General features: G+C 43.1%; 1 protein-coding gene across 1 annotated transcript; it reads right to left on the reverse strand.

Annotated features, from left to right (window-relative positions):
• Window positions 1-1,666: 1,666 nt before the first annotated feature.
• Window positions 1,667-55,050, reverse strand: LOC309559460 (cytochrome P450 2H2-like). Its single transcript, XM_082262732.1, has 9 exons — window positions 54,836-55,050; window positions 49,704-49,866; window positions 45,684-45,833; window positions 41,204-41,364; window positions 39,818-39,994; window positions 38,409-38,550; window positions 31,756-31,943; window positions 3,422-3,563; window positions 1,667-2,191 (listed from the first exon to the last, which is right to left on the reverse strand). The coding sequence occupies exons 1-9, from the start codon at window positions 55,016-55,018 to the stop codon at window positions 2,010-2,012; spliced, it is 1,488 nt and encodes a 495-aa protein (XP_082118858.1). The 5' UTR covers window positions 55,019-55,050; the 3' UTR covers window positions 1,667-2,009.
• Window positions 55,051-60,948: the final 5,898 nt, after the last annotated feature.

Genomic DNA, 60,948 nt, shown 5'->3' on the forward strand with positions numbered 1-60,948 from the left:
CTGATTACAAAAGGTAAAAAAACACACACACAGTGCCCACAGTGCCCGCCATCAGTGCCCCCCATCAATGCCCACAATCAGTGCCCATAGTGCTGTCAGTCAGTGCCCATCAGTGCCTGCTCTTCTAGGCACTGATGAGCACTGACTGGCAGCACTATGGGCACTGAGTGTGGGCACTGATGGTGCTGCCCATCAGTGCTTATCAGTGCCACCCATCAGTGCTCATCAGTGCCACCTGTCAGTGTCCATCAGTGCCATCCGCCAGTGCCCATCAGTGCCGCCTATCAGTGCCCATCAGTGCCGCCCGTCAGTGCCACCTCTCAGTGCCCAGCAGTGCCACCTCTCAGTGCCACCTCTCAGTGCCCAGCAGTGCCACCTATCAGTGCTCATCAGTGCCGCCTATCAGTGCTCATCAGTGCCGCCTATCAGTGCTCATCAGTGCAGCATATTAGTACCTCCTCATCAGTGACCATAAGTGCCACCTCATCAGTGCCCATAAGTGCCACCTCATCAGTGCCCATCAGTGCAGCCTATCAGTGCCCATCAGTGCCGCCTCATCAGCGCACATCAGTGAAGGAGAAAAAATTATTTTCAAAATTTCCTCGCAGAAAATAAGAAAAACTTTTTTTTTTTTTTCAAAATTTTCTGTCTTTTTTCTTTTTTTTTGTAAAAAATAAAAAACCCAGAGGTGATTACATACCACCAAAAGAAATCTCTATTTGTGTAAAAAAAATGATAAAAATTTCATATGGGTACAGTGTAGCATGACCGCGCAATTGTCAGTCAAAGTGTGAGAGCGCTGAAAGCTAAAAATTGGTCTGGATGGGAAGGGGGTTTAAGTGCACAGTAGGCAAGTAGTTAATCAAGAGAACCTGACTATGCCTGCTCTTTCCTGCAACATCCACTATTCATAGAAGCTGTACTACAGCTTTTTTTGAATGATGCAGGATCTCCAAATGAAGAGGGCAGAGCCATCACTCATCAGTCCCTCCCCCATTAAGAGATCAGGAAAGCAAGGCACAGGTAGCATTGGTATTGAAGTGACATTATGGACTGGGGTGGGGGGGTGTATTCGGATAGATATAGTAAAATCAGTTTAAGATGTGCTGAATGATGCACATGTAATTATTACTATTTAGGGAAGGGGGAGTTTTTCTGCACTTTTACAATCTCAAATCAGTATGTTTGTTTGAGTTGGATTGTTTAATTGTAGCTTCAAATTGGTCTTCCACAGGAAAAGGTCCAGGAAGAGTCCATCAAATAAAAGACAAAGGCTGGGAATAAAACCTGTGAAGTAAGTATTAAGACATTGCTTTCTTCTTTGCCATACCGGTATACAAAAAATAGCATGAGGAAAACTAATCATTCATTGATTATGACAAATGCTGCCACGCTTTAATTGTGGCACAGCAATATCTATGGTTATTAAAGCTAAACTGATCTAGTATAATCTGGAAAAGACATTCTCAAGTCGATAGAGGATGTGCTCGTGTTATGTTGATTTCTAACACTCTATCATATTAGTTACATTGGGGTCAGCAAAGTGCAATCAAATGAACATGCTAAGTTTCTCCTAAAAAAACATCATCCCACCTTAATGCACAATAGTCACCCAACCAAATGCTTAATCCTACATTCGTTTCACTGAACCAAGACTTTTCTAATGTTTTAAAAGGTACTTTATTTCATATTCTGAAGTGTTTTACATACTTTATAACAATAAATTATTCACATACCATTCCTGGGCCCAGCAGAATAATGTTTCTGCATATCACACAATCATGTGGTGAACAGATAGATTCCAGTCAAATGACATCCATTCTTTGAAAAATAAAAAAATAAGGACCCCAGCAGGTGCTATTGCTCATGTATTTTTTGTTTATAGAACATTAGAGAGAGAACAATGAAAGTACACAAAATATTGCAATATTATTTGCAAGCTGTAAAGTGATAGGTGCTCTTAAAACATAAACAAGATATCACATAACACCAGAATATACAAAGGTCTTTCAACGAGGCACAACCAACATCTCATATTCACGAGGTCTGGAAGCATTGCATTTGGGCTCTGGTGTAATGTCTATGTAATTTCTGTCCATGGTGGGTTTCAGAGTAAATTTTTGCAAAACGGTTGTAAAAAAGATGAAGAGCTCCATACGAGCCAGACCCTCCCCCATACACATACGTTTTCCTGGGAAAGAAGAGAGAAAACACAACTGTCACTTTTTGAAAATAAAGGTCTTATCCTGATGTGTTTGATTTGTAAATTGATGTTCCAGAACACAACCATGGTTTAAATTAGAGTTTGGTGAATGGTTCGGCCCGAGCATGAGTTTAGGCCAAACATTGGCTGCTCGTCCTATTCAGGGATCACCCGAATTTGCAGGGTGTTTAGCCAGTGGTCATCCCACCAAACTCTCTTATATGCACTGCACCCTGCACAGTGAATTTTGTGCCCTGATTGGGCAAAACTTTGCCCAATCAGGGAGCAGTAAAAGCCTGCAGCTTCCTTAACAACCAATGAGTCATCGGGTTGTCAATGGACTTCCCCGCTGTCAGCTGAATAAAAAAAACATTTGCCGGAAAAGAAAATAGTAAAAAAAAAAAAAAAAAAAACAGCATGGTGTGGTATGGGTTTTAAGGGAACCCCATGCCAAAACCTAAAAAATATGGCGTTGGGTCCCCCCGAAATCCATAGCAGACTCTTATCCGAGCATGCAGTCTGGCATGTCAGGAAAAGGGGAGGATGAGCGAGAACCCCCCCCTTCTAACCATACCAAGCCACATGCCATCAACATGGAGGGTGCTTTGGGGTGGAGGGGCTCTGCCTCCCACCCCAAAGCACCTTGTCTCCATGTTGTGGGAGTCTGCAGGGGGGGCTTATTGGAATCTGGAAATCCCCTTTAAGAAGGGGGCCCCCAGATCCCCCCCTATGTGAATGAGTATGGGGTATTTTACCGTATGGGGTATTTTACCCTTACCCATTCACCAAAGAAGTGTCAAAAAGCAATAAAGAGAGACAGTTTAGGACAATTCCTTTATTACAAAATAAAAAAAAAAAAAACAGTGTCCCCTAATGTAAACCCATTATCAATCACGCCGCCGCACCACCACCAGAACTTGAAAGTACCGCACTCATTGATGTCTGACCACCGAATGCCTCTTCCACCGTTTGACAGTACTTATATAGATTAGGGTGGGGCCACCTGGCGACGTCACCTGGTGGTACTTTTTATTTTTTCCTGTTCTGCTCCCCTAGGCTTCAATGGGGTTCGCCATTTGTGTCAGAACCTTTCCCCTGTTCAGGAGTTCTACTGCAAACCGAACAGGGGAGTGTCCAGCCAATCTCTAGTTTAAATTAAGAGCTCACTGTCTAACCAAAAATGTTTAGCTATACTTGTAATTAACTACAAGATGGTACCTGCTGAAAATGGCATAAAGGCATCACTCTTCTTAAAGGTGCCATTCTCATTAAGGAAATGTCCAGGGTCAAATTTGTCAGGGTTTTTGAACTGTTTGGGGTCCTTTAAGACTGAGGTTAGAATTGGAAACACCATAGTTCCCTAAAAATAAAGAATTCAATTGGTTAATTGGAAACAGATGCAGGCAAAAAAGTAGGTATTGTTGAAGAATTACAAACAAGTACTAAAGTAGTAAAAAGAAGAAAGCATTATAAGGCCTAGAAAGAATGCAGACTGCAGCTCACGGTACAGCTTTGCAGGGGCAGTGAAGTCTTCATACACACTTAGGTTCTACGTTACAACAGTCCTAGGCCTGATCAGAAGTCCCAAATAAACTTTGTTTCAGGACTTTTCTATTTAGTGGCTACACCATTAACTTCATAGAATGGAAGATCAGTCCAGAATACTCACTAGCAGAAAAGAACATTTACCTTAAGAGTTGTTCAACAGGTATATCTTCAGATTATTTCTCGCAGTAAAGCATATTGTATAACATCTCAACAGTGCAGAGCACAAAGGTTTCCATAACAGTACAGAACAAGGGGTATTGCAGCAGGAGGAGGTACAGCAACCACAATTTGCTCACACATTGAGCATCTCGTTGGGGGAAATAGCAGTTCTGTTTCTTCAGGTTTCCACTTGCTGCTATTTTCTTTTGACTTCCTAGCTAACTGATGGGCGGAAAGGCTCCTTACCAACCTAAGGGTGGAACTCCTACATAAAAAGGGATTCATAGGATTCCACTAGCAAAACCATGGAGAACAGTGACATCATACAGAAACTACAACAGACAACACCCTCAACATCCTCAACATGCTAATTATATTTTTAAATAAATATTTTCAATTTTGATTAAATATAATTTTTTAGACCTAGTGATGTCATCACTGGGTCTCTATGCAATGCAGGCAGATCAGTGCTGATAGGGGGAGCCAGCAGGGTGTTGTACATAGTCTCCTGAAAACAGCACAGCACCTTGTCTCACTAGTCTTCTCAAGAGCCATTACCCCTGCTGGAAGCTTTGGGCTAGCTTGAGGGAAGAGTTATACAAATATTAAATTGCTTTCAAGGGTGGAATGCCTTCATAGGTAGATGTCGATATGCTGGAGTGGGCATTCTCTGTCAGACTGCATTTGAATGCAGGCTGCTCTACACTAATTAAATACAAGAAAAACTGCATACACAACTATGCCTAAACCCAATAACATAAAGAATTAAAATTAGCCAGCACTGGAAAGTTATTACACCAAAGTTCAAATGTCAAAGCAAAATAACAGTGCAGTGCTAATAACTGTAACAGAATAAATACCTACAGTATACCTTGAACTTGGCAAATTCACATATAGACTAGGGATGAGCTTTGATTTTGAGTCAAAGCTAAGTTCGACTCGAACATCGCTCGTTTGATCGTTCGTCGAATGACGAACAAATGTGCTTCTTCGCAGGAAATTTGAGTTTCCCCTAATGCTCTGCACACGCGCCACGCATGCAGCATGTTATGTGGTTGGCCAAAGCATGCACCCTGACCTCATGGTTTGGCCAATGAAATGATCTCTGCTATGCCTATGATTGGACTAAAGGTAGGCTGCCTTTAGCCAATTTTGGCTCAGGGGCCAAGTACACACTCCACACTACATAAAGGCTGCTCGCGCAGCCGCAGCATGTAGTGTGATTGTGCGGGTGATGGGACAGGGAGAGGCATGTGTGTGAGGCAGGGCGAGAGTAGCTTTTTTTGGAGTTTGTCAGACAGTGCAGAGACATTACTAGCAGTGTAGGGAGGGCCAGGTACGTGTGTCAGGCAGGGAGAGATTTCTTTATTTACATCATATCAGGCAGTGCAGCGCCAGTGAGTGATTCATTTCTAGCAGTGTAGGAAGGGCTGGGTACATGTGTCAGGCAGGGAGAGATTTCTTTATTTACATCATATCAGACAGTGCAGCGCCAGTGAGTGATTCATTCCTAGCAGTGTAGGGAGGGCCAGGTACGTGTTTCAGGCAGGGTGAGATTTCTTCCTTTACATCAGATATCAGTGAGAGTATTGTTCATCGGTCAGTTGTGGAAAATTCTATAAGCATCACAGACCTATAGGATTAGAGATTACATCAGATACCAGTGAGAGTATTGTTCATTGGTCAGTCGTGCAAAATTCTATAAGCATCACAGACCTATAGGATTAGAGATTACATCAGATATCAGTCAGAGTATTGTTCATCGGTCAGTTGTGGAAAATTCTATAAGTATCACAGATCATCCATTTATAGGATTATAGATTACATCAGATATAAGTGACAGTATTATTCATCGGTCAGTTGTGAGAAATTCTATAAGCATCACAGATCATCTATCTATAGCATTATAGATTACATCAGATACCAGTGCGAGTATTGTTCATTGGTCAGTCGTGCAAAATTCTATAAGCATCACAGACTTATAGGATTAGAGATTACATCAGATACCAGTGAGAGTATTGTTCATTGGTCAGTCGTGCAAAATTCTATAAGCATCACAGACCTATAGGATTAGAGATTACATCAGATATCAGTCAGAGTATTGTTCATCGGTCAGTTGTGGAAAATTCTATAAGCATCACAGACCTATAGGATTAGAGATTACATCAGATACCAGTGAGAGTATTGTTCATTGGTCAGTCGTGCAAAATTCTATAAGCATCACAGACCTATAGGATTAGAGATTACATCAGATATCAGTCAGAGTATTGTTCATCGGTCAGTTGTGGAAAATTCTATAAGTATCACAGATCATCCATTTATAGGATTATAGATTACATCAGATATAAGTGACAGTATTATTCATCGGTCAGTTGTGAGAAATTCTATAAGCATCACAGATCATCTATCTATAGCATTATAGATTACATCAGATAGCAGTGCGAGTATTGTTCATTGGTCAGTTGTGGAAAATTCTATAAGCATCACAGATCATCAATCTATAGCAGGGGTGGGGAACCTGCGGCCCGCGTGCCGCATGCATCCCGCACGATCGTTACGTACGCCCCCCCCCCTCCCCGTGCCGCTGTGTCAGAAGGAGCCGATGGCCCCGTCCTGACACTGTGAGTCTCCAAAAATGGTGGACCCGAGGCGGAGAGCAGTGCGCCTCGAGCCCGCCCATTTGTGTGACAATAGCAAATGAAAATTCGATATTGTCTCACGGATCCTCCTCCTCCTTGGCCAATGCCATTGGCCGAGGAGGAGGCGGGACGCGGGAGGACTTGAAGAGACGCGGGGACTGAAGAGAGGAAGCCGCCGCTACAACAGGTAAGTCAAGTGCACTAGTCTGGGGGGCTTGGCACGCTGTTTACTCTGCATTGTAAGGGGGCACAATGATCTCTGCATTGTGGTCAGTCTGCATTGAAGGGGGCATGCTTTGGTCAGTCTGCATTGTAAGGGGGCACACTGTGGTCAGTCTGCATTGTAAGGGGGCGCGCTGTGGTCAGTCTGCATTGTAAGGGGGCACGCTGTGGTCAGTCTGCATTGTAAGGGGGCACGCTGTGGTCAGTCTGCATTGTAAGGGGGCACGCTGTGGTCAGTCTGCATTGTAAGGGGGCACGCTGTGGTCAGTCTGCATTGAAAGGGGGCACGCTGTGGTCAGTCTGCATTGAAAGGGGGCACGCTCTGGTCAGTCTGCATTGAAAGGAGGCACGCTGTGGTCAGTCTGCATTGAAAGGAGGCACGCTGTGGTCAGTCTGCATTGAACGGGGCACGCTGTGGGCAGTCTGCATTGTAAGGGGGCATACTGTGGTCAGTCTGCATTGTAAAGGGGCACGCTGTGGTCAGTCTGCATTGTAAGGGGACACGCTGTGGTCAGTCTGCATTGTAAGGGGGCATGCTGTGGTCAGTCTGCATTGTAAGGGGGCGCGCTGTGGTCAGTCTGCATTGTAAGGGGGCACGCTGTGGTCAGTCTGCATTGTAAGGGGGCACGCTGTGGTCAGTCTGCATTGTAAGGGGGCACGCTGTGGTCAGTCTGCATTGTAAGGGGGCACGCTGTGGTCAGTCTGCATTGAAAGGGGGCACGCTGTGGTCAGTCTGCATTGAAAGGAGGCACGCTGTGGTCAGTCTGCATTGAAAGGAGGCACGCTGTGGTCAGTCTGCATTGAACGGGGCACGCTGTGGGCAGTCTGCATTGTAAGGGGGCATACTGTGGTCAGTCTGCATTGTAAAGGGGCACGCTGTGGTCAGTCTGCATTGTAAGGGGGCACGCTGTGGTCAGTCTGCATTGTAAGGGGGCATGCTGTGGTCAGTCTGCATTGTAAGGGGGCACGCTGTGGTCAGTCTGCTTTGTAAGGGGGCACGCTGTGGTCAGTCTGCATTGTAAGGAGGCACGCTGTGGTCAGTCTGCATTGTAAGGGGGCACGCTGTGGTCAGTCTGCATTGTAAGGGGGCACGCTGTGGTCAGTCTGCATTGTAAGGGGGCACGCTGTGGTCAGTCTGCATTGAAAGGAGGCACGCTGTGGTCAGTCTGCATTGAACGGGGCACGCTGTGGGCAGTCTGCATTGTAAGGGGGCATACTGTGGTCAGTCTTCATTGTAAGGGGGCACGCTGTGGTCAGTCTGCATTGTAAAGTGGCACACTGTGGTCAGTCTGCATTGAAAGGGGGCACGCTGTGGTCAGTCTGCATTGAAAGGGGGCACGCTGTGGTCACTCTGCATTGAAAGGGGGCACGCTGTGGTCTCTCTGCATTGAAAGGGGGCATGCTGTGGTCTCTCTGCATTGAAAGGGGCACGCTATGGTATCTCTGCATTAAAAGGGGGCACGCTGTGGTCTCTCTGCATTGAAAGGGGGCACGCTGTGGTCTCTCTGCATTGAAAGGGGGCACGCTGTGGTCACTTTGCATTGAAAGGTGGCACGCTGTGGTCAAATATAACAGGCTAATTTTTAAGTTGATCATTTTGTACAGCCCCCGAATGATGTTGCAAAAATCCAAATGGCCCTTTGCAGAAAAAAGGTTCCCCACCCCTGATCTATAGGACTATAGATTACATCAGATATCAGGGACCGTAGTGTTCATCGGTCAGTTGGGTACATCCTATAAGCAGCACAGATCATCTATATCTATATCGATTACATCATATCAGTGAGAGCATTGTTAATCAGTCACTTGAGTACATCCTATAAGCAGTTGGCCTCATTGGACAAAGTGGTCTGCAGGAAGGTGCACATTACTGCTGACTCTTGCTCCAGCAGGCATGGACAGGGACGTTACATTTCTTTCACGGCGCACTGGGTAACTCTGCTGGCAGCTGGGAAAGATGCAGGACATGGTTCGGTGTTAGAGCTTGTTTGCCACCATGCCGCCAAAAAGCTGGTGCTTCCCTACCACCTCCTCCTACTCCTCTTCCTCCTCCTCCTCCTCAATGTCCGTTTCTGCCGTTCGTTCAATGCCAGTACTCGCTTATCTGACATTCAATGGGAATTCAATCTGCCCACCAACCGCCTCATTTGTGACATGCCCACCAGGTGGAACTCAATGTTGGCAATGCTGCAGTGGCTGCACATGCAGCAGAGGGCCATCAATGAGTACCTGTGTGAATATGGCACAAGGACAGGGTCAGGGGAGCTTGGCTTTTTTTTGCCACGCCAGTTGCTTTTGATTAAGGATGCATGCATTGTCCTGTCACCATTTGAGGAGGCCACAAGGATGGTGAGCCAGGACGATGCATTCATCAGTGACACTATCCCGCTAGTCTACCTGCTGGAGCACACGCTGCCTGGAATCATGCACAGGGCACTTGAAGCAGAACAGCAGGAGGAAGAGGAGGACTTCCTTTCCTCACAAGGCTCCCTTTATGCAGATATCATTCCTGCAGGGCCACAAAACACACAGGAGGAAGAGGAGGCGGAGGATGAGGATTTCGGCAGCATGGATGTAGAGGATAGCATTCAGCAGTCTTCAAGGGTTGGTTTTGATTCCCCAGAAACCCCAGGAGTTGTAAGTGGTTGGGGAGAGGTTGCTTCTGCTGACAATGTCATCCTTAGTGACCCAGAGGACTTAGCAGCTCATGCCTCCTCCAACTTACGTTGCATGGGCTCCCTGATTCTGCAAAGCCTGCAAAAGGACCCGAGGATTTGTGCTATCAATGAGAGGGATAATTATTGGTTGGCAACCCTTCTTGATCCACGTTACAAGGGTAAAGTTGCAGAGCTCATCCTGCCTTCGAAATGCAGCAGTGGATGAAACATCTTGAGGAGGCCTTGAAAAACAATTGTGTACCACCCTTCCAGACATTGGGAGGTCAACATTCTCTGGACGTGTTTCTGAGGTTCAGCCAAAGGAGGAGTGGTGGAGAAGGCAGCTGGCTGACCGATGCCTTTAAACAGTTCTTTTGTTCTCAGCAGCACCCAGGGCTGTTAGGTTTAAGTAACCATCGGCAGCGTCTCCATCATATGGTGTATGATTATCTAGGTGCAAGAGCAGACTTGGAGACCTTTCCAGCTGAGCATCCCCTGGCTTACTGGGTCTTGAGGATGGACCACTGGCCAGAACTTGCTCAATATGTAATGGAGCCATTGGCCTGTCCTGCTTCCAGTGTGCTTTCTGAACGGACATTCAGTGCGTCTGTCCACAGACTCTGTTGACCAGCTGACTTTTATCAAAATTAACCAGTCCTGGATCAACAAGAGCTATCAAGCCCCTGATGCTGATGTAACTGATTGAATTTGCTAGAGGTCTGCCATCCCTTGAAGACTGCATATGCTTCCTATCCTATTCCTCTACCTTGATTCTGCTAGCTTCCAACAATGTTTTTGGTTTAGGTCACTACCAACCCCCAAAGCCTAATTTTTCCACACTTGTATGAGAGGTGCATACAATTGCAATTTCGTATGTCATTTTTAACAGCAGGCCCTGTCCGTCTGCCCTGCTAACTGTGAGGGGTTATGGTGTTCAGGCACCACCTACAGCAAAGGCCCAATTTGTGGCACCTGCACAGCACATGTAATTTTAAATTTGTATGGCATTCTTACCAGCAGGTCCCGTTCCTACACCCAGCAAGAGAAACTGCAAGGGCTTGATTACAGTGTTCAGACACCACCAACAGTAAAGGCCCGATTTTTGGCTCCAGTATAGCACATGCAATTTCAAATTTGTATGTAATTCTTACCAGCAGGTCCCATTCCTGCACCCAGCAAGAGTAACTGGGAGGCCTTGGTTACAGTGTTCAGGCACCACCAACAGCAAAGGCCCAATTGTTGGCACCTGTATAGCACATGCAATTTCAAATTTGTATGGACTTCTTACCAGAAGATCCCGTTCCTGCACCCAGCAAGAGTAATTGCGTGGGCTTGGTTACGGTGTTCAGGCACCACCAACAGCAAAGGCCCAATTTTTGGCAACTGTATAGCACATGCAATTTCAAATTTATATGGAATTCTTACCAGCAGGACCCGCTCCTGCGCCCAGCAAAAGTAACTGCGAGGGCTTGGTTACGGTGTTCAGGCACCACCAACAGCAAAGGCCCAATTTTTGGCAACTGTATAGCACATGCAATTTCAAATTTATATGGAATTCTTACCAGCAGGACCCGCTCCTGCACCCAGCAAAAGTAACTGCGAGGGCTTGGTTACGGTGTTCAGGCACCACCAACAGCAAAGGTCCAATTTTTGGCACCTGTATAACACATGCAATTTCAAATTTGTATGGAATTCTTACCAGCAGGTCCCATTCCTGCACCAGCAAGAGTAACTGCGAGGGCTTGGTTACGGTGTTTAGGCACCACCAACAGCAAAGGCACAATTTTTGGCACCTGTATGACAAATAGTTTCGATTTCAAATTTGTATGGATTTTTTTAGCAGCAGGGCCCGTTCCTGTGCCCAGCAACAGTAACTGTGAGGGGTTACAGTGTTCAGGCACCACCAACAAACAAGGCCCAATTTTTCTGCACCCGTATTACAAGTACATGCGATTTGAAATTTGTATGTATATTTGTATATTAAATTTTTTGCTTTAGAAATGTCAGTATTGCTGCAGCAGGCTACATACATCGTAGAGATACACTACTGTACAGGCATGTACTCTTCAGGAGACCCCCCATATTTGAAGGAATTTTTCATTTTTATAGTTTCACTTTAAGCCTCATTAAAATCAGTAAATCAGTGCTCCTTTAAAAAGGATCGTTTTTAAAAACGTATTTTTCATTGCTACATGTTCCCCAAGTAAGTACCCGGACCCCCATATACTTTTTTGGGGCAATAACTTGCATTTAATGTGCCTGTAAAGTGGCACATTTCTGCAATGTTTCTAGCCTGCTGCAGCAATACTGACATTTGTAAAGGAAAAAATGTAATTTAAACTTGCAATACAGGTAAAAAAAATTACGTAGGGTCCCCCCCAAAATTAATACCAGGCCCCTAAGGTTTTTTTTAAGGGGAACCCCGTGCCAAAAAAAAAAACCGTGTGGGGTTCCCCTCAAATCCATACCAGACCCTTGTCCGAGCACACAGCCTGGCTGACCAGGATGGATGTGGGGGTGAGTGAGCACCCCCCCTCCTGAACCATACCAGGCCACATGCCCTCAACATGGGGGGCTGCCCCCTACCCCAAAGCAGCTTGCGCCCATGTTGATGGGGACAGGGGTCTCTTTCCCACAACCCTGGGCTGTGGTTGTGGGGGTCTGTGGAGGGGAGGCTTATCGGAAACTGGACCCCCCTCCCCCATGTGAATGGATATCCGGTACTTGGTACCCCTACCCATTCACCAAAAAAGTGTACAAAAGATAATGACAAAAGCCAGTTTTGGAAAAGTCTTTTATTCAAAAACAAAAAAATCCTGTCCCCCGATGATCAGTCGCCCATCCGCCCGAAAAATAGAAAAAAAAAAAAGAAGCTGCTGCTTCCCCGTACGCTTCCCGCGGAATGAGCTGTTTTGATTTTAACAGCTCTTATATAGTGACCTGACGTCACAAGCCACCCACAATCCACTGCTCAGGTGCAGTGAATAAATGACTGATCTCTACAAACTGTAAAAAGCAAAAATCTCTCTCCCTGCTAGCAATATACTATTAATTATAAAATCCCACTTATAAATTACCCGCTGGCCAAGGAATTTGATCTCAAACCATCGCAATTGCAGGCCTGGTATTCTACCAGCTACGCCACCAGTCAAGTATGCTTAGATTGAATACACTTTCCCTGCCTATCTAACACTCCCCTATCTCACCCTACACACAGTGGATGAGATAAAAGTTAGGGAGAGTGGGTTCAGCTTAAGCAGGCTTAATGGTGGCGTAGGTGGTAGAATACCAGGCTTGCAATGATGAGATCTGGGAGTTTGATCCCCCTGCCAGCCAGTGTTTTATTTATTGGAATTCAGATAATGATCCATGATAATGCTGGAACACAAAGTTCCCACGTAGAAACACATTTGTTCGTCATTCAACGAACGAGCGAACAGCCAATGTTCGAGTCGAACGAAGCTCATCCCTAGTGATAGGCACACAGATTTAGGAGGGCATCTTGTGAATATTATCTCATATGTGTTGAGAATCTTACTGAAGTAAGAATTTTAAGAAATTTTTTGAATTGTGTGGACTTTTGTGTTTTGGGACTATTATATGAATATATTTTATGTATCTTTATATATGTCAATTTAAGGGTACTTTATATATTTATTCTGTTAGAGCTTTTAGTGCTGCACTGTTGATTTGTTTTTACTAGGGTTGAGCGAACACCTAGATGTCCGTGTTCGACGGGTTCGGCCGAACTTTAAAAAAAAGTCCGGGTCCGTGTCCCGGACTTTTACCGAACTTTTCCCGGACACCGAACCCCATTGAAGTCAATGGGGACCCGAACTTTAAGGCACTAAAATGGCTCTAAAACACCAAAGGAAAGGGCTAGAGTGCTGCAAATGGCAGCAAAACGTAATTAAGAGCATGGCAAGTGCTCTGCAAACAAATGTGGATAGGGAAATAACTTAAAACAACAAAAAAAAAACAGAAAAATAAAACAATGTTCTTCTTCATCTCTGAAGGACGAGGCCCATATGGAGTAGGAGGGAGGTTGAGGTGGTGGTGGATGTGGCGGTGACATAGGCGTGCGCACAGGGTGTGCTGGGTGTGCCTGGGCACACCCTAATCACCTAGGGCACATAGCATTGCCAGTGAGGAGATGGGAAAGATCTCCCTGGGACCTGCTCTGCTCTATTTCTCCTTGCCTACAGGTACATGGCCCCGATACATTACTCTCCCTGCTGGCAAACACATGCATGTGTATTTCAACTTTGGGGTGCACACCTTAATGCAATAGGCTGCGCACACCTATGGGCGGTGTAGGTGGAAGCGGCGGTGGAGGAGGACCAGGGCCGGATTAACAGCATCATGGGCTTGGTGCTGAGGATTTTGAAGGGCCTTAAGGGCCGTGCCTTGCCATGCACCCAGAGGAGGAAGGGTGCAGCCATGCATGCCTAATTCAACATGGGATGCTGTCTCTGAAGCCCATAAACACATCCATGCATCGCCAACTGTCCCTCCTTGTCCGGCCTTCACGCTGTGTGGGGAGGTTCTGAGGGTGCTGCCTGGGGAAGCGAGCATAGAAGCCAGACTTCTGTGTTTACAAGTGACAGAAGAGCGGTAACAGTGAATATGGCCAACCCGGGGCCTATATAAAAGGTAGGGGCCTGGAGCTGCAGCTCCAATAGCCCCTACATTAATCTGGCCCTGAGGAGGAGGACGAGGTAGCCAACACTGCTTCTTTTCAAAAATTTTAAATGAGGGTACACCCCAAAAGAGTGAGAAAGAGCAAAAATGGAACAATGGGTGGGTAAGGTCGGTATCCATTGCTATTCTGCATAAGGTACGGAAAAGTCCCGTGGGATCCATGCCTGGTTCATTTTAATGAACGTGAGCTTGTCCACATTGTCTCTGGACAGGCGGCTGCGCTTGTCTGTTATAACGCCCCCAGCCGTGCTAAATACCCGTTCAGATAATACACTGGCTGCAGGGCACGCCAGCACCTCCAAGGCGTAAAGGGCAAGCTCAGGCCATGTGCCCAATTTGGAGACCCAGAAGTTGAAGGGGGCAGACCCGTCATTCACTACATGTAGGCGTGTGCACACATACTGCTCCACCATGTTGGTAAAATGCTGCCTCCTGCTAAGACGTTCCATCTGAGCTGCTGGTGCTGCTGTTTGTTGTGGCGTGCTGACAAAGCTTTTCCACATTTCGGCCATGCTAACCCTGCCTTCTGAGGTGCTGGCGGTGCCCTGGTTGCGTTGGCGACCTCCTCCTCCTCCTCCTCTGCCTTGTGCTTCCACTGTGGCCCCGCTGTCAGATGGGAATGCCAGCAGCATGGCGTCTACCAGCGTGCGCTTGTACTCGCGCATCTTGCGATCGCGCTCCAGTGAGTGAATTAAGGACGGTACGTTGTCCTTGTAACGGGGATCCAGCAGCGTGGCCACCCAGTAATCAGCACAAGTTAGAATGTGGGCAACTCGGCGGTCGTTGTGGAGACACTGCAGCATGTAATCGCTCATGTGTGCCAGGCTGCCCAGAGGCGACGAAAGGCTGTCCTCTGTGGGAGGTGTATCGTCCGTGTCCTCTGTATCCCCCCAGCCACGCACCAGTGATGGCCATGAGCTGGCCTGGGTGCCACCCTGCTGTGAACATGGTTCCATCTCCTCCTCCAGCTCCTCCTCCTCCTCATCCTCCTCATCCTCCAGAACTGTGCCCCTGCTGGACAATTGTGTCCCTGGCGTTTGCGTGTGCAGGAACCCACCCTCGGAGCCCCTTGCGAATGACTGCCCTGAAAGCCTTGGAAATGTTACCTCTTCATCCTCCTCCTCCTCCTCATCCTGTGCCACATCCTCTTCCATCATCGCCCGAATTGTTTTTTCAAGGAGGCATAGAAGTGGGATAGTTAAGCTGAGAACGGCGTCATTGCCACTGGCCATGTTGGTGGAGTACTCAAAACAGCGCAACAAGGCACACAGGTCTCGCATGGAGGCCCAGTTATTGGTGGTGAAGTGGTGCTGTTCCGCAGAGCGACTCACGCGTGCGTGCTGCAGCTGAAACTCCACTATGGCCTGCTGCTGCTCGCACAGTCTTTCCAGCATGTGCAAGGTGGAGTTCCACCTTGTGGGCACGTCACATATGAGGCGGTGAGCGGGAAGGCCGAAGTTACGCTGCAGCGCTGCCAGGCGAGCAGCAGCAGGGTGAGAACGCCGAAAGTGCGCACAAACGGCCCGCACTTTCTGCAGCAGCTCTGACATATCGGGGTAGTTTTTAAGGAACCTCTGCACCACCAAATTCAGCACATGCGCCAGGCAAGGGATGTGCGTCAAACCGGCTAGGCCCAGAGCTGCTATGAGATTTCGCCCGTTATCACACACCACCAGGCCGGGCTTGAGGCTCGCTGGCAGCAACCACTCATTTGTCTGCTGTTCCATGCTCCTCCACAACTCCTGCGCGGTGTGTGGTTTGTCCCCCAAACAGGCAAGTTGTAAAACTGCCTGCTGTCGTTTACCCCTGGCCGTGCTGAAGTTGGTGGTGAAGGTGTTACGCTGTCCGGATGAGGAGGCGGTAGAGGATGAGGAAGCGGAGTAGGAGGAGTTACGAACAGGAGGCAAACTGAAGCGCCCTGCAATCCTCGGTGGTGGAAGGACATGCGCCAAATTGCTATCCGCCTCAGGCCCATCCGCCACTGCATTTACCCAGTGTGCCGTTAGGGAGATATAACGCCCCTGACCGTGCTTACTGGTCCACGTATCCGTAGTTAGGTGGACCTTGGCACAGATGGCGTTGCGCAGTGCACACCTGATATTTTCCCCCACTTGGTTGTGCAGGGAAGGGATGGCTTGCCTGGAAAAGTAGTGGCGGCTGGGCACGACGTACTGTGGGACAGCCACCGACATAAGGTTTTTAAAACTGTGCGTCTCCACCAGACGGAATGACAGCATTTCAAAGGCCAATAATTTTGAAATGCTGGCATTCAGGGCCAGGGATCGCGGGTGGGTAGGGGGGTACTTCCTCTTCCTCTCAAGTGTTTGGGAGATGGAAAGCTGAACGCTTCCACGGGACATTGTGGAGATGGTTGTTGGTGACCCAGGTGGTGGTGTTGCTGACAGATCGTCTGTTTGCGGGGTGGCAGGTGCCGGTATCACTACAGATGTGGCTGGAGCGGCCGAGACTGCAGCAGAAGAGGAAGCAGGATGAGCCAGAGACGTTTCTTGGTTTTGAAGGTGTGTACTCCACTGCAGCTCGTGCTTTGCACTTAGATGCCTGATCATGCAGGTTGTGCTCAGGTTGAGAAGGTTCATGCCTCGCTTCAAGCTCTGATTGCACAGGGTGCAAACCACTCGTGTCCTGTCATCAGCACATTTTCTAAAGAACTTCCACGCTAGAGAACTCCTTTGAGCTGACTTTGGTGCGCTCGTTCCCTTGCTGCGTTGGGCAGTAGCGGGCGTAGTGTCTAGGGCACGGCCGCTCCGCTTCTGCACCCTGCTCCCTCTTCTGCTGTGCTGGTGGCTCTGTGCGACCACCGCCTCTTCCTCCAAACTACTCAGGTCACCTGCATGACGTTCATTCCATGTGGGGTCGAGGACCTCATCGTCCTCCACATCATCTTCCACCCAGTCTTCACCCCTGCCCTCCTTGTCGGTCTCCACAATGCTGAACGCCGCAGCAGTTGGCACCTGCGTTTCGTCATCATCGGAGACGTGCTGCGATGATCCTTGCATGTACTCATCTTGAGAAATAAGTGGTTGGGCATCGCTGCACTCAATCTCTTCCACTTCTGGGGCAGGGCTAGGTGGATGGCCCTGGGAAACCCTGCTGACAGAGTCCTCAAAAAGAATAAGAGACTGCTGTATGGCTTGGGGCTCAGACTGCTGGCCTGATTTGCAAGGGGGTGAGGTGAAAGACGGTTGGACATTGGCTGCAGGTGCCAACTCTGACCTTTCTGCAGTAGACTGGGTGGGAGACAATGTGAAGGAACTGGAGGCACTGTCAGCAGCAAACCAATCTACTATCGCCTCAACTTGTTCTGGCCTCATCACTTCTAGGGGCGTTTGATGCCCTACCAAATACTGATGCAGGTTCTGTCGCCTACTCACACTTGAGGAACAGGCAGCACCCTCAAACCTTCAGAAGTATGAGATGAACCCCAACAACTTGGAAAGGTGGATCTCTCTCACACGTACCGACACAGACTATCCCGCAATTCAATTGATCCTCAAAGGTTTTTATTGAATAGCGGAATAGGAAATATGATCAAAAAAAGTGTATGTATCTCGCACGTACACAACCACACTAGGCCCCAATTACTATTGTTTGTACCCCTAAAAGGCTAGATGAGGAGTAGGGGGAGTATGGAACAGGCAGCACCCTCAAACCTTCAGAAGTATGAGATGAACCCCAACAACTTGGAAAGGTGGATCTCTCTCACACGTACCAACACAGACTATCCCCCAATTTAACTGATCCCCAAAGGTTTTTGATTAAATAGCGGAATAGAAAATATGATCCCAAAAAAGTGTATGTATATCACACGTACACAACCACACTAGGCCCCAATTACTATTGTTTGTACCCCTAAAAGGCTAGGAGTAGGGGGAGTATGGAACAGGCAGCACCCTCAAACCTTCAGAAGTATGAGATGAACCCCAACAACTTGGAAAGGTGGATCTCTCTCACACGTACCGACACAGACTATCCCGCAATTCAATTGATCCTCAAAGGTTTTTATTGAATAGCGGAATAGGAAATATGATCAAAAAAAGTGTATGTATCTCGCACGTACACAACCACACTAGGCCCCAATTACTATTGTTTGTACCCCTAAAAGGCTAGATGAGGAGTAGGGGGAGTATGGAACAGGCAGCACCCTCAAACCTTCAGAAGTATGAGATGAACCCCAACAACTTGGAAAGGTGGATCTCTCTCACACGTACCGACACAGACTATCCCGCAATTCAATTGATCCTCAAAGGTTTTTATTGAATAGCGGAATAGGAAATATGATCAAAAAAAGTGTATGTATCTCGCACGTACACAACCACACTAGGCCCCAATTACTATTGTTTGTACCCCTAAAAGGCTAGATGAGGAGTAGGGGGAGTATGGAACAGGCAGCACCCTCAAACCTTCAGAAGTATGAGATGAACCCCAACAACTTGGAAAGGTGGATCTCTCTCACACGTACCGACACAGACTATCCCGCAATTCAATTGATCCTCAAAGGTTTTTATTGAATAGCGGAATAGGAAATATGATCAAAAAAAGTGTATGTATCTCGCACGTACACAACCACACTAGGCCCCAATTACTATTGTTTGTACCCCTAAAAGGCTAGATGAGGAGTAGGGGGAGTATGGAACAGGCAGCACCCTCAAACCTTCAGAAGTATGAGATGAACCCCAACAACTTGGAAAGGTGGATCTCTCTCACACGTACCGACACAGACTATCCCGCAATTCAATTGATCCTCAAAGGTTTTTATTGAATAGCGGAATAGGAAATATGATCAAAAAAAGTGTATGTATCTCGCACGTACACAACCACACTAGGCCCCAATTACTATTGTTTGTACCCCTAAAAGGCTAGATGAGGAGTAGGGGGAGTATGGAACAGGCAGCACCCTCAAACCTTCAGAAGTATGAGATGAACCCCAACAACTTGGAAAGGTGGATCTCTCTCACACGTACCAACACAGACTATCCCCCAATTTAACTGATCCCCAAAGGTTTTTGATTAAATAGCGGAATAGAAAATATGATCCCAAAAAAGTGTATGTATATCACACGTACACAACCACACTAGGCCCCAATTACTATTGTTTGTACCCCTAAAAGGCTAGGAGTAGGGGGAGTATGGAACAGGCAGCACCCTCAAACCTTCAGAAGTATGAGATGAACCCCAACAACTTGGAAAGGTGGATCTCTCTCACACGTACCGACACAGACTATCCCGCAATTCAATTGATCCTCAAAGGTTTTTATTGAATAGCGGAATAGGAAATATGATCAAAAAAAGTGTATGTATCTCGCACGTACACAACCACACTAGGCCCCAATTACTATTGTTTGTACCCCTAAAAGGCTAGATGAGGAGTAGGGGGAGTATGGAACAGGCAGCACCCTCAAACCTTCAGAAGTATGAGATGAACCCCAACAACTTGGAAAGGTGGATCTCTCTCACACGTACCGACACAGACTATCCCGCAATTCAATTGATCCTCAAAGGTTTTTATTGAATAGCGGAATAGGAAATATGATCAAAAAAAGTGTATGTATCTCGCACGTACACAACCACACTAGGCCCCAATTACTATTGTTTGTACCCCTAAAAGGCTAGATGAGGAGTAGGGGGAGTATGGAACAGGCAGCACCCTCAAACCTTCAGAAGTATGAGATGAACCCCAACAACTTGGAAAGGTGGATCTCTCTCACACGTACCGACACAGACTATCCCGCAATTCAATTGATCCTCAAAGGTTTTTATTGAATAGCGGAATAGGAAATATGATCAAAAAAAGTGTATGTATCTCGCACGTACACAACCACACTAGGCCCCAATTACTATTGTTTGTACCCCTAAAAGGCTAGATGAGGAGTAGGGGGAGTATGGAACAGGCAGCACCCTCAAACCTTCAGAAGTATGAGATGAACCCCAACAACTTGGAAAGGTGGATCTCTCTCACACGTACCGACACAGACTATCCCGCAATTCAATTGATCCTCAAAGGTTTTTATTGAATAGCGGAATAGGAAATATGATCAAAAAAAGTGTATGTATCTCGCACGTACACAACCACACTAGGCCCCAATTACTATTGTTTGTACCCCTAAAAGGCTAGATGAGGAGTAGGGGGGGTATGGAACAGGCAGCACCCTCAAACCTTCAGAAGTATGAGATGAACCCCAACAACTTGGAAAGGTGGATCTCTCTCACACGTACCGACACAGACTATCCCCCAATTTAACTGATCCCCAAAGGTTTTTGATTAAATAGCGGAATAGAAAATATGATCCCAAAAAAGTGTATGTATATCACACGTACACAACCACACTAGGCCCCAATTACTATTGTTTGTACCCCTAAAAGGCTAGGAGTAGGGGGAGTATGGAACAGGCAGCACCCTCAAACCTTCAGAAGTATGAGATGAACCCCAACAACTTGGAAAGGTGGATCTCTCTCACACGTACCAACACAGACTATCCCCCAATTTAACTGATCCCCACAGGTTTTTGATTAAATAGCGGAATAGAAAATATGATCCCAAAAAAGTGTATGTATATCACACGTACACAACCACACTAGGCCCCAATTACTATTGTTTGTACCCCTAAAAGGCTAGGAGTAGGGGGAGTATGGAACAGGCAGCACCCTCAAACCTTCAGAAGTATGAGATGAACCCCAACAACTTGGAAAGGTGGATCTCTCTCACACGTACCAACACAGACTATCCCCCAATTTAACTGATCCCCAAAGGTTTTTGATTAAATAGCGGAATAGAAAATATGATCCCAAAAAAGTGTATGTATATCACACGTACACAACCACACTAGGCCCCAATTACTATTGTTTGTACCCCTAAAAGGCTAGGAGTAGGGGGAGTATGGAACAGGCAGCACCCTCAAACCTTCAGAAGTATGAGATGAACCCCAACAACTTGGAAAGGTGGATCTCTCTCACACGTACCAACACAGACTATCCCCCAATTTAACTGATCCCCAAAGGTTTTTGATTAAATAGCGGAATAGAAAATATGATCCCAAAAAAGTGTATGTATATCACACGTACACAACCACACTAGGCCCCAATTACTATTGTTTGTACCCCTAAAAGGCTAGGAGTAGGGGGAGTATGGAACAGGCAGCACCCTCAAACCTTCAGAAGTATGAGATGAACCCCAACAACTTGGAAAGGTGGATCTCTCTCACACGTACCGACACAGACTATCCCGCAATTCAATTGATCCTCAAAGGTTTTTATTGAATAGCGGAATAGGAAATATGATCAAAAAAAGTGTATGTATCTCGCACGTACACAACCACACTAGGCCCCAATTACTATTGTTTGTACCCCTAAAAGGCTAGATGAGGAGTAGGGGGGGTATGGAACAGGCAGCACCCTCAAACCTTCAGAAGTATGAGATGAACCCCAACAACTTGGAAAGGTGGATCTCTCTCACACGTACCAACACAGACTATCCCCCAATTTAACTGATCCCCAAAGGTTTTTGATTAAATAGCGGAATAGAAAATATGATCCAAAAAAAGTGTATGTATATCACACGTACACAACCACACTAGGCCCCAATTACTATTGTTTGTACCCCTAAAAGGCTAGATGAGGAGTAGGGGGAGTATGGAACAGGCAGCACCCTCAAACCTTCAGAAGTATGAGATTGTGTTCACTGTACCCCACAAAGATTGAGTTCACTGCACCCCACAATGATTGTGTTCACTGCACCCCACAAAGATTGTGTTCACTGCACCTCACAAAGATTGTGTTCACTGTACCCCCCAAAGATTGTGTTCACTGCACCCCACAAAGATTCTGTTCACTGTACCCCACAAAGATTGTGTTCACTGCACCCCAAAAAGATTGTGTTCACTGCACCCCAAAAAGGATGTTGTTCACTGCACCCCAAAAAGGATGTTGTTCACTCCACCCCAAAAAGATTGTGTTCACTGCACCCCACAAAGATTGTGTTCACTGCACCCCAAAAAGATTGTGTTCACTGCACCCCAAAAATGATTTTGTTCACTGCACCCCAAAAAGGATTTTGTTCACTGCACCCCAAAAAGGATGTTGTTCACTCCACCCCAAAAATATTGTGTTCACTGCACCCCAAAAAGATTGTGTTCACTGCACCCCACAAAGGATTTTGTTCACTGCACCCCAAAAAGATTGTGTTCACTGCACCCCAAAAAGGATGTTGTTCACTGCACCCCAAAAAGGATTTTGTTCACTGCACCCCAAAAAGATTGTGTTCACTGCACCCCACAAAGGATTTTGTTCACTGCACCCCACAAAGATTGTGTTCACTGCACACCAAAAAGGATTGTGTTCACTGCACCCCAAAAAGATTTTGTTCACTGCACCCCAAAAAGATTGTGTTCACTGCAGCCCAAAAAGATTGTGTTCACTGCAGCCCAAAAAGATTGTGTTCACTGCAGCCCAAAAAGATTGTGTTCACTGCAGCTCACACACAGAAAAATGGATGTGGATCACTGACACCTGCCTATCTCCAATCCCACACCACACAGCAATATCGATTGTAGTTTGTAGAACACAGTTTCCCTAAAATTCAGCAGACTCTGTCCCTAACAGGATTGAGAAGAGATCGTAGATCAGGATTGAGTGCAGACCCCACCCCCCACACAGCAATATCGATTGTAGTTTGTAGAAGACACTGACCCTATAATTCAGCAGACTCTATCCCTAAAATGCCTACAACTCGCCCTGCCTAAACACTCCGACCTGTCCCTCAATTCTATCCGGACACAAATGGTTTTTTCCTGCCTATCTTTCCCTAATCAGCAGCCAGCACGTTGATGTGTGCTCTGTCCCTGAATCTAAGCAGCATAATGACGCCGCTGCGGCTGCCTCGAACTTATAAAGACTTGGTCACATGCTTCAGACGGCCAATCACAGCTACTGAGACATTTGCAGGCATGGCTGGGATGGCTTAAGGCACACCAGTTAAACGATTGTTGATTGGCTGTTGAAAGCCCGCCATGAAAAGAGCGCCAAAGCATGCAAAACCCGGAAATAAAACGACCGAACACGGATTTTTACCCGAACATACAGTAAAGTGTCCGTGTCCGTGTTCGGGTACAAAAAATCCAATTATTCGGTACGAACACGAATAATACAGTCCGTGTTCGCTCAACACTAGTTTTTACTTTTTCTCTGGGTAAAACCCACATGTGATGTTGAGCCTCAATAACTGAAAGAACTGAAATCCAATGAACGAAAGGGATAGGACAGGGACAGTAAAGCTGGAGAGGCAAGGGCTAGATGCTGATTGATGCATCCAAACAGGAAATGTAGTGGGCTCTACCTGACTTGCTGCAGTTTCTAATGCACACAGTGGGAAGCATACAGTGTGCAGTGGAATCAAAGTAAGCAAATGAGAGGCTTAATAGAAAAAAAAAATACCTTAAAATGGTCGTAACTTACTCGTAAGCCCTTACATATACCCAGTGAAGTTACTGGCCTCAGCTAATAAGAAACAAATCCTCCCAAATAAGTTGTACCTGTTTATCTGCAGTTCTCTCTTCTCTACATTAGTTAAAAGTAGAGAATGTATAAAGCTTGTCTGAGCTTTCAGAAACAGGGTGCAGGAGCTAAAATTACACTCTGCAGAGCTCTGTGAGGAGAGCTTTGAGAGCTGTTTGGAAGGAAGGGACACCGGACATCCCCCCCCCCTCCCTTCCTTTACACATCACACAGTAACAGAGCTGAGGCTGTCAGTCACAGGCTGTGTACTGGAGGTCCCTCCCCTGTCACCTTTTTTCTCTTGGTGTCAGGAAAATGTGTCAGAAATGATTTATGCTGATAGCAGAGAAATGAAGCAGCAGACAGAAAGGACACGTAGTGCTCTTAATTGAGACAAGTACACACTATAGAAGGATATGCTTTGTTCATATTTCATGTCTGAGGCTTACAACTACTTTAATTGAAAATTATCTTGACACATATACCCTAGACTCCTTAAATGATTCTATATCTAGAGTCTTCATTTTGCTGAATTGGTCTTATTGGGAGATTTCCATTTAAATTCTTGGGATACAACAGGAGAAGAGTCAAGGTCCAAATTACGGGTATTCCTATCTTAGACAGTTGTCCCAAGAACACATCAAGTTCTCATTGGAATGTTTTTCTGTTTTTCCTAGCCCAGTGAAAACTGAAATTTTTTTTTTTTTCTTTGTATCGAATTTTATTTTCAGTTTACGATGTGCCTATAGGCACAAAACAGCATAGAGGCAAACATTGCAATTACACATGTAATGATAATGGTACATGCAGGGCCAAGAGGTAACAGAGTACTAAAAAATATCAAAAAGTTGGTTAATAGAGAGCAGGCATAGACAATATATGCAACCGTCATATATATATATCAGTATATAAACCTAAAAGGAAACCAAAGTAACTGTGAGGCCTAGCTCCTAAAAGTCTCAAATACATCATTATATGTACATCTTTGGTCACAGATTATGAACTTAAGCTATTCCCAGCCTTATGCCAGTAGTTCCAAATTAGATAATATTTTTAAGACAGCCCCACTGTTCATATGTGGTTTTTTTTTCAAATGATGTTTGTTAACCTATAAAATTCAGAGATCCAGTCTAATTGTGTAGGAACAGCATTAGCCACCCTTCTAAGCATAATAAATCTATGTTAAGCAAATATTGGCCTTCGCACCTCAAAGAATCAAGGTGGAGGCATCAGGGTCAGGGGTATCCAAGTATCTAAATATTCAAGGAAGTGGGTGGTTACGAATGAATATCCAATGCACACAGAGGAGGCTGTCTTCTTGCGTTGAGAAGGTCCACACTTAATACACTATGGGTAGTCTCCACCACCAATGTTATATAAGAAAGCTGGGTTTCTATAGGCCCTGTGGAAAATTAAAAATTGTGTCGACCTATGATAGGGAGGTAAGGCTCCAAAGACATTATTTTCAAAGTTCTCTGGAAAACTCCCCTGAACCGTCTTCCCTTCTGACCCTGCGCCTGAGTAGGGGACGCCCAGAAGCTTTATGCAGTAGTAGGGCATATATGAAGGATATTACACCCTTAGTGTTATTGGAATTGAGAACTGAATCTAGTAAACTTATATCATCAAATGTTGGGCTATGTGCGCCAAACTGAGCATGAGTGGCGTGCCTCAGTAGAAGGTATTGGTTAAAAGTATTGAATCCACTTGCAATTGTTGAGACAACTGAAAAAAAACTGACTTTTTCTCACACTCTATCCAAAATGGAAAAATATGACTTTAGATACACTTTACCATCACACTTTAAGATAGGATGCTAGCTTCATAAGAGCAAAATGCTGCTTTCTTATTATAGTAGTAATCTCACACGTTCTTTCAGTGCCAGAAGTCAACTTTTGTAGCTTAAAAAAAACTAAACTACAAAAATTCAGCTACTACAGGCATACCATAAATTAAATCCAGCAAGAGAAGAAATAAAGATGGAGAGAAGTCCAGGATGTAGCATGCACCTCGTTGGACTTAACTCGTATGAATGCACACATTAAAAAGTGGCTGAATTTCTAGAGTTCAACTTTATAGAGTTAATGAGTTTGCTGGAATTGCAAATCTGGGTTGCTGAATTCATCTTCAGAGTAATTTGGCTAATTCTGGAATGGGTTCTGAATTGGGCAAACATCTCAAATGCGAGTCTGGCATCTTTGCTTATTTCCTTCATGCCCCCTCTCCCTCCACAAAAAAAACTGCTGGGTTGCAAGAGCTAACCGTACAGGTCTATGGTGCCTGTGCAGCATTTGTCAAGATTAGTGATGAGCGAACACGGACTGTATTATTCGTGTTCGTACCGAATAATTGGATTTTTGTTACCCGAACACGGACCCGAAAACTTATGTTCTTATGTTATGTTATGTTAACTTATGTTACTGTATGTTCGGGTTTAAAATCCGTGTTCGGTCATTTTATTTCCGGGTTTGTATGTAATGGCGCGCTTTTAATGGTGGGCTTTCAACAGCCAATCAACAAGCGTTTAACTGGTGTGCCTTAAGCCATCCAAGCCATGCCTACTAATGTATTAGTAGCTGTGATTGGCCATCTGAAGCATGTGACCATGTTTTTATAAGTTCGAGAGCCCCAGTGCGCCGCGTCATTCTGCTGTAGATTAGGGAGAGAGCACACATCATACGTGCTGGCTGCTGATTAGGGACAGACAGTGAAAATTTGTATTGTGTCCGAAAAGAATGCAGGGTCAGGTCGGAGTGTAGGCAGGGCGAGTTATTAGGGCATTTTAGGGCGAGGCTGGAGAACAGGCAGGGTCAGTGTTCTACATCGATTTTGCTGTGTGGGGGGTTGGTTGTGCAGTGCCAGTGAACGATCTTATCGATCATTTTAGGGCGAGGCTGGAGAATAGGCAGGGTCAGTGTTCTACATCGATTTTGCTGTGTGTGGGGTGGTGCAGTGAACACAATATTTTTGCCCGCTGAGGAGGAGGGAGAAAAAAATCTATTTTTATCAGTCAGTTGTGTGCAGCGTTTTTGCTTCAGTGCTGAATGTGATAAGACACTGCTGTGTTCACATGTGCTATTATTCACTGATTTTAAATTTTATACACTTTTTTCTATTCCACTATTCAATATACACCCTTTTGGGTTAAAAAAATTAAATTGTAGCATAGTCTGTACTAAGCTATTTAAAAATTACAAACTTAAAGGGGAATTTTCTTTTTTTTTTCCCTTCATAGCCTGCAGCAGAGCTGACTGACATAACACACTGCTGTGTTCACATGTGCTAGTGATTTTCAATATTATACACTTTTTTCTATTCCACTATTCAATATACACCCTTTTGGGTTAAAAAAAAATTAAATTGTGGCATAGTCTGTACTAATCTATTTAAAAATTACAAACTTAAAGGGGAATTTTCTTTTTTTTTTTTCCTTCATAGCCTGCAGCAGAGCTGACTGACATAAGACACTGCTGTGTTCACATGTGCTAGTGATTTGCAATATTATACACTTTTTTCTATTCCACTATTCAATATACACCCTTTTGGGTTAAAAAAAAATTAAGTTGTGGCATAGTCTATACTAAGCTATTTAAAAATTACAATACTTAAAGGGGAATTTTCTTTTTTTTCCCCTTCATAGCCTGCAGCAGAGCTGACTGACATAAGACACTGCTGTGTTCACATGTGCTATTGAAAAATCACCAATTTTATATCATATTTTCTATTCCGCTATTCAATCTACACCCTTTGGGGTAAAAAGAATTAAATTGCGGGATAGTCTGTATAGGTACTTATGAGATACACCTTTCCAATTTTTGGGGCGCATCTTATACCGCCGAGGATTGCAGGGTGCTTCAGTTTGCCTCCTGCCTGTTCCAAACTCCTCCTACATCTCATCCTGCCTTTAGGGTACAAAAAATAGTAATCAGGGCCTAGTCTGGGTCTGTACGTGTGAGATAGATACACCTTTTAATATCATACTTTCTATTCCGCTATTCAATCTACACCCTTGGCGTAAAAATAATTAAATTGCGGGATAGTCTGTATCGGTACGTGTGAGATACACCTTTCCAATTTTTGGGGCGCATCTTATACCGCCGAGGATTGCAGGGTGCTTCAGTTTGCCTCCTGCCTGTTCCGAACTCCTCCTACTCCTCATCCTGCCTTTAGGGTACAAAAAATAGTAATCAGGACCTAGTCTGGGTCTGTACATGTGAGATAGATACACCTTTTGATATCATATTTTCTATTCCGCTATTCAATCTACACACTTGGGGTAAAAAGAATTAAATTGCGGCATAGTCTGTATCGGTACGTGTGAGATACACCTTTCCAATTTTTGGGGCTCATCTTACACCGCCGAGGATTGCAGGGTGCTTCAGTTTGCCTCCTGCCTGTTCCGAACTCCTCCTACTCCTCATCCTGCCTTTAGGGTACAAAAAATAGTAATCAGGGCCTAGTCTGGGTCTGTACGTGTGAGATAGATACACCTTTTGATATCATATTTTCTATTCCGCTATTCAATCTACACCCTTGGGGTAAAAATAATTAAATTGCGGCATAGTCTGTATCGGTACGTGTGAGATACACCTTTCCAATTTTTGGGGCTCATCTTACACCGCCGAGGATTGCAGGGTGCTTCAGTTTGCCTCCTGCCTGTTCCGAACTCCTCCTACTCCTCATCCTGCCTTTAGGGTACAAAAAATAGTAATCAGGGCCTAGTCTGGGTCTGTACGTGTGAGATAGATACACCTTTTGATATCATATTTTCTATTCCGCTATTCAATCTACACCCTTGGAGTAAAAATAATTGAATTGCGGGATAGTCTGTATCGGTACGTGTGAGATACACCTTTCCAATTTTTGGGGCGCATCTTATACTGCCGAGGAGTGCAGGGTGCTTCAGTTTTCCTCCTGCCTGTTCCGAACTCCTCCTACTCCTCATCCTGCCTTTAGGGTACAAAAAATTGTAATCGGGGCCTAGTCTGTGTTTGTTCGTGTGAGATACACCGTTTTATAAAATTTTTTCTATTCCGCTATTCAATATACACCCTTTTTGAGTGTAAAAAATTAAATTACGGCATAGTCTGTATCGGTACATGTGAGATACACCTTTTTAAATTTGTTTGGCGCATCTCCTTCCACCGCCAAGGATTGCAGGGCGCTTCAGTTTGCCTCCTGTTCCTAACTCCTCCTACTCCGCTTCCACATCCTCTACCGCCTCCTCATCCGGTCAGCATAACACCTTCACCACCAACTTCAGCACAGCCAGGGGTAAACGACAGCAGGCAGTTTTAAAACTTGCCTGTTTGGGGAAAATAAACCCCACACCGCGCAGGAGTTGTGGAGGAGCATGGAACAGCAGACAAATGAGTGGTTGCGGCCAGCGAGCCTCAAGCCCGGCCTGGTGGTGTGCGATAACGGGCAAAATCTCATAGCAGCTCTGGGCCTAGCCGGTTTGACACACATCCCTTGCCTGGCGCATGTGCTGAATTTGGTGGTGCAGAGGTTCCTTAAAAATTACCCCGATATGTCAGAGCTGCTGCAGAAAGTGCGGGCCGTCTGTGTGCACTTTCGGCGTTCTCACCCTGCTGCTGCTCGCCTGTCAGCGCTGCAGCGTAACTTCGGCCTTCCCGCTCACCGCCTCATATGTGACGTGCCCACAAGGTGGAACTCCACCTTGCACATGCTGGAAAGACTGTGCGAGCAGCAGCAGGCCATAGTGGAGTTTCAGCTGCAGCACGCACGCGTGAGTCGCTCTGCGGAACAGCACCACTTCACCACCAATAACTGGGCCTCCATGCGAGACCTGTGTGCCTTGTTGCGCTGTTTTGAGTACTCCACCAACATGGCCAGTGCCGACGACGCCGTTCTCAGCTTAACTATCCCACTTCTATGTCTCCTTCAAAAAACGATTCGGGCGATGATGGAAGAGGATGTGGCACAGGATAAGGAGGAGGAGGATGAAGAGGCAACATTTCCAAGGCTTTCAGGGCAGTCATTTGCAAGTGGCTCCGAGGGTGGGTTCCTGCACCCACAAACGCCAGGGACACAATTATCCAGCAGGGGCACAGTTCTGGAGGATGAGGAGGATGAGGAGATGGAGGAGGAGATGGAACCATGTTCACAGCAGGGTGGCACCCAGGCCAGCTCATGGCCATCACTGGTGCGTGGCTGGGGGGATACAGAGGACACAGACGATACACCTCCCACAGAGGACAGCCTTTCGTTGCCTCTGGGCAGCCTGGCACACATGAGCGATTACATGCTGCAGTGTCTCCACAACGACCGCCGAGTTGCCCACATTCTAACTTGTGCTGATTACTGGGTGGCCACGCTGCTGGATCCCCGTTACAAGGACAACGTACCGTCCTTAATTCACTCACTGGAGCGCGATCGCAAGATGCGCGAGTACAAGCGCACGCTGGTAGACGCGATGCTGCTGGCATTCCCACCTGACAGCGGGGCCACAGTGGAAGCACAAGGCCAAGGCAGAGGAGGAGGAGGAAGAGGTCGCCAATGCAACCAGGGCACCGCCAGCACCTCAGAAGGCAGGGTTAGCATGGCCGAAATGTGGAAAAGCTTTGTCAGCACGCCACAACAAACAGCAGCACCAGCAGCTCATATGGAATGTCTTAGCAGGAGGCAGCATTTCACCAACATGGTGGAGCAGTATGTGTGCACACGCCTACATGTAGTGAATGACGGGTCTGCCCCCTTCAACTTCTGGGTCTCCAAATTGGGCACATGGCCTGAGCTTGCCCTTTACGCCTTGGAGGTGCTGGCGTGCCCTGCAGCCAGTGTATTATCTGAACGTGTATTTAGCACGGCTGGGGGCGTTATCACAGACAAGCGCAGCCGCCTGTCCAGAAACAATGTGGACAAGCTCACGTTCATTAAAATGAACCAGGCATGGATCCCACAGGACTTTTCCGTACCTTGTGCAGAATAGAGATGGATACCGACCTTACCCAGCCATTGTTCTATTTTTGCTCTTTCTCACTCTTTTGGGGTGTACCCTCATTTAAAATGACTGAAAAAAAGCAGTGTTGGCTACCTCGTCCTCCTCCACTGCCGCTTCCACCTACACCGCCACATCCACCACCACCTCAACCTCCCTCCTACTCCATATGGGCCTCGTCCTTCACAGATGAAGAAAATTGTTTTTGTTTTCTCTTTTTTGTTGTTGTTTTAAGTTATTTCCCTATCCACATTTGTTTGCAGAGCACTTGCCATGCTCTTAACTACATTTTGCTGCCATTTGCAGCACTCTAGCCCTTTCCATTGTTGTTTTAGAGCCATTTTAGTGCCTGAAAGTTCGGGTCCCCATTGACTTCAATGGGGTTCGGTGTCCGGGTAATGTTTGGAAAAAGTCCAGGACACGGACCCGGACTTTTTTTTCAAGTTCGGCCAAACCCGCCGAACATGGACATCCAGGTGTCCGCTCAACTCTAGTCAAGATCTATTGCCCTGAGGACAGCTAAACCCTGTTTGTACACCCAACTTTCTCTAATGACTATGAGCAGCCATTGGGTGGCTATAGATATCTCAAACTCTTCAAGTAAAGATGCCAAATTCCTAAATCATCTTGAAATTATTGGCTAAATCTTTAACAGTGAGGTGGTGACAACAAGTGCCTCTGGTGAAAAGAGTCACTTACTATTACATGGGGAGGTTTTGCAACTTTTTGAAAAGTCTTGCTGTAAGCACAGCTGATCCTTCACTCTGGTTCAGAACAAAAGAAGGATCACAGTACTGCATGCTCTATTGTTAGTGCTGGTTGAGTGTCATGGTGACTCCAGGTACTAGAATGACTCATGTGAGGGTAGGAAAATATTGTACCTCCTGACCATTTTTTCTGAAGGAAAATGCCTGCTCATCTACTACCAGACTTAGGCCTGATCAAATCACATGATAGATAGATAGATAGATAGATAGATAGATAGATAGATAGATAGATAGATAGATAGATAGATAGATAGATAGATAGATAGATAGATAGATAGATAGATAGATAGATAGATAGATAGATAGATAGATAGATAGATAGATAGATAGATAGATAGATAGATAGATAGATAGACATCTCAGACCATTTTGGAACTCTGAGAAAGGGTACCTTTGGTATGTGATATCCTCTAAAGTTGGTGTCCTTGCTGGCAGCATGGAGTACTCCTGCTGGTACAATATCAGCATATCTCTGGATCTCATGAATGACAGCATCTGTATATGGCATCTTACTTCTGTCTTCCACTGATGGACAGCGATCTCTGCCTATTACATTGCCAATCTCTTTATGAACCTTCTCTGGAGCACACAGAAAGAGAAGTGCATGAAAAAATATAACGTATTATCAAATCTGTATTTATTCATTTATGTGAGATCAGTGATATTCATTCATTGGAAAAGTGATTTGTGTTTTACCACACATTGAAAATTGCAGCAAAGCCTACTAACATGAATGACTTCTGAAGGGTGATATCACACAGCAGAGTTGTAGAGTGTTTTAAAATTGTAAAGTGCTTTTTTTTTTACACCTGTACAAAAAGTTTTTATTTGAGAAAAATAATTCCAACCATGCATTTATTGAAAAATAAAGATTGAATTTCTAATCAAAGATCAGTTCCAAGCCCAAATCGAAAGCATGGCATACGGCATAATTATGGCATAATTCCTCCATTAGGGATTATGGACCTAACTCTCGATACCCAAACCAATACAAACCCTACTTTCTATTGATTGACTTCCATATATTCCACATGACTGGACCCATGCTTCCATGCTTTTGATTGGGTATCTGTTGACATACTGACAAGTGTAGGGTGTTGCTATGATTTTATGATATTTTAAGGAATTTTGTAATAAAGATTATTATTTTTTATATTACCTGTCTTATGTTATGCCTACAAAGTCAGTTATTTTCGAGAAAGTAGGATCTACTTTTTCGATCTTTTTCTATATATTTGGATGTTGGCAAGGTGAGGGTCCTCCCTTTCAAAATACTGTTGTTTTGCACATCAGGAATTCTGTGTGTGAGTTTTAGCAAGCAGTGAGTTCCAACATCACCAGCGGGTGTGTTTCAACAATACCAGATTACAGGGAGTGATGTAGACTGGTGCAGTCCAGAAATGTCTGGATAAAAAACTGAATAAAGGTTGGGTTAATGGCCTCAGAATTAATTGACAGGTGAAACTAACCTGCACTTGACCTCCTTCTGATTTGCTTCAAGCTGATTTTAGGTTATAGACTTGTTTAGGAATTCATTATCAGACCTCATCTGTTTAGGTCTGATAATGAGTAGGGCAACATGACAATCTGGGCTTTCTTCCTCCTGCTCTTCCATCAATTTGACTTTTCCCTCAAAATTGATTAAAAATCGGTTCTCCCCTTAAGTGTTTTTTCCTAAACTGGTTTGGTAACAACTGGGTTAAAAAATGCAGAATCAAATTGGGAGGATTAGAGCATACATATTTCTATTGCTGTGACTATATTTAGATTTCAATATGGCCACGGGTCACGTGTACCAGGTTGCCATGATACCGTACACTATATAAACTGGAGGGAACAGCAATATGGCGGCGCTCCCGATGATGTCAGAGTGACAAAATGCATAGGACTGAGCCAAGCGTCATTGCCCAACTTCTGGTCTTGTGGTTTGTGTCCATAGAGCACACGGCGTCCTGGACTTCCTGGATGTTCACGCGAGTGACTGAATATTTTATGTAAGTGCACTACTTTTATTAATAAACCCTGCCTTTATGTTTTTACACTATGGGGGCTGTTTCTTTCTTATCCTATTGACCCATATGAGAGGATGCCACTATACCATTGTATACGAGAGGGAGCATAAGGAGACTGGAGCATCCATACTAACCAAGCATATCTATATACAGCAAGACACCCCTGTTGAAAGAGGAAGGATATCTGGTGAGTGCAATATCGGGCGGGGGACACAAGTGAATACACTGGGGTTCACTGCATGTTGAGATTTAACCTGTGTGTTACAACACCACCCAAGGCATTCCACCGGTAGCACGAGAAGGCGCAGCAATGTCACAAGTGGATTTTAAAAGGACACTGTGCTCATTTTTTATTCACAGGACCTTACACTTTTCGTATTTCTATGAACTAATTTTTATGAATTATAAATCCTTTTTTCACTAATAATGTATGATTTTTTATATGTATGCATTGACTAAGTGAGTTTGGAACTTAGCACTTGCACTTTTTCCACGTAATTTGCACCATCACTGTTTTGCACAGGTTTTAATCGATTTGCGATTTTGTACATATAACAAATAGGGTTTTTAGTAATTATTAATGTATCCACTTTTCATTTAAAATGTTGTATACTGTATACTTACCAGTTAACACTACTCTTGTTTATCAATATTTGAGGACATTTTAGAGCAGCGCTATTACCCACTTCTTTTGGCACACTCTCTTAATCCCACATGTGTCTTGACCTTTAATTTTTAAGAGTCTATTATATAAGGTGAGGGGACATTCTGTACCCAGGTGGTCAATTATTTTCACTAAATACGGTGGTTTTCACTATCCTCGGCTGAGAGGTTATTAGAATTGATCCTGTTTATTAAAGGGAAATACACTCTTGCTGACCTTAATTTCTTGGAAGGATAAATTGACCTTTGTAAAAAAATAAATAAATGTACCTCTTTTTTCAGGTAATAAAATGTGCACCTCTTTTTTTTTTACTATGAGCATGCAAATTGTTTCACCCACGATCAGCAGATCATGGTTGCAATGCAGAGCTCTTGCAGACAGTCTGTGTAAGCTCTGTGCTCAAACTTTGTACCTATTTGGCAGCCAGTGCGTCCCTGAGGGCGGCCCAAGCCCGTCTCTCCCTCCAGAATACGCAGGCACATAGGACTGAATGGAAGGCAGCAAAGACCTCCTTCGACTTATGGGCTAAAACACAGGAACACTTCCGCTCAGCGGTCACGGACCTCCAATATTTCAAATTTGGGCAAACTGCTAGCTCGCATGTGTAAAGGCCATTATACACCGAAACACATCCTGGCTTTGAAGGATTCTTCTGGTCATTTGTCCACAGATCCACGCAACATCAATGCCATTATGGAACAGTTTTACACCAAATTATATGGCCCTGACCCCATAAATCCGGATGAGGCTCAGGCATTCCTGGCAAATACACTGCTTCCCAAGATAGACCAGACTCAACTCTCTACCCTGAATACTCCGATTTCCCAAGAGGAAGTGGAGGTCACTATTAAATCCCTTCCCCTTGGTAAGGCCCCCGGCCCTGATGGCTATTCAGTAGCTTTCTATAAAATGATGGCTCCCTCGATTTCCGCCACCTTAACGTCTACCTATCAAGCCATACTGGAGGGTGGCCCCTATCTACCGTCCGGGTTACAGGCACACATTAAACTTATCCTGAAGCCTAATAAGGATGCCACAGACCCGGGGTCCTACCGTCCCATATCCCTCCTAAACCTTGACTCTAAAATACTATCTAAGATTATGGCCAACCGCTTGGCCAAGCTTATGCCCTCCCTCCTCCATCCTTCCCAGGCAGGATTCACACAGGGCCGGTCAGCCACCTCCTATATACGCAAGGTAATTGCGGTGTTGGAACACGCAAAGTCTAACCCCACTGCTGATTTAGCAGTTATTTCCTTAGTCGCGGAAAAAGCCTTTTTACAATGTCAGTTTTCATTGGCTCTGCTTAGTTCTGTCCGCCTTTGGCTTCACCGGACCCTTCCTTCACCTAATTGAAGCAATGTATTCCGCTCCTAGTGCTCGGGTGATCACGTCCCGCCAGGTATCAAATAGTTTTTTACTTACAAAGGGAACCAGACAGGGGTGTCCTCTTTCTCCCCTCCTATTTAACTTGGCCCTGGAACCCCTCTCTCGTTTCCTTCTCCACAATCCCTCTTTCCATGGAGTACGGATAGGTCAGGAAGAGGTCCGCTCGGCACTCTTCGCTGATGACATCCTACTCTTTTCTGCCGACCCTGCTGCGGATATGCCTTTAATTAAGGACATATTCGACTCATTCCGTATTTGTTCAGGACTCCGTATAAATTAGTCGAAAAGTGAAATATTACCCTATACCACTTCTGGAATCCACAATGGGCCTCTAACTCCCATTTCAAGGTAGCTCCCTGTTTCATTACTTACCTGGGCATTAAGATAGGTAAAACCCCCTCCTCTATATATCGCCTAAATTTCCCACCTATTCTGGCATCTATAGCTAAACAACTTGAACATTGGACACACCTTCCTCTTTCTCTGATGGGAAGATGCCACCTCTACAAGATGGTAGCTTTCCCTAAACTACTTTACCCCCTCCAGACGATACCACTTCTTCTTAAACACACTGACATAACATCCCTACATAAAGCACTAACACACTTCCTATGGAATAATAAAAGAGCACGTATCTCCCTGCCAAAACTTTTCCTGCCAAAACGTGAGGGAGGGGCTAACCTCCCAGACACCCAGCTTTACAACCTGACTAGTCTCCTCAGAGTGGGCATAGACTGGCTGAACGGTACATCCAAATACTCTAACTTTTTACTGGAATCCCAAATGGTTGGCCCGTGGGGACTTCCCTCTCTCTTGCACAGCAAAACGTCATCCATGCCTCCCCATTTGAAGCACAATATACTACTGAGAGACACCCAATTGGCTTGGAGGGAAATTCATAAAAAACTTGACCTCTCTCCGTATTTCTCAAAACACCTGCCCATAGCGGGTCACCCAGCTTTCAACCCCCCAGGGGGCGGGGTGGCTTTCTCCACATGGGCCAACCTGGGATTGCGGTTCTTTTATCAATTGTTTGACCCATCCTCAGGCTCCCCCTTCACCTTCTCAACTCTGCAATCCCAATATTGATTGCCTGCAGGCCACTTCCTTCTTGTCCACCAAGCCACGGCTTTCGCTCTATCTGTCACAAAAACCAAGCCAGAAAGAACTCGTTCCTCTATAATGGATCGGCTACTGACCTTAGAAGACTTCAAATTCGCTCACATCTATAAGCCTCTTCAATTAAGCATTGGACTTCCTCGCATTGACAGAGGTAAATCCCCATGGGACAAAGACCTCCCGCTGAATGATTCTAGATCTCATGTGTTAAGGGGATATGCCTCCATCTGCAAACATATCTCCAATGAATTTTGGAGAGAACAACAATTGAAGATAATCCACAGGGCATATACTCCTTTTTCAACAAACACCACAGAAGCACCCCTGCGTTGCTGCCCCTGATGCCATAAGCATAAGCCATCACTGTTTCATAGACTCTGGACTTGTCCCCCTGTATCAAGCTTCTGATCCACTGTGGCAACATATATTTCAGACATTGTGGGTTACCGGCCTCCCATGGACCCCTACTGTTTTCTTTTCGGCCTATTACAAGATTCGCCTGATACGACCACACAACAGATGATTAAACCCCATCTGCAACTAATACACAATCATGAAGCGTGGATTTTAACCTGCTTGACGATCGCTAAAAGAGCAATTCTCAGAGCATGGATCCATGCTGCTCCTCCGACAATCCAAGACGTCAAATTAGAACTGGAGACACTCTATAATAGGGAAGTGTTGGAAGTTTCTCTTTCTCACCATCCCCCCCCATCGACTCCAGGCAAAATGGGATCTATATACTAAGACTCGCGCAACTAGGGGGTTACTTCCTTGCTCACCATCCCCACATTTGTCTTTCGCATTCACTTAGGACCTAACCCTTCGCACATTTTTTCTTCCCCTAGGATTGACTTTTAGTCTAAGATTGTCATTTCCTCTGATGCCAACATCTGTTCCAGACGTCTTACCAATGGAAAACCTATCCTCTATACCAGGAATCAGCCTTGTATCTATCACTTTTTGTATAGTACTACTTACTTAAATCCCTTGGCTCCTCCAGATGGGAGGGGAGCTAATGGATCTCTTGTATCTCTATACGTAATGCAATAACATTTCAGGTTTTACTTTTATCCCTCCTTTTTTTCCTTTTCCTTCTCCCCCCCCCCTCCCCCTCCTTCCATTTGATATGGTATTTGTATACGGTTACTTTTATTGTAATTATGGCAGTTCATTGAGCCTGTTCTATTGTTTGAAAACCCAATAAAATGTTTTGAAAAAAAAAAAAAAAAAACTTTGTACCAGCAGGCAGTTACACTCTGACAGGAAGACTCGATGAACTACCTAGAACACTCATCAGGGCCCTGGTAGTTAATTGAGAACTACAAGCCAACAGCCACAAAGGCTGTAGGTACTTGTAGTTTTCACATTCACATAACACTGTAAATGAATGACGCAGCTAGGTGGAGAAGATCCCCTGCTCACTGTCAAAACTAGGGAGTGAGGTGGAGCAGGGACTGTTGCATCTGTAACCTGTTACAAAACGAGAACTTATCCTTTAAGCTGGTGGGAATATTTCACTAGATTTCACAGTGAAGTTTCATCTGAAGATTGGTTACAAACTTTTTAACTTGGTTTTCATTGGAACTCATTATCATATCCACTGGTTATGGACTATTATTATATGGACTACACATATATTATTATGAACTTGTTTGTTAAATATCTGCACACTTATTTGTAGCATAGTTATTTTGATTTAAATTAACACCTTTGAAACTGCTTTTGAGCGTAGCACTGGTGATATTTGTGATTTGAAGAAAGTTAGTAAGGCTGTGTGCAGCAGCTTTTTTATATTTACATTGATCAAATATTTGAGCGTGAGAGGTTTAATAGTTTAATTTAAAAAGATGGAGTTACCTTGTATCTCAGGGTATTTGAGTAGTATCAAGAACGCATATCTTAGTGTTACACTTGTGGTCTCAGTCCCCGCAAAGAACAGGTCAATAACTGTTCCTAGTAAATTATCCCTATGAAATTCTGTTTTTGGGTTGTTCTTTTCCTGAAAAATATTTTCAAAATCATTTTAGCAAACAAATGAGACATAAGGCTACCATAATATAAGTAAGTCACCGCTAATCATAAACCAGGCTCCTACCATGGCTCATACTGGTTTTTGTTTTTAGTCTGCTTCTTGGTGGAGTGTAGGAATGAAAAGAACCCCCTCCAGCTTCTCACCTTTTGCCAGCAGTTTAGATAGCTGCAATTAGGGCAGAGGCATTGGACTAATCATTAACTTTTTACTATAACTCCAACAAAATAATAATCAATCAGTACACTGGCCAGGATTACCCTTTACAACAGCAAATTACCCTAGAATGTACAACTGAGATATTGTATATAAACGTTACAATATGGTATAGATTGGCACTTTTGTACTTTATACAAGGCACGCAGTAAAAGCTGAAAAAAAGCATTCCTTGTAATAAAAAGAGATCAGACGACCCCCAGGGCCAACAAAGGAAAATATACCACCCGCAATGGTCACATATATGCCTGCTGGCTGCCAGGAGAACCATTATGAAAACTTGAATCTCCTCCATCCCCCCACCTTGGCCCTGGTATGGAGAGATTTAATGGATCTACTTTCTAGAGAAAAACTAGACACAGAAATACAAAATTACACCCTGACCAAGTCATTCTTTTCCAGATGGAAATCATTCATCGAACACTCTTTTTCCCGTGAGGAAATCACGACGTTAATGTCATCCTTCCAATACATGGAGTGGTACAACAAGGCCAACTTATCTAACTCGCTGGGACTACTTAAACTGAGTCAGTCGGAGTAGCAATGCTTTTATTTTCTACCTTGTTGTCATCAGTTAGTCATTCAGGTGCTTCGTAGGAACTATTAATCAGCACTTAAGCTAGGTAGTTGGAAAGGTAACAATTGCTACTACATTTCTTTTTGTGTTATTTTGGTCTAGATTTTCAGGCCTCTAGTTTAAACAGGTTTTCTCTTCCTTGCCTTCACCGTGAGAAAACTTTGTTTTGTTTTCGTTTTTCCGAGCATTAACGCACACACAAGATAGAGCTATTAGCTGGTGCTCACATTCTCATTTACTCTCATGGGTACTTTCATTTTCTTTCTTTTATACACGCTGATATATTCCTGACCTACACTTAACCCGCTATGTTTTATTGCCTAGTTGTGGGAGTTTTCATCTTGTAGATTTGTATACTCCATTTTTGTCTGTTTTGAAAAAATTTTCAATAAATATATGTTTAAAAAAAAAAGAGATCAGATTCTAGACCAAAATCACACTCACCTCTTCCATTCTTGTGAGGAAACAATCTATGAAGTCACGAGGGCAATTCTCATCCAATGTTTTTTTGTGAGACTCAACCTTTTCTTCCATAAACTCTTTAAGCTTTTCAAAAATTGGAAAAAGTTTCTGATGGGGGCCAGGGACACGGCTCATTAAGGTTGGGATCAGATTCAAAAGCTGGAACAAAGTTTTAATGCAAGTATTAAAAAATGCGCAATACATCTCCCTTACATTGTAAACATACTGAACATTACCAAAACAAGTCTCCAAAACTGTATGCAGAGTTTTTCATGTCTATTGCTAACTTTAAAAGACTGCTATCCTTTTAAATTGTTCTCCAACCAGTGCTGGGCCTCAAATGTATTGCGTGTGTATAAGACTGAAGTTTAAAAACTCTTCCTGGGTCCTATTGAAAACAGAAAGCTATGTACAAGGCAGATAATAATCCATATCTTTGCCTCCCGGAAAAGTCTACACAAGCCAAAAGTGAAGGGACCAGATAGAACACATACTATTGGCATGTGATATTATTAATAACTCTGGGCACAGCTGAGAGCAGACACACTCCTCTCCTACCTCTTCCTGCTCCATGTCAATCACAGAAATGTTGCCATGATGGATTACACTGTAGCCACCTGTGCTGGAGACATTGTTTATGATGCTGGAAATAAATCATGGACACATTCATTTAACCAGTGGACATTTTTTTCTGAGGACAGCCCCTTAAAGTTGGCGACTGCCTCCTGACATCGGGCCAACGTAACCTAAACCCAAAAACAAAAATGTTATGTATCACAGCTTACCAGTCCTTGGATGTAGCTGCTGCAATATTTATTTTTTTTCCCAGCTTTCTACCTTTTCTGGTAATCCACACTTCCTATTCCCAGTTGGCTACACTCATTTTTCCATCCGTATCACTCTGACCTTATCTATGGAAGGAGCCATAGTTGTGAAACAGGCTGAATGTCAAACATGTTCACCTCCATTACATAGTTGATTAATAAGGATGTTTATGCTTTCTTTTTGAGCTCACTGAAAGTGACGAGGACATTGCATTTCTGGCCAGATCATCTGTTTTTTTTTTTTTCTCTACTTGCTGAAAATTTCCTTAGCCTAAAAAAGGAAAATGAATGCAGCCACCCCATCTAAGGACTAGTAAGCTTCAGTTGTTTTTGGGTTTAGATATGCTTTAAAAGATAAATGAAGAACTCACTGAAGCACAGACTTTGCAGCACTAGGAAACTGGGTTTAATTTTCACATAAAGGTACACCACCTGCATAAAGTTTTTTTAATGTTTCTCTTACATTTATAAAAACATGTAATTGCTGTGAAATAAGCATAGTTTGTATACACATACAATTGTACAATATATACAGCACATTTACCTGGCCTGATCGGGAGTTCACCAGGATAATAAATTCTTGAAGAAGTGTCAAAAGGGTCACAAACTTCTTGTCTTCGTAGTCAAATCTTTCCCCAAATACAATGGAGCAGATGATATTGGAGACAGACAGTCTCAGCAGATGAGTCGGATTTATTGGTTTATCTGTTTTTACACAAGCAGAATAATTAAGAACTTTTATGCCCAACATCAATATCTATAATTTAGAAAACTATTTTAACCTGAGAACCTTGGGTAAATACTAAGAGATTACACAAAAGTCTGGCATAAACATGTTGGGGCTGATTTACTGAAGAAGTAGAGCCTTAGTGTTCACTTTGCAAAATGTATTTTTACTGATTTTGAAAATGAGATGAAGTTAGATGCAAATTTACACAAAGAGTGGTGCATTATGGGATACGGTATAAATGCCAGGGGCACACGAGGCAGGGTGTTTTTGGGAGGGATGCCACACATAGCGTTATACTGCATAATAAGACTATTTTATTTGTAAAAAATAAATTCCATAACACTCACAAGGGTGGTGTCTGCCAGACACTAGGGATCTGTGCTGTGTGAAATTGATCCTCTGCTCAAGCCGTCCGTGAGCAGAGATATGTGAAACAGTTCCTTTCCAATGCTTGAGCAGTGCTATCTCAGTGTCCTGTAAGCTACGCCCTACCGGTTTCGTCACCTGACTTCTTCTCGGGGCGGTCTAAAGTCAGATGGCGATGTGTGGCATCTCTCTTTATCCCTCTATGTGATTCCACTAATTTAAACCTGAGCTGTGGTGACCAAGAGAGAGAGGAGGTCAAGGATTAATTAAAGTGTGAACAAAGCTTGATTGCTGGTTTATAATTTTACCAGCAATATATCTGGTGAGTTTACCCAGGCACTAATTACTGTGGTGGAAGGATCCTCACTGACACATCACAAGCACCTTGGAATTTATTTATTTTTCAGCACTATTGGCACTTTTCTGCACGGGAGGATTATAATAATGAACTTTATTCAATTGACTTTATTTTTAATTGTGTGATATGAGATTATTAAGTTTGAGAAATATTTTATAGTATTTTACTAATGCTCGCATGTTTTGCATTTTTTCTTTTTTGCACTTGCACTCTTTGCGCACAAAAGATATTTTTGTGATATAATTATTTTTCGCCGATTGGTAATTTTTTGGGGTTAGGAATATTATTGTTTATAAGGATACACCATTGCACTGTAGCACCAGCACCTTAAGTTTGCACCCATACATACCAAGCAATTGGTTTCAGGTGCTTATTAGCATATATGTTTGCACTTAAGCACTAGCACTTATAATTAGCATACATTTGCTTTAGCATTTTTTGTTTTACATTAATTTCACTACCATCCCATATTTATTCACCACCACCATTTATATAGGAAAAAAAATTAAAAATTTTCTCGTCATACAATTTTTTCACAGATTTTGCGCCTAATTTATTTTCCTTACTTGCCACATAGCTTTTGCTATGGTTCAGCGGCTGCATTTCTGGTGATTAATTGTTTTTTACACATAAGCTTCCTAGGCGCTGGTTTCCCCATTTGATTTAATATAAATGGTAACCCTATGATAATTTACTTAGTTAGGATTTTTTAAATAACTTTTCTCCACAATAGGTTTATAGCGCCTTCCATGATGTGCAACTATCCCTGGGCAAGGAAAACAAAAACATCTACATAATGTAGTAAAACTTAGATTTTCTTTTTTCTATTTGTTTCCTGCAGTCTGTTTGCTGTTCCACCATATCTGTAGCTGATTTTTAGTGATTCATATTATATTATATGTTTAATATTATATGTTTTTTGTATTTTGCTCATATTTATTTCTGTATACATTTAAAACTACTGTTGTGATACCTCCATTCTCCTAAAGGAAGCAGTATGCCCCACAAAATGTGTAGCGAAACTGTGGATACTCCTTGTGGCCATCCAATACAGTACTTGCAGTGCTTATTTTATACATCTTCTGGCTTTTAGTTTATTCAAAATACTAAGGGGAGTTTATCTACTGTTATATGGAGGCAAAAATATTCAATCTTAGATGTTTTAAATGTAATGCCCATTGTTATAGACAAATAAAGTTTGGTTATTTATTTATTTTTTTTGTTTGTGTCCTGGGGTACCAATAAAGTCCATCATTTTTTAGGATTGTCTTTATACATGCAATAGAGGACATGGTAGCCCCCTGTGTCTTCTTAAGTCTTAACCTATTTATATATTCTCTTCTACCCACCAAAAATAGGTTCTTTGATACTGTATATGCTATTCAGTTTTTCTTTGTGATTTTTGTAATTTGCACATCCTTTTTTTTTTTAACCACTTCAGCCCCAGAAGTTTTTACCCCCTTAATGACCAGGCCATTTTTTGCGATACGGTACTGCAATAATTTAACTAACAATTGCGCGGTCGCGTGACGCTGTACCCAGAAAAAAAAAAATGGATATCCTTTTTTTTCCCCTACAAATAGAGCTTTATTTTGGTGGTATTTGATCACCTCTGTGGTTCTTATTTTTTGCGCTATAAACAAAAAAATAGCAACAATTTTGAAAAAAAAAAAAATTTACGTCCTGCTATAAAACACATCCAATAAAAAAATTTAAAAAATCCAATTGCTTTATCAATTTAAGCCAATATGTATTCTGCTATATAATTTTGGTAAAAAAAAAATCCCAATAAGCGTATATTGATCTGTGCAAAAGTAATTGTGTCTACAAACTATAGGATATTTTAATGGCATTTTTTTTACTATTAATGGTGGCAATCAGCGATATTTAGCAGGACTGCGACATTGCGGCGGACAAATCGGACACTTTTGAAACTTTTTTGGGGACCAGTGACATTATTCCAGTGATCAGTGCTACAAAAATTTGCACTGTTACTGTACTAATGACACTGGCAGGAAAGGGGTTAACGTCAGGGGCAATCAAAGGGTTAAATGTGTCCCTAGGGGGTGCTTGCTAACTGTGTGGGGGTTGCTCTGACTGGGGGAATGCAGAAATCTGTATTCCTGCTTAGCAGAAACACAGGATCTCTATCTTCTCCCCTGTCAGAATAGCAAGCTGCCTTTTTTACTGCCGTTCTGCTTCTCTTGGGAACGATCCCAGGTGGCCGGCTGACATTGGGTCCATCAAACCCGCTAATTGGCTCCCCCTCTATCCAATCAGCACGCGATCGCGACACCAGCAGCGCAAGCATGCCCCCTAGTGGCTATTGCACAAAATCTTGTACAGGTACGTGATTTCATGCAACAGAGACGACCTGCCGCAGTAAATGTACGTTAGACAGTCAGCAAATGGTTAAAGCTAAAGTTTATTGTGCTTATAGTTTACCTTTCCTGGTTCCTCCCTCCCCTATTGTCAACAGGCTAATAAAATTTTTGACATTTTTAAAATAAACAAATAAAAAGATACAGGAATAAAATCTCTTTATTCATTGCATATCTCATTTTAGACCAAGTATTGTTATCATTAGGTCTCGGTGCTTCTCTATGCCATGCAGGTAGACCTTGGTGAGTGGAAGGGGCCTGCAGGGTGTTGTGCATAGCTTTCGGAAAACATCACTGCATGTATTTGCATGTAGATTGCCCCAGGTAATGCCCACATTTGATTCTAAACCCCTATGATTAAAATAACTGAAATCCAATGAAAGAAAGAGGCCAGCAGGAGCAGTAAAACTGGGAAGGAAAATGATAGATGAGGTCATCCTCCAGCTGGAAAATGTGGTTGGGTCTATTTGAATTGCTGCAGCTTCAAAGTGTAAAGTGAAATCAGAGAAAGCAATTTCAGTACAGGAAAGGAGCCTGTACAACTGTGCAAGTCCGAGGTAAGGTTAAAGCTTAAATATAGCACAGCAGAAATAGTTATTTAAAATGTTTAAGTAATATACTGTACATTGTTAACTAACACGGTAATTTCTTATGTTTTTCAGATATAATCATAAAAGCCTCCTAAATTAAGCCCCTAGTGGGTAAAACATGTTAGGGGGGTTCTATTATGGGTGGGAGACCAAGCTAAAGCCATTTTTAATGGGGAGGACTTCACTATATACTGAGACAGTGTGCAGACAGGCGCCATTTTATTGTAATTCTCAATGTGTATGACGAGCCAGTATACTGTATAACCTTACCAGCAAACACTGTGGCCAGTCAGTTCCTACTGTGCATTGCTGAAATTTAGGAGACATCTGTTAATCCCTAGAAACTCATAAAATACAAGGATGCCCCTTTACAGCCCCCCATCAGTGCCCAGACTTTTATTTTATAACACATCACATGCCAGGAGATATAATTCAAGTAGCCAACACCATATCAGATCATACTGTCACATCAGCATAGCAATTGGGATCTTTGGAGATGGTGCTGGATAATAAACAGTTTGGATCAACAGGGTTGTGTTATTCCATGTAAAAATGGGGAAGGGTCACCAATGTGCTAATTCAGCATTATCTCCACCTACCTTTGCTTTTCATAAAGCGGTCACTGAGACACTGAGCTTCTTCCTGGATCCTTTCCTCCACACTCCTCTTCCCCATCCCAAAATTTCTCAGTGTTGTCAGAGAAAATCGACGCATTATTTTCCATCTCTCTCCATTGCTCATGATGACCCCTAAATGAATTGAAAGATTGTATACATATTGCTCTTGAAGACCCTGTAAAATGCAAACATTTTAAATAATGGCCTATTGACTCCCTCTGTATTGCATGAATCCCACCAGGGACACTATTAGCATGGAGCTTGTGGGTTCTCACTGTCTTCGCATGGGTTTCCTCCTATCAGGAACGTAGATAAGGGGGGAGTCAGGGGTGTCTGAACCCCTCCTAGGGCAGAGTATGTTTATGAAAAAATAGGAAGCTGTGCTCCCATCTGTAATTGTCAATGGACTGGAACAAGCTCAGGGAGGCGGGCCGGCTCGGTTCAGCCAGGGGGCAGGTCTGCTTGGCTCGGCAGGGAAGGAGGGGACCTGCTGGCACAGTGCACACTACACGGCCATCCACATAGAGGTGTTTGGTACTTTCTCTGATGATTTTAAATACCCTACAAGGAGGGGGAGTGGGAGGAGAAGAGAATCCTGCCCTCAGTGCCCTGGTCTGCACCAAATAATTTACAGAGTTAAGTGTGTGAAACTTCAAGCAGCAAAGCTCCCACAATGATCAATAAGGTGAGGGAGGAGAGAACAAGTTTTTTCCCCCAGTAGAAATGAAGGAAAAATGAGGAGCTGCTAGAAGTGCCTCCTGTTACTGTACAGTACATAGCCTGTGTCCCTTAATTATTACGCACGCGCACCCTCAACCCTGCACTCTGTACGCAGGGCACCCCTTAACCTTGCACTCTGTACATAGCACACCTCTTATCCGTGCACTCAGTACATAGCACACCTCTTAACCCTGCACTCAGGAAGAAGCGCACCTCTCAACCCTGCACTCAGTATGTAGCGCACCTCTCAACTCTGCACTCAGTATGTAGCGTTCCTCTCCACCCTGCACTCACTATGTAGTGCAACCCTCATCCCTGCAGTCAGTATATAGTGCACCCCTTAACCCTGCACCCTGTACATATCATACTCCTCAACCCTATACTTGGTACACAGAACATTCCTAAACCCTGCACTCTGTACATAGCGCACTCTTTAACCCTTCAGTTTGTACACAATGCACCCCTTCGCCATTAAACCCTCCTACTACTAGGAGTTTAGCCACACACCCATTTTACCATCTAAAATGTCTGCTAGGACAGAGTATGTGAGATTGCCATGAGGAGGACATCTGCAGTATTCATGTGGTAAGGTTTGTACATGTTTGCTAGTCTCTCACTTGTAACACAGTAAATAAAGCATAATTTTGGGTACACAGGCTGAGTCAAGTTTTAAGCACAATTTGTCAAAACCTGGCAAGTTCACTAAATTCAAATTATCTACGGCCCTGCCTCGTATGATATGAAAATATATTTATAACTTAAGTGCAAAGCTTCTAGTAAAGGGGACCTATTTTCCTTTTTGAGTTCACAAGCACAGCAAGAAGATCCTGCTCCTGTGTTTGGGGATACTTTGTGGAAATGTCACATGGCCAAGATCCATAATGCTTTGGATTAATTGGCTCCATCATGAACTGGTCTGTGTGTAATAAAGTATGACTATAAACCTCTTTGGAGACAGGTCCTTATGATAATGGTGCTATGTGATGATAATAATGTCTGCTTAGCCCCAAACTAAGTGAACAGAAAATTGTACAAAACATAGAATTCACAAGGCAGCTATGAAAATGATCTGATATAAATTCTTTGCATTTATGGGATGTAATACATTTGATAAAAGAAAATAATCCAATTAACAGCACAGTTTACAGAAAACAGATAGTTAGTTAAATAGAAAACAATGAGAGTTAGATACAAGGCAGGGGGTTGTAAAACTTCCAGCAGTATCATAAACAGTACTTAGTGATGAAAACATTCTGATTTAAATCCAATGTCTGTGCTAGACACTCACGGAATCTAATACATTTTAACAAGAGAAAACTTTCTATTTTACAGCACAATTGACAGAAAACAACCCAAAGTTAGATGGAAAGCAGAGAATGTTAGATGGCAGGCAGGGGATTGTATAGCAGGGTCATTCAAACACTTCAATATTCCTTCAGCAGACCTCTCAAGCCCTTTGATTGGTTATGTTAATTCTGTAAAAACCCTCTTCAGGGACAATAATAGATGGCTGATTTTGCACTTTAGGGCTCCCACTTGTAATTATAAGGAATGCTAGAGGTCATTCATAATAAATCTGATACATCATATTGGACTTACTCTGTAGCACATTGGAATTGAATGATAAGTGCTTTTCACTTTTAATCTAGTTTTTTTACTGTTACTAATTTTCTGTTTTGTAATACATTTTCTGTAAAACAGACATTTATAGGTTTTCCTTAAGAACAAAAACAATCACCATCCTGGATTCAGTGACCCCCATTACCTCCCCCCTCCCCCTTTTTTTTGTTTTGTTTTGTCCCCTCCCCCCTCTCTCCTCCCATTCTGCTCCTCTTTTTGTCTGCCCATTTTCTGTCTTTCCTGTACCTACTGTATGCCCTATCTTCTTGACTCTTACCTCTTCCTTCCCCCTCTACTTCTTCCCAACGAGTTTATGCTACACTCCGAGTGGCTCATTACTTACAGTTCCCGCAGCAAGGGCCATACCTGCCACTTGCGTTCAGCTAAGAAGGCGTAAGCTTGATCAACCTGGCAAATTCTAAACCTTTCCTCAGTGGTACCGCTGTGGTACGTATTTTGACTCCGGCAGTTCCCGGTTGGTCATCTCCCCACCATTGCTATGAACGCTATTCTGGATGAATACGTTGTATCCTCTGTTTTTTTATTAACCCTCGTATTAGCGGGTTCTACTATGCACTTTTTGGAGCTCGTTTGGATGTTACATGTTTCTGTGTTGACCCTCGTTGGTTTCTCTTTTATGGTATCCAGAGCTTTGTATTTATGCTATGTATGCCTGTTGTTGCTTTTTTTTCTCCATAAAACTTTTAATGGAAAAAAAAAAAAAAAGAAAAAAAACAATCATCTCTTAAAAAACTCCCTAAACTTTTACTTTTCAAAAATGTCAGAGTACCTTGTATTACATACACCTTTGTGAGGAAGGTGGTATGTGAGGACCATTTTTGGGTCCTAGGCTGTTCAACTCCTGATAGTGATGAGGATGTTGTCCATCTGACAAATAATTAATGACTGCGTAGTGAGGTGCGTACAACGGATTCATTACCAGCCTTTATTAGTTAGGAATGTAGTATACAGCCAATGCCAACAATAATAATCGGGTTTGGGATGAACTGGAGTGAATTCACATTGACTTGTGCTGGCGAGCAGAATCGGCACCAGTCAATGAAAATTCAGTCTCAAGCCAGTTTATTACATTGTGTATAACCTGGATCTAACCAAGAAGAAGGTAGAGGCATAAGCCTCGAAGAAGGAGGAAGCCACATCCCCACAAACATGTTATCTATAAATCAATCAATTGTGCAATTATCTATAATAGGCACTCCTCAGTACACAAACCAATAATCAATCCCACTTGCTATTTATAATTAGTGAAGTATGTATGCACTTGACCTATTAGGTTTCTGCATAATCAAGAACAGGGAGATAACTCTCTGCCTTTCAGTTTCAGGGAGACATTTGTTTCATAATTGGCCAGAGTAAATCTTATAGGGCCCAGTGTTTTTGCGTCTGATCTTATGACCCCCCCTTTACCACAAAAAAAAAATAAATAAATAAACCCCATAAGCATGTTGCAACACAAGAACAAAAGATTTTTGTGGAAGGTTGGGTTCCTTGTGTGTGCTCTTCCATGTTAGATGTTTAAATTAAACAGAGTGCTTCTTTAACAGCTTTGATCCCATGTTTACAATATAATGATTACAGATAGTTTCTAATGCAAACATATAACACCAGCTAAGGATAATTTTTTTGTTTTTAGGATCTTACCAAAATCTTTAAAGAAGAATTCTATTAAATCCAAACCCCCTCTCTCACTGAACACATCACTGCGATCCACCAGAGCCTCCTTCACAGCATCATAGCCAATCAGCATGATCGCTCGATTGTTGATCAGGTAGAGTGTATACACAGGTCCATACTTTTTCCCGAGCTGTTGATAGAGATTTGAGTTTTTAAACAGAATTTTACAGGTTCAAGACGAGCTGGAACTGGAAGAATTTGACGTAATGTGCTTCTAACAACTGTCTTGATGTATTCGGCTGGTCCCAGGCATGAAGATATTTCACCAAGACCAAAGCATGGAGACACATCTTCTTGCTTGACTTACATCACTGAAGTGCTAGGACCCATCTCAGTCCTTCACTCCTCTGCAGCCTATTTTTGTAATTTGGTACCAGCTTTGTGTGTTCTATTTCCATTACTGTTTGGAAAAGGCAAAGCTGAGCATACAAGTCTATGAAAGTCTATGCATCACATTGAAGATCTTCTAGCATGAGGGTTGACAGAATGTTCCTGCACATTTGAAAACCCCCTAAAATCTATAGCCAGCCTTCAACAGTATATTGACAATAGAAGAAAGAAGAGAATATATTTGCAGCTCCTCTAATTGTTGGACCCTTATTCAGCTTATTAGTAGTACAGACAATAGGGTCTCTTGTTCACTCAGAACAGACAGCAGACAGCACAGAGCTTCCCTACTGAAAGGAAATCAATCAGAAGACATATAGGCAAACCCTATATCCCTGGCTGACTGATCCATGTTCTGATTTGCCATTAGTGTGAGCAACATACATTCCAATTGTTGATCTATTTTTCTTCTTTTTTGTTTATATTAGAAAGTCAGAGCAAGGACGGTAATCCAAGAAAATAAAGTCCAAGGCACTTACGATTTAGCACTCTTTATTTAGTTAGAAATTCCAAAGGCTAAAAACAATTTAAACATATCCAGTCAATGAACATTTCTTGTGCAAAGCGCATGCCTACTCAAGCCATCTGAATCTATTATGGGTTATTTTTAAAGAGGGAAATGCCAGGGCTGTCTATTTAAAACATGGCACCTAAATGATAAACTGATAGTATAAGCCAAAGCAATCAAGGTGCCGCGCTCCCAATACTAAATTTAAAACCTATATGGTGTCTAATCTAATCAAAAACCAAATTAATATTAATACCAATCCCAAGATTTATTTTCGTGAATGATCACACAAGTGAGGAAGCCACCTGTCCCTATAGGTAATGATAGGGGAGGGGCAATAGGACGGCACAGTGTCTGTACCCTGTGGGAGAACCTGCGCATACAAGCGGCTTGCGTGGTGTCATTGATACATTTATTGAGGATTTTAAGCGGTGTAAGTGTGGTGCGCTTCAAGCACCCAATAAATGTGAGTAGACACTTTTCTGGATTTAAATAAATATCACTTGGTTTTATGATGTAAGCACTATTGGCTTTCCTTTCTTTATACATTCTCTTTGGTGAGACTATCATGATTTGAGGCAGTGGCATCAATTAGGAGGAATGAGGAGATAAGGATACCATATACAATATCTCACAAAAGTAAGTACACCCCTCACATTTTTGTAAATATTTTATTATATCTTTTCATAGAACAACACTAAAGAAATTACACTTTGCTACAATGTAAAGTAGTGAGTGTACAGCTTTTATAACAGTGCAAATTTGCTGTCCCCTCAAAATAACTCAACACACAGCCATTAATGTCTAAACTGCTGGCAACAAAAGTGAATACACCCCTACGTCAAAATGTCCAAATTGGGCGCAATTAGCCATTTTCCCTCCCCAATGTCATGTGACTCGTTAGTGTTACAAGGTCTCAGGTGTGAATGGGGAGCAGGTGTGGTAAATTTGGTGTTATCGCTCTCACTCTCTCATACTGGTCACTGGAAGTTCAACATGGAATCTCATGGCAAAGAACTCTCTGAGGATCTGAAAAAAAGAATTGTTGCTCTACATAAAGATGGCCTAGGCTATAAGAATGTAGCCAAAACCCTGAAACTGAGCTGCAGCACGGTGGCCAAGACCATACAGTGGTTTAATAGGACAGGTTCCACTCAGGACTAGCCTCGCCATGGTCGACCAAAGGAGTTGAGTGCACATGCTCAGCATTCTATCCAGAGGTTGTCTTTGGGAAAAAGATGTATCAGTGCTGCCAGCATTGCTGCAGAGGTTGAAGGGGTGAGGGGTCAGCCTGTCAGTGCTAAGACCATAGACTGCACACTGCATCAAATTGGTCTAAATGGCTGTCGCACCCGAAGGAAGCCTCTTCAAAAGACGATGCACAAGAAAGCCCACAAACAGTTTGCTGAAGACAAGCAGACTAAGGACATGGACTGATGAGACCAAGATCAACGTATTTGGTTCAGATTATGTCAAGCGTGTGTGACGGCAACCAGTTGAGGAGTACAAAGACAAGTGTGTCTAGCCTACAGTCAAGCATGGTGGTGGGAGTGTCATGGTCTGGGGCTGCATGAGTGCTGCCAGCACTGGGGAGCTACAGTTCAGTGAGTGAACCATGAATGCCAACATGTACTGTGACATACTGAAGCAGAGGATGATCCCCTCCCTTCAGAGACTGGGCTATAGGGCAGTATTCTAACATGATAGCGACCCAAAACTAACCTCCAAGATGACCACTGCCTTGCTGAAGAAGCTGAGGGTAAAGCTGATGGACTGGCCAAGCATGTCTCCAGACCTAAACCCTATTAAGCATCTGTGGGGCATCCTCAAACAGAAGGTGGAGGAGCACAAGGTCTCTAACATCCACCAGCTCCGTGATGTCATCATGGAGGAGTGGAAGAGGACTCCAGTGGCAATCTGTGAAGCTCTGGTGAACTCCATGCCCAAGAGGGTTAAGGCAGTGCTGGAAAATAATGGTGGCCACACAAAATATTACCACTTTGGGCCCAATTTGGACATTTTGGCCTAGGGGTGTACTCACTTTTGTTGCCAGTGGTTTAGACATTAATGGCTGTGTGTTGAGTTATTTAGAGGGGTCAGCAAATGTACACTGTTATACAAGCTGTACACTCACTACTTTACATTGTAGCAAAGTGTAATTTCTTCAGTGTTGTCACATGAAAAGATATAATAAAATATTTACAAAAATATGGGGGGTGTACTCACTTTTGTGAGATACTGTACATTGTAGTCCTGGTGGGACTAGAAAGCGCATTTTACCGAACTCGTACACCCAAGGAGAGCATGAGTGAGGTGTCACACCTGCATACTAATTGAGCACTTTAAGAAGTAAACGGAGTGAGAATCACTAGGAGCTGTTGGTGTATGGCGGCACGGCATCAATAAATAGACGTTTTTTTCACTGGAATGACATTACGGACTGCACCTATATTTATATTTATCTTTTTACACTGCAATTTATTGGAATATTCATTTGTGTGAATTTTCATATATGCATATATATTTTTACTTTTTTGTTATAGTTACACTTGTGTGAGCATTCAGGGAAAGAAATCCTGGGATTGTTATTAATATTCATTTTGTTTTTGATGAGATTAGATACCATATAGGTTTTACATTTAGTATTTATGAGGAAACAGGAAAAAGACCCCAGGGGTTTTATGGCAGCAAAAATAATAATAATAATGGAACTATGAGTATATAAAATATTTCATCTTTATTGGTAATAGAAAAAGATTAAAATGTCAAAAAGGTAAGTTATGAGCTCTGGTTACAATCAACCATGGCAGTAATACATTGCTGAAAAGCATCACAATTACAGATCATCACATACAATAAGAAAACCCAGACGCGTTTTGACCTAAATTGGGCCCAATTTGGAAATTTTGACTTAGGTGTGTACTCGCTTTTGTTGCCAGAGGATTAGACATTAATGGCTGTGTGTTGAGTTATTTTGAGGGGAAAGCAAATTTACACTGTTATACAAGCTGTACACTCACTACTTTACATTGTAGCAAAGTGTTGTTTCTTCAGTGTTGTCACATGAAAAGATATAATAAAATAAAATATTTACAAAAATGTGAGGGGTGTGCTCACTTTTGTGAGATACTGTATATGGTATCCTTATCTCATCATTCCTCGTACTTGATATCACTGCCTAAAATCATGATAGTCTCACCAAAGAGCATGTATAAAGAAAGGAAAGCCAATAGGGCTTACATCATAAAACCAAGCGATATTCATTTAAATCCAGAAAAGTGGCTACTCACATTTATTGGGTTCTTGAAGCGCACCCCACTTACACCGCTTAAAATCCTTAATAAATGTATCCATGACAGCACACAAGCCACTTGTATGCACAGGTTCTATTACAGGGTACAGACACCGTGCCTTCCTATTGCCCCTCCCCTATGCATTACCCCACAGGGACAGGTGGCTTCCTCACTTGTGTGATAATTCACGAAAATAAATCTTGGGATTGGTATTAATATTAATTTGGTTTTTGATGAGATTAGACACCATATAGGTTTTAAATTTAGTATTGGGTATTAGGAGTGATTTGTTTGGTTTTTGTATTACACACATTTTATGGGAATGTGAGACGTGCTTGCGGCTGTCATTTTTAGATTTTAATATTATATATGGTTGCTCGCAAGGTTTTTTATTTGTTCATAATAAACTGATAATACATGGTAAAGGTGAAAATACGCAAACACCATACTCAAAAATGTGGTTATTGGTTACTATGGGTAAGCTGTCAAACTTTCATGACCTCCTAACCCTTCAAAGTCCACCAAAAGAGGACTTTTGTAGTGGCAAGTCTATGGCAGTCCTCAATGTCTCCTTTGAGACCAGGACGATGGAAGAGCCGTGCTGCATCTTGGATAATGCTGGAGCAGTGACAGGAGTCAGGTAAGTGTTTAGGGACAGAAGGAGAACAGGTAGCCGGGCATTTTTTGGTAAAAAAAAAAAAAAATCTTTTTTTAGGTATAGAACCACTTTAAGTTGTGGGAGTTCTTCCTACTTATTCTGCTTATTTCCCCATCAATTTCATATAAATAGGACTAATAGACTGGAAAAGGCAACAGCTTAGATTGCATCTTTTCTTGACACTATGAGAGATTTCTTCCTAGAATACATGAAAAGTGCATTGTTTTAGAATATTCAGTTTAATTACACTTACCTTCACCAGAGATTGTGGCATTTCAGTGGTACTGATCTGCAGAATATTCCCCAGAAATGGCAGAGGGGTCGGTCCTGGTGGCAAGTCTTTCTTCTTTACATTCATCCACCATTTAATGAGGTAAATCAAAAGAGTGACTCCAGAAGCGAGGAGAAGTGTTGCTGCCACATTCACCGCCATCATGAAAATAATCTCTGTGTACTGATTCTAAAACACGATCCGCTGTATTTATTTGTGAGATGAAGTTTGACAACATTCCAACTATCATTTAACCACTGAGGACAGGTAGGGTGTGTTGGAGTTTGGTTCAAATATAGGCACATTGTGTAACAGATTTTAAAGCTTTCCTAATCATTACTTAGCCTGCATGACTTTACATATCATATGAATCTATTAAATAAACATTTTATGTTGTATTATTCAGGAGTAGATCAGCATAAAATGGATTGCAGTTTAAGCAACTATTGTGTACCTGGAGCCTAGAGTTGTGTTTCAGCCAAAGCCTTCTTAAGAGTTCATTGACTAAACCAAGATATAATTACTCAGAAAAGCCCTGAAATAAAGTTTTGTGTGTCAGTCTACAAAATACAAAGAATAATATAAGTACAAAATTTTGGCATGTTAGAATTTTTGCACTTGGAGTCAGCTATCACATGTCTTGGCATTGGTGTGCACAGCCTATTGCATTATGGTGTGCAGCCAAAAGCACAAACTCACATGCGTGTATATCAGCAGAGCAGTGGACCGTGTCCGCAGAGCAGAGATTGATGTCAGTAGGGCAGTGGACAGTATCAGTGTTTTTTTTTTTATATTTTTTAATTATTTTTTTACAATATTATTTTTTTACAATTTTTTAGAAGCCCCATTGGTGAAATACCAAGGGTCTAAACAGACCCCTGATGTATAACTTTGGAGACAGAGAAAGGGACAGAGGACAGAGATTCCCCTGTCCCTTTGTCTACAGTTTCAGCTGCACTGGACAGTGAACAAATGAGAAGTGCTCTGTGCTGAGTGGCTTCCTGTTCATTCACAATTCACATAGTTTACTATGCTTCGGTTAATAATGAACACAGAAGCAATTGGTATAGATTACTCGCTGTGTTCATTTAACAAAGAAAAGGGCTAGGAAATGAAATATTTACTGTCCCCTACCCCTGTTCTCCATCCTAAAACATCCCCCACAGCAGCCAGCAGGAGAGGAGGGAATCTGCCAGCACTACAGGGAGAAACCGGGGCGCCAGGAAGCCCAGGCACACCCGACACACCCTATACACACATAAAGTTACAGAGGTATAAATAAGGGTTTTTTACTCTTGCCCTAGGGTTTTTCTTTTCCAGTGAAAAACTTGCATGCTGTATTTATCAATAAATAGTCTGGTTCAATTAAAATAAACCATTCTAGTAATTACTCCAATGGAAGTTCTTGTAATAATGGAAAAATATTATTTTTCGGTCTTAACTCATAGCACAGCTTCTGTACCCCACCAATGGTAACTCTTATCGATTCCTCAATCGTCTATTCCTGGTCCACACATTTCTTCATTTTTGGCTCCATTCCCTGCTCCCCAACTTTAACCCCCCCCCAAAGATTAACTCTTATTATCCCCTCAATCACCAATTCCTGCCCTCCCTCACACCTTTTCATCTTTGTCTCCATCCCCTGCTCTCCGTCAACCCCCTCAAAGATTAAACCTCATTATCCCCTCCATCACCAGTTCCTGTCTCTCACACCTCTTCATCTTTGTCTCCATCCCCTGCTCTCCGTCAACCCCCTCAAAGATTAAACCTCATTATCCCCTCCATCACCAGTTCCTGTCTCTCACACCTCTTCATCTTTGTCTCCATCCCCTGCTCTCCGTCAGCCCTCCCCCCCCTAAAGATTAACTCTCATCATCCCCACTATCACCAATTCCTGCCCTCCCTCACACCTTTTCATCTTTGTCTCCATCCCCTGCTCTCCGTCAATCCCCTCAAAGATTAAACCTCATCATCCCCTCCATCTCCAGTTCCTGTCTCTCACACCTCTTTGTCTCCATCCCCTGCTCTCCGTCAACCCCCCCCCCCCCCCAAAGATTAACTCTCATCATTCCTACCATCACCAAATCCTGCCCTCCCTCAAACCTTTTCATCTTTGTCTCCATCCCCTGCTCTCGGTCAACCCCCCCCCCCCCAAGATTAACTCTCATCATCCCCTCAATCACCAGTCCCTGCCTCTCACACCTCTTCATCTTTAGCTGGCCATACATTATACAATTCTCCTATTCAATTTCTTTTAGATTTAGCTTCAACTATGTATTAAATGACTGAAAAGGTTGGAACATTTTTATACATTATAACATGTATTATTTTTTTGCTCAAACATCTTGTAATGTAATAGTAAGTGTTAACTTTATTATGCTCCTATAAAAAATAAAAAATGATTGTGTTGTTACAAGAAGTATTGATTGTACCCACCGTCACTGGGAGTTAAAGACAGATACTTAATGGTTTGGATTGCTTCAAATGGGTTCTGTGTTTACTTATGATAATGTGTATTGAACTTCAATGTCAGATACAGGCTCTCCCTATTGTCTGTGTGTTGAGGTGAGACGTGTATTCGGTTAAGCCTGTCTGTTCCATTGTTAACTGTTAATGAACTCACATTGTTTCTGTTCAGATGGCTAGTTAATTAGGTCAGGTCAAATCTATTTCTGTATACAATTTCATCTGCATATGATAATGTAATCAGGCAACCCATGACCTGTGTGTGGTAATCTGATCAGGAGGGGGATGTGCTCATGTGTGTATAAATTGAGTGTGAAACTGTTCAATAAAGAGAAGATTCCAGTAAGTTGTCGGCTAGCTTTGTATGGGGGCGGCTGGAAAATCTGATATCTATGTTAAGGACTGGGAGGAAGCCGTATTCTGATGGAAGTCCACAAGTACAGTGTGGGGTGCAGTTCCGTTACAGTGACATCAGCCATTATTGTGACCTTACATTGTATTGTCAGTTCATAAATGGCATTGTGACATTATATGTAATATTGTGATGCCATAGAAGGATAGTAGGATATACTGTATGATTGAATAGTAGGTACTGTGATGTCATATTTAGTATGTGATATCATGGTAAAGATTAATGTAAAGTCTATTTTATGAGGGGGGGGGGGGAGTTGGGAATCATTCCTTAAAATGTGTCAAAATTTTTATCCATTGGTGGAGACTTTATCGTTTCAGGATCTTTATAGTTCCTCTTTAGGGATTCATAAATTGTAGTAATTATTGTAGTTGCAGCCAGCATTGTAATGTCAGCAATTACTGTATTGTTCAAGGCAATATTATTTTGCTATGCTGCATGGAGTAATATAAATAAATAAATAAAAATGTTTACATGGCAAGCATATAATTTTAATTTGGTTGCAATCAAAATAATATAGTAAAACATACTTACCAAGGCAAAAAGCCCCAAAAATGATAGAAAATTTGATTAAAAACAATTATGTAAAATTGATGTGTGTAGCAAGCTTAAACTGTATGTAAAGTGTATGTAAACCCTAACATTGAACTTCACTATGTTTACTATGTTAAGTACACCATTCAAAGAGTTTGCTTATAAAGTATTGTAACCAAAAAGTGCAAAAAAATGTCATTTTCTTCTGTGCTGCACTATTATCAATAACAATGTTTCCAGCTATCTCTGTAAACTACAATCCTGTGTTATGGAGAAAAGAAAGGGGGGAGGGAGTTTCATGTCCTAGGATGACAATGCCGTACTTCCATTTTTCAGTACAGTTATGAGCATTGTTCCTCTAGGACAGGAAGTGTGTCAATGGCAGGACGACCAGTTTGCAATTACATCTAAGGACATGTAAACTGCATTGAAAATGAAAATGGCTCTAATCACAGCCGGTCACATGCACTGTCTGTCTGCACATCACTTGTGATCGGGGTGACATGTCACTCTGACACAGCCCATCCCCAATCAGAGTAAAGAGCCAATGAAATTGGCTCTTTACCATGTGACCGGCTGTGTTCAATCACAATTGGTCAAAAATGTCAACAAACTGTTGTAACTGCCTGTTATTGGGTTCTCCTTTTCACACGCCAATCCTGTGCGAGGAGGAGATTGTGGTAACAGGCAGGTACCGCTTACAGTGCACAGGAAAACACACAGATTGCCCCAGTAATAAAGAGTACCTGTCACCAGCACATCTTGGTACCTGTCACCAGCCCATCTGAGTACCCGAGTACCTGTCTCCAGCCCTGAGTACTTATCTACAGACCATCAGAGTACCTGAGTACCTGTCTCCAGCCCAGAGTACCCAAGTACCTATCTGCAGCTCATCAGAGTACCCGAGTACTCGGGTACTCTGATGAGTTGGAGACAGGTACTTGGGTACTCTGATGGGCTGGAAATAGGTACTCGGGTACTCTGGATTGGGGAAAGGTGCTCAGGTACTTTGATGATCTGCAGTACCTAACTCCAGCTCAGAGTACCCGTCTGCAGCTCATCAGAGTACCCGAGTACCTGTCTCCAGACCATCAGACTACCCCAATTACCTATTGAACAATATAATAGCACACACATACACAGAAAAAAAATGTTTTTTCAAATCTTGCAAGGCTATTTAAAAACATCTGCTCTTATGAAGTAAATATGGGGATTTGGTCACACCATATGGCCATACTGTGCTTAAGCCCACCACTACGTCAAAGTACCCCATTTTCAGTGGGTCATACACTATTCATAGAGAAGATAATCCCACTTCTCAAAACCATAGGGCAATACTCACTACTTTCATGGGAAAAGTTTGCAGGCTGCAGATCCCTCTGCTAGAACTGCAATGAAGGGACACCTCCTGGAACTACTCACAGGTGGACAATGCTAATGAGGCTTTGATGTGGGAGAGTGGGGTGCTCCACCCATAAGTCTGGTCAGGACTATAATGAAACAAAAAAGATATTGGGGGGCACACCCTAAAAGGCACAATTCTCAGGTTGGTGCTGCTAAAAGACCAATATACAAATTGAACAATATAATACCCCAATTACCTATCTGCACCCCTTTTAGAGTACCAGGGTACCTATCTGCAGCTCATCAGAATACCTGAGTACCTATCTGCAGCCCATCAGAGTGCCCAAGTACCTATCTGCATCCCATAAGAGTACCTATCTGCAGGCCATCAGAGTACCCGAGTACCTATCTGTAGCCCATCAGAGTACCCGAGTACCTATCTGCAGCCCATCAGAGTACCTGAGTACCTATCTGCAGACCATCAGAGTACCTGAGTACCTATCTGCAGACCATGCCTCATAGAATATATATGGGGTGTTTGCTTTCCAAAATGGGATCATTTTGAGGGTGTTTCCATTGTCCTGGTGCTCCAGGGCCTTTCATAGTGTGATAGGTAGTCAGGAAATTATATGTATAATTTATGCTCCTTGAATGCCTGAAGGTAATACTTGGATTTTGGGCGTCTGTATGTGGCCAGGCTGTGTAAAAGTCTCACACATGTGGTATCGCCATACTCAAGATGAGTAGCAGAATGTATTTTAGGCTGTAATTTTTTCCATGTACATGCTTCCATTGTACTGGTTCTCCAGGGACTTCAAAAGTGCGATGGGTCGTCAGGAAATTATTTGTAATTTATGCCCCTAGAACACCTCATGGTGCTCCGAGCATGTTGGATCTCTATATGGGGCCAGGCTATGTAAAAGTCTCACACATATGGTGTCGCCATACTTAGGAGAAGTAGCAGAATGTATTTTGGGGTGTCATTGTAAGTATGCCTATGCTGTGTGTGAGAAATAATTGTAGTTATGACAACTTTAAGTAAAAATAAAAAGTAAAAAAATAATTTCTTTATTTTCCCAAGAATTGTGTGGAAAAAATACAATGTTCAAAAACTCACAATGCCTCCTACTAAATACCTTGGAATGTCTACTTTCCAAAAAGGGGTGATTTGAGGGGTATTTGTACTGTCCTACATTTTAGGGCCTCAATAAATGAGATGAATGAGGCCGCCAGTACATCAGGTGTGATAAATTTTCTATGATTGGCACCACAGCTTGTAGACTCTATAACTTTCACACAGACTAAATAATATCCACTAATTTGGGTTATTTTTACCAAG

This window comes from Pelophylax lessonae (genome assembly GCF_965119305.1).
Source record: "Pelophylax lessonae genome assembly, chromosome: 7".
In the NCBI taxonomy this organism is placed as follows: domain Eukaryota; kingdom Metazoa; phylum Chordata; class Amphibia; order Anura; family Ranidae; genus Pelophylax; species Pelophylax lessonae.

Excerpts from the sequence above, each read along its gene's own strand:
- LOC309559460 (XM_082262732.1), bottom strand. The coding sequence starts at position 55,018 with ATGATGGCGGTGAATGTGGCAGCAACACTTCTCCTCGCTTCTGGAGTC. Across the intron at positions 39,995-41,203 it reads TGAACTCCCGATCAGGCCAG|CTTTTGAATCTGATCCCAAC; the intron begins GTAAATGTGCTG and ends ACTTTGTTCCAG. Across the intron at positions 38,551-39,817 it reads TCCTCACAAGAATGGAAGAG|GAAAAGAACAACCCAAAAAC; the intron begins GTGAGTGTGATT and ends AATATTTTTCAG.